The sequence below is a fragment of the Pelobates fuscus genome, chromosome 4 (assembly GCF_036172605.1).
Source record: "Pelobates fuscus isolate aPelFus1 chromosome 4, aPelFus1.pri, whole genome shotgun sequence".
Lineage (NCBI taxonomy): Eukaryota > Metazoa > Chordata > Amphibia > Anura > Pelobatidae > Pelobates > Pelobates fuscus.
Window position 1 is genome coordinate 270,964,644 of NC_086320.1, and position 72,089 is coordinate 271,036,732.

General features: G+C 40.1%; 1 protein-coding gene across 1 annotated transcript; it reads right to left on the bottom strand.

Annotated features, from left to right (window-relative positions):
* Positions 1 to 9,063: 9,063 nt before the first annotated feature.
* CUL1 (cullin 1) lies at positions 9,064 to 60,297 on the bottom strand. Its single transcript, XM_063452114.1, has 22 exons — positions 60,213 to 60,297; positions 52,613 to 52,916; positions 42,016 to 42,190; positions 37,796 to 37,963; positions 35,400 to 35,450; positions 34,789 to 34,879; positions 33,792 to 33,955; positions 31,083 to 31,245; positions 30,061 to 30,191; positions 29,600 to 29,707; positions 29,380 to 29,486; positions 29,027 to 29,075; positions 27,646 to 27,777; positions 23,178 to 23,295; positions 18,296 to 18,372; positions 15,999 to 16,130; positions 14,833 to 14,925; positions 14,592 to 14,639; positions 13,759 to 13,841; positions 12,570 to 12,675; positions 10,512 to 10,625; positions 9,064 to 9,661 (listed from the first exon to the last, which is right to left on the bottom strand). Exons 2-22 carry the CDS (start codon positions 52,750 to 52,752, stop codon positions 9,581 to 9,583), a joined length of 2,331 nt encoding a protein of 776 aa, XP_063308184.1. The 5' UTR covers positions 52,753 to 52,916; positions 60,213 to 60,297; the 3' UTR covers positions 9,064 to 9,580.
* Positions 60,298 to 72,089: the final 11,792 nt, after the last annotated feature.

Here is a 72,089-nt window from a genome sequence, read left to right on the forward strand (position 1 = left end):
AACTAAGGTCCCAATTGACTGGCCTATGGTGGGGGGGAATGTACCCTGACTAAAGCTATAATGCCCATTCATATTATTTCAGACGACCACCAAGGCCCACTAGACTCCCCACGTGTATATTTCCGAATCAAACGAGAAATACCTCTTTGAGGAAGTTTCGACCCACATATTTATATTGATGCCATAGGGGTGCCAAGGGGGGTGCCTAATGAGTTTAAAGCAAGAGATGAGGTAGCGGCAGGATTTGAATCCCTAGTGCCACTAATCACCGCCAACAAGAATGTAAATTGGATAAACTACATTTATTATAATCAACAGCGGTTTGTTAATTATACCAGAGATGCCTTACAGGGCTTAGCGGAACAATTACAAGCTACTTCCCAAATGATATTTCAAAATAGAATGGCCTTAGATATGATCCTAGCTGAAAAGGGTGGAGTATGCAAAATACTCCCTGACACTATGACCTGTTGTACCTTTATTCCTGACAATACTGGGCCTAATGGGAAGGTGACTATGGCAATAGAAAAATTAGATAACCTCTCTGACGAATTGCAAAAGAATTCTGGGGTCCCAAATACATGGGATAGATGGTTTGGATGGATGAATGGGTGGCAGAAGACCTTACTCCAGGTAGGAATAGCCGTCCTGACAGTAACCGTCATCTTTCTCTTCCTGACATGCTGCATACTACCCTGTATACAGAAATACCTACAGAAGACAGTAGGACAGTCCATTGATAACGTAACTCCCACATTTCTACACCAGGATATTGATGAAACAGAATGCGACACACCACACACCCCTCTTCAGTCCCACCAGTTCAAACAGACAACTGCTTTCCTATAGGGATGGTGTAGGGATAGCGTCTGTCTCTGCGGGCAGAAGTCTCACATGGGAGAAGTGGTGGGTTAGCTACTGCGGGATACCCACGGAGTGAAGTGTTCGAGGCCTGTAAGACAGATGTGATGCAGCCATTTAGGGACATGTTAGGGACAGTAGTAGTTGTCTGTTTAGTAAATAGCCATTTTAAGGGGGGACTGTTGTGGAAATGGAATATTATCCTGATTTCTTAAACGTGTAAAATGTCTATTTACTTTATATAGCTCTCAATCAGCATTAATCGTTTTATATGATTTACTTAAAATGGCCGCTAGGGCCAGGGAGTTTCCCTTAGTCATCGAATAACACCCTTACTAACAAGATGGTGCTGGAATCTGGGGGAGACCCGCATGATGCCAGTGACATCACACCCGGTAGGACGAGCAATAAATCAACCACTTAACCCCTAACCAATTATTGATGTATAAATCTATGTTATCTCTGACAATGCTATGATGTATTTTTTGCTTTATAAGGGGCATGCCTGCCCCCTCTAATAAACATTCCTCAAGTTCTTCATTAACCTGAAACTTGTGTTGGATGACAGTTAGTGGTAACTTGACAGTATAGCGAGATAGCCTAAATTGAAGGTGGCAAAATAAGATAGCGAACACAACCAGAGACATAACCCACATTATGTCCTGAAGGACCACTTAGCTGTGACGTGAGTAGTAATTGAAAGACTTGTGACAGCAATTGTTGGGAGACCACAACTTGAAATACCTTAGAACCTGGAGGAGTAATACCGTGTACATTGAAATAGCGGAATCTGCCAGACACGTGAGCCCTACGAGGGCTAAGGAAATAGTTGTAAACATGTAAGTGACAACCAATATATATCTTGCCAACAATTAAGGGGTAACATGAGCGACTTAGATTAAACCAGGTGGCATGAATATGAAAATACCAGCATATGACATTACACTTAAACTGAATAGCATTAAGGCATATAGCAAAATTCTAATAATGCCGAAACTCTGGAAAGTATGTGAATCGTGAACCTGTCACATGTATAAGCCCCTGTTGTCTGAAAATAATAGGATAGCACGGAGACAGATGAATGTAGTGATGAACGTAGATAAGTGATTAATATAGCTAGGGCCAGGTTGACAAATCAACTTATATAGGTTAAATACTAGAGTAGAAAGGGTTGAGAACCGGAAAAGTATCAATACTGTAGAAAACCAAACATTAGCATAGGTCCCTAGTATCAGTATCAACAAGAATACACACACAGACAGTCAGGCAGTCACACACAGACAGTCAGACACACACACAGTCAGACACAGTCAGACAGTTACACACACACAGTCAGACAATCACACATAGTTTATTCCAAAGAGATCAAGGTAAATAAGTATAATGCAGAGCTCACAAGCAAAACCACTCAAAGTATTATGTGACACACTTAGTCTGCTCCTCTGTAATGTAGGGGAGGGAGTCTGGCACCTCTGGCCTGCATTTCTGTTGGCTGCAGACCATAAGTAGCTGTCTTCCTAGCTCGGGATAATCAGAGCGCTGCCGTAGATTACCACAGGACACTGCAAGTCCCTGAGCTTGCGAGACAGTTACGCATGGTCTACACTCAGTGGAGGGGCAGACCAGATTCAGATCAGCATGTCCCTCTCCCAACTAGGTAACTACAGGAAATGAGGAATGAATATGTGTTTTTAAATCATTATTAATTTAATAAATCCACTATACAATCACTACACTCCTATACACACACATTATACATAGATGACAGGGAGGGGGGTGCTGTGAAGATTTTTCACACAGGGCGACTAAAGGCCTAAGGCCGGCCCTGGCTACTAAACCTACAAGACAAACGTACCAATTTCTAAAATAGTTTCACATTACAATTTTATTTTAGTCCTTGAATTTTGTGACCTTCAACCACTTGACACATGACATGTGTGTAATGTTATTATTATTATTTTATTATTTATATAGCGCCAACAAATTCCGTAGCGCTGTACAATGGGTGGACTAACAGACACATAATTAAGATCAGACCACTGGACGTACAGGAACAGAGGGGGTTGAGGGCCCTGCTCAATGAGCTTACATGCTAGAGGGAGTGGGGTATAGTGACACAAAGGGTTAAAGTAGGGGGATTCAATAGTTTGCTAGAGAAGGGTTTATTGAGTGCTTGGTAGGTCATTTTTGACAGTTGCAGGAAAGGAGTCATGGGATGGGGGATGAGAAGCCTGCTGACAGTTTAATTGATACGCTTTAATGAAGAAGTGAGTTTTCAAAGATTTTTTGAAGGAATGGAGGCTGGGTGAAAGTCTGATTGAGGAGGGAAGGGAGTTCCACAGAATAGGTGCAGCCCTAGAGAAGTCTTGAAGGCGAGCGTCAGAGGTGGGGATCCGGGCAGAGGATAGGCGTAGGTCTCGGGATGAGCGCAGGGGTCTCGACGGGACATACTTGTGTATGAGGGAGGATAGGTATGTTGGAGCAGCATTATGTAAGCAAGTGCCAGAATTTTGAATTGGGCCCTATATCTAACTAGAAGCCAATGCAGGGACTGACAGAGCGTGGAGGCGTGGGAGGTGCGACTGGACAGGAAAATAAGCCTCGCAGCCACATTCATTATAGATTGAGATTCGAGAAAGTCTGTCAATCTGGCGTACACAACTCTCTCGAGGATCTTGGAGGCAAATGGCAGTAGCGAGATAGGACGGTAGTTGGATGGGGAGTTGGGATCAAGGTTGGGCTTTTTCAGAATTGGGGTTACGGTTGCATGTTTGAAGGGTGAGGGAAATGTGCCAGAGGAAAGGGAGAGATTGAAAATGCTAGCGAGAGGAAGAGCAAGAGAGGGAGACAAAGTGCGGATGATATAGATCGAGGGAGTTGAGGTTTCTGCGAAGTTGGAGAGTTGATGGTGGTGAAATTTTGGTATGGGGTATGCAGATGTTAAATGTTAGCAGATGATGGACAGACAAAGGAAATGGAACAGTGGAGAGATCAGAGATGGTACAGAGATTGGTGAAGATGAGGTCAAGAGTGTTTCCTGCAGTGTGAGTTGCTGAGGAAGAAATCTGTGTGAGTCCAAAGGAGGAGGTTACAGAGAGCAGACGAGAGGCATCGGGGCAGTTGAGCTTGTTGATAGGGATATTGAAGTCCCCAAGTATGAGAGAGGGAGTGCTAGAGGAAAGAAAGTGGGGTAACCAGGAGGAAAAGTGTTCATGTCATGTTTCCCTTTTATTCCAGAAGTTTGGTCCTTAAGGGGTTAACTTTCAAATTAAGCTGAAATCCTATACATATTATGTACTCTATAAATCAAGACACAAATGAATTTATTTTGAATTACTTTTTCTAAGCTGGACATAATATGCACATGCTACTATTGCCAAAACTATGGAAAAAAATTGTTTCACTCCTCCCCCCCCCCCCCCATTTTTTTTTTTATAATTAATGAGAATGTATCTATGTATATGTGACATCAAATTAAAGCCCTGTTTGCCCTCTAAAAAGAACGGTATATAATATGTGTTGTGCAATAAATGCCAGAGATGCAGATTGCGTTTGAACACAAACAGCAAAAATGCCTTGTGTCCTTAAGGGTAAGACAAGCTTTTGAAGTGGTGTCCTTTAGGGGTTAAATGAGGTTTTTCAGCTTTAATTTGAGGGTTTAGAAATTATAGCACTTCAATATGTAGTCCCCTCTTTTTCAGTGGACAATAGACTAAAAAGCAGTTCCAAGGACAGGAGTCCTGTGATTGAACACATTGGTAAGCTCTGCAACACAAAAATGCCTGGATGTCCACAAAAAACAACAATGGTGATTCTTTGTAAGATCCTTTCCATGGTAAAGAAAAACCCATTCACAACATCCAGCCAATTGAAGAACACTCTCCTAGGTACGTCCAACAAAAAAAACCCAAAAACAAAACCACTCGTTAAAGACCACGGACGTACCTACTCCAGCCATCCAGGGCCATGTGATCATCATGCACGGCACTGTTGTTTCACCGGGTTTGGGGTAATTCGAATTTGTTATAAATACTACAGTCATGATTCTGAGCAGGTCAGGGAGGAGAATTATGCCAAGGGTGACTTCAGGTAGTTTATTTGAGTTATTAGATAAAAAAAGGTAACAAAAAAATAACAGGATAAAAAGAGAAAAATGACTCAAAGATAAAGGGAGAAAGCAGAACCTAGAATTACAAGTAAGTATGGAGTAGAAGAAGAAGTAGGAGTTTAGGTAATATGCCCCAAAGCAGGTTTACAGAAGACAGTGAAATAATAGGTAACAAACCAAGTAAACATAAATATTATCAGACAATAATAAAGGATAATGGAATTCAGGTTGGTTTTAAGTTAAGGTGAACAGCCTCTTAAGTTTGGAGGATTTGTACAGAAGTTACCAGATAAGTGGATCAGGGTTTTCCAGCAGAGTTGCAAGAGTCCAAAGCAAATAAGGAATAGTTAGAAAACAAAGTCCAGTTTGAATTAAAGGGACACTCCAGGCACCCAGACCACTTCTGCCCATTGGAGTGGTCTGGGTGCCAACTCCCAACCCTGCAACTGTAATTATTGCAGTATTCATAAACTGCAATATTTACCTTGAAGGGTTAAGTCCTCCTCTAGTGGCTGTCTAAGTGTCCTCTAGACAGCAACTAGAGGACACTTCCGTGTTCATAGAACGTTGCTGGTCGTCCTTACGCTATGTGAGGACCTCCAGCGTCGCTGAAATCCCCTTAGGAAAGAATTGAAAGCATTATTCAATGCTTTCATATGGGGAGGTCTAATGCACGTGCAGGCATTGCCACGCATGCGCATTAGGTCTCCCCCCGCCAGCGGCCCGCGCATGCTCAATAGGTCTCTCCCACCGGATGACGTTGGGAGGAGGGGGGGGGAGGAGCGTGCTCGGACCCTGACCCAGCACCGATGGACATCGATGCTGGATACAGGTAAGTCACTCAAGGGGTTTTAACCCCTTCAGCAACATGGGATGGGGGTGGGAGGAAGAGGGGACCTGCAGTGCTAGGAAAACAGTTTGTTTTCCTGGCACTGGACAGTCCCTTTAAAGCAAGATGTTTGGATGAATCAGGATGGATCAAAGGAAATCAGAGTTGAGCAGGTTATCAGGAATCTGTTTGAGCCAGGAACAGATGTCTTGTCTGTTTCAGACCACAAACAAGTATCAGAAAGAGCCAGGTGCAGAACACAACTTCTCTCAATGTAAAGGCAACCCTTTTAGTTGGGTGTGGCCTTTTATAGCAGACTTGGAAGCTCATATGAGGCAGTTAAGAGCGACTGTGGATTGACTAGTGGCTAGGAAGCCCACTAGAGGCGAGAAACAGGTATTGCAGTAATAAAATAATATCTTGGTTGTCAGGATAGGATCCTGACAACTACACATTGTAAAAACCAAAGAAAAAGTTACCTGCGCTCTCTCCTGAATCCCTATACATATTTAACCCCTTAAGGACACATGACGTGTGACATGTCATGATTCCCTTTTATTCCAGAAGTTTGGTCCTTAAGGGGTTAAACAAATGGAGGTCTCTTAGTTACTCCGCCTAGAGGGGTCTGCCTTGACGTCGGCAGGCAGGCATTCCTTCCAATTGCCATTGGAGTAACTAAATGACCTCCATTTGTTTAAATATGCATAGGGATTCAGGAGAGAGCGCAGGTAACTTTTTCTTTGGTTTTTACTATATATTGGGGCTGATGTGTACTGTGGTCATTGCTGCTGCCTAGGAGTGAGTGCAGGACTTCTCTTTTTGTATTCACTTTGATATATCTCCTTCACCACATCACAAAAACATCTTAAAGATGTCTCAAGAAGTGGAGCGATATTTAGGTGACAAGCCACATGCATATAAACCCCCCTCAAAAAATAGTAGTGATACTGCAGAGTTGCAATTAATAGTTTGGCTAGTAAATTGGCTGTATGATGTCTTAGTGTATGTATATGCTATTGGGGCATTGCAAACGCAAATGTAACCGTCTATTTCTTTATGCACGCAAAAATAAAAATATATATATATATATATATATATATATATAAAAAAGCAAACATTTCTGAATGCCTTCTGGCCCTTCTTGGAGCAGCAGTTACATATCTTTCTTTTAGATCCATAAGGAAAGGTTGTATTACAGCCTGAACTTAAAGGAACACTTTAGGGCCAGGAACACAAACATGTATTTCTGACCCTATAATGTTAAAAGCCTCTCTTAAAGAGACACTAGTCACCAAAACAACTTTAGTTTATTGGAGCAGCTTTGGTGTATAGATCATTTCCCTGCAATGTCACTGCTCAATTCTTTGCCATTTAGGAGTTAAATCACTTTATTTATGCACCCTAGTCACACTTTCCTGCATGCGACTTGCATAGCCTTCCTAAACACTTCCTGTAATGAGTCAGCAAATGTTTAAATTTCCTTCATTGCAAATTCTATTGAATTTAAAATGTATTATCCCCTGCACTGTTGATAGCTTGCTAGACCCTCCAGAAGCATTTTGTGTATGATTAAAGTTCACTTTAGAGAGCAAGCAATAAGAATTTTTAAAGCAAGTTACATCTAATTGAAAGTGAAACCATTTTTTCCCCCATGCATGGTGTGTGTCACAGCCAGGGGAGGTGAGACTAGGGCTTCATGGACAGAAACAAAAGGGATTTAACTCCTAAATTGCAGAGATTTAAGCAGTGAGAATCTTTATATATTGGACTTATACTCAGATTTGGCACAACCTATGTTTTCTTGTGTTTTGTAGTGTAACTTTTTTTTTTTTGTTAGCTCAGTGGGGCTTAACTAAGAGGCAAGCAATTGCCAATAGCACATGCCTTTGAAAGACTTCTCAATATGTAATAAGTATGTTAATGCACATCAATCATTGAACAGGCACTTAAATATTCAACAACTCATGTTAAGGTTCAACATTACCTTGAGTTTTGACATACTACTTTTGCCAGTACAGGTGAAGAAGAAAATAAATACCGTAAATAAAAGTGGATGTGTTTTAGATACTGATTCACAATATTCGCTACAGATTCTTTTTTTCCCCTAACCTAGCAGGCTAGGTGTTTTTTTTTCAGCTAAACCACATCAAAGGGTTACTTACTCCTTGCACTATGATCATTTCAGCTGTCATAGTGCAAGGACTCTGAAACACGGCACAGAGATATCAGATGAAACTGCTGAAGGTGTAAGTCCACTTCTGGATGCATCATTGGAATGAGAGCTCTAAGTTGGCCATGTGCAAGGCCAGTCAACCTTCAGCACTCCAGATATTGTGGTCTAAATTTTCTATAATGCTCTTACAGCTCAGATACTGGCAAAGCATCAGTAGGGCTGTAGTCCACAACAATCTTGAATGCCAAACGGTAACCTGTTCTAATGGCCGACAGACTAGAGGCAATTTCTAGTGAAGACTAAAACATTTATGCAGGGAAGTCTCCCCACAGAGAAGCATTATAAGGCATCTTTATGAGGTGAATCCTATTGGAGCAGCACAGGAACTGCGGTGCTTGTAGAGAACAGCCCTGAATGCTTCTCCGTGGTCCAGGATCATCCGCATAGATATTCTCATAATAGGATAGGTGGACACGTGCTAATCCTCACTAGGGACACTAACATTATAAATATTTGTATTTGTAACAGTGTTCCTTTATTTACAGACTGCCATGATCACAATCAACTCTTTAAAAACATTATGCTAGGTTATTTTGGTACTATGTACCAATATAGTAATGCAGTTAATCCAATACTGCAATTTATAAAAATAAAAAAAATCCCTTAAAAGGGTCACACTCAAGTATCAGGTTACCTAGAGCACAGTTGGACTATCCCCCAGTTTAATATCAAACAGTTTTATAAACTGGGGCCTCTTTCTGAAACATAAGGACTGCCAATTTCTTGGCTACATTGATAAGGCAGAATTAACAACTTCTGCATTATCAGAGACAAGTTTGTCCTACCTGGATGACAATTATCTGCAAGTGCTGGAGGCGAGCTAGCAAGGTGACTTGAGGCAAAAGTTATATCGTGCTGTACTAGTTATACTGACTTGAGTGTTTCTATGAAGAAGATATGACAGATTGATATAGATATTTCTAGAATAACTATGACTTGAATAATTTCATATAAAATAGCAACACGTTTTCGTAATTGTATCTTTTTATTTACATTTAGGAAGAAAAAAAAAAAGAAAAAAAAGAAACTTGTACAGAAAGTGATATTTTTTCTGTTTTTATTTTTCACACATTAAAAAAATGAAACACACTATACAAATGGGATTTTCATAGCAGATTACATTAGGTCCATTCAAACTTTTAGTGTGCGCTGCCAATATATCTAGGGACTGTCTTCACCGATAATGGTTGCCTGTACAGCCAAAATGTATTGATTTAAAAGAAGGGAGGTGCTAGCATGCAAACTTCTGTTCTGTATGGGTACAGACTCCCCTCTGTTCTTAAATTAAAGGGCACTGGTGTCCATATTTCCATATTTACATGCTTGAAATGTTATCAGTCCTGAGCAGTACAGATGTATATCCGAGGCTGGCTTGTTGGGAGTCCTATTCCTGGTGTTAAGAGGTTAACCAGGTGGCAGCATATTGGCTCCTATGAAGTTCAGTTGTGTCTCCATTCTTTCCATCACATAACTTTTACTATCTGCCGAGGGTCACACAAATGAAGTTTTACCACTCGGTCAATTGCTAAATATATGTATAAAAATTTATTTAAGCCAGGTAACTGTAGGTGTCCTTTTCTCCATCCACACGCTCCAAATACTCCTTCTCTATAAGAATGTCAATGCATTTCTGAAAACAAAATAAGAAATCCATCACATGTATGAAGATCTCTTAAAGCTAGATTATCAATAACCAATATATCATAATGTGAGCAATACAAGAAAAATGTGAAATGAGCACTGTAAAAGTCAGTTATTTACTTGGCCAAGAGACTAATGTGCAAGTCCAATCTACTTGTCCTGGCACACAATTTCAAATTAGAAATTTTAGGGACTCTGCCTAGACCTGAACATTGACAGGAATTATTCACCGAACACTCAATTTTCTCAAATTAAATCTGTATGGAAAAAAAACTCAGGCAAAAATAGCTGATCTGAAAAAAATATCCAGTTAAGCTATAGTCACAGCTGGCTATTTTTGCCTCAGTTTAGTCAATCTGATTAAACCTGGGAAAATGTAGAGCTTAGTGAATCACCCTGTCAATGTTCAGGTCTGAATAGAAAAGGTCTAGTGTCCTTTGTCCTCCCCCACAGTTTGTGTGGTGTGTGCTATGTGCTTGTAATTTATGTATCTGATGTGTACTGGCTGTATGTGTTTGTCTGCCTCCCTCTACCCAGTGGTCCAGTGTGAGATCAAATTCCCTGGCGGTCTAGAGGGGAAGTGTAAAGTATACACCTCTGGCAGGTGCAGACTTTGGTACTCATTTCCTCATGGCCCATTCATAGAGATAAAAAGTGCATCCTGGGAATCTCAGAGAGATTACCAAGGTCCATTAGGTTTAATTCATTATATATTTACTAAATAAAGGTGACAGTAAGAAACATAACGCTGCCTCGTTCAGTCTTGCTACCTTATTTAGACAACATTCCCTTAACAGTAGTATCTATAAACAGGGCTATACGACCATTAGTTAAACTACCTTGATAACAGGAACACGAGGTTTGAATCTTGAAGACAACTGAGTCAAGACTTCTCCAAGAAGCTGCTGGTGTTTCAGAACCTTCCTCATTTTCATAATTCTCACAATAGCAGCCTAAATGGTAATAAACAGAAGTCACTTCTTTACACAAATTTCAAACATAGTATTCTGTTCTGATATCACAATAATATTGCTATTTAATATTTTGTATGTAACATTTTAAAGGAATTTTGTAACACCAGTCTAAATTGCCATTTTAGCCTTTTGTTTTTGTGTTTAAAAAAAAAAAAAAAAAAGGGAAGGGAAGATTAAAATTGCTGGAGTAATTCGCCATCAAGAAAAAAAATGGCATTACGCAAAGCTTTAACGAGGTTCTAAAAACTTGGTCACTGATAGTGGTACAGATTTAATTATGTTAAAATAAGCATTGTTGCATGTAGAATCTCATAATGTTAAAAGGGACACACTAGACCCATAAAGCACTTTAGCTTGCTAAAAAGCCATTTTCTCATTTTTGCAAAAAGTGCAGTTTTTAATAGAAATTGGCATTTTTGTAAATTAACAGTTGCACACTCCAACCCCTACTTGCCTGTCAAATTACCTGTCCTGTTACTTCAAATTTGTTTAGCTCAGTGACCTAAAAATAAGAGGCTGTGATTGCCCAGAGCACCTGCCTTGCAAAAAAAATCTCAGTTAGCTGCATTGAGAACAAAGAACTTCAGACAAAATAACTGCAGCTTTTGCAAACTGTTTTTAGATATACCCCCAATTAAAAAATGCTTAAAAGGGACACATTAGCCACCAAAACAACTTCAGCTTCATGACGTTGTTTAGTGTGAAGATCATGCTCCTGTGGTCTCACTGCTCAAGTCTCTGCCATTTAGGAGTTAAATCACTTTGTTTATACAGCCCTAGTCTCAACGAAGGCATGTGACTTGCACAGCCTTTCTAAACAGTTCCTGTAAATAATCATTAATGTTTACACTTCCTGTATTGCAAATTCTGTTTCATTTAGAATTTCTCATCTCCTGCTCCGTTAATAGCTTTCTAGAATCTGCAGGAGCCTCCTGTATGTAATTAAAGTTCAATTTACTGGGGCTAGGGCTAGGGCTGTATAAACATTAACAAGTTATTTAACTCCTAAGTTAAAAACTGAGCAGAGAAACATCACAGGCATGACCCATACACAAAAACTGCTTCATTAAGCTAAAGTTGCTTTGGTGACTATAGTGTCCCTTCAATAAAATGCATGCAAGTTATCATTTGGGCTAGAGCTATAGATATTTTATTATATTATTTTGTATTTGGGCACTTTAAACAAGGTGAGTGCACTACTTTACTGGTGTTAAAGGAACACTCCAAACACTATAAATCACTACAATGCGCTGTAGTGGTTAAGGTGCCAGGAGTGCTCTGGCACCCCATTATTGTTGGTCAAACAATTTGAAATTTACCAAGTGCTGCTCCCCCTGCAGCTGGAAACTGTCAGAGCTAAACCCAGCAATGCAGGGCTTAGTTCATTGGCTGAGAGTGATCAGCTTACACATTCAGCCGATGAGCTAGCCCTGCACTGCAGCCAACACAAGCTCCTAACTCTACTGGCTGCTGAGAGGAGATGGTGTGCTCGAGAGCCAGGAATGAAGTAAACTATTCTTAAACAGTTTAACTGCTTATAACAGGTACTATAACCACTAGAGTGAGTTAAAGTGTTTATGGTGTAGGAGTGTTACTTTAAAAAAAAAAAAAAAAAAAAAGCACCATGTCAGTGGCACAACTTGACTAATGTTAAAATTTAACAGACACTGCATTTTGATTGGACTAAAGATGAATTGGAGTTCATCTTTGTTAATAGTGTTTGAAATTGTAGACTGGTTTTCTGACCACCTACTTGATACTTCCAATACACACATTAGGCATCAATACATTCCAAATGGCAGCCCATGAATGCAAACAACAAAATTAAAAAGAGCATCTTAAATGCAATTACACAAACTAAGTTAACCAATGCATAGATAATGACGAGACACAATATACAGGAACAATAATATAGTATTTCACCTGAATAAGCAATTTCCGATCTTCTTCTATGTTCTTGTGCGTCGTTTCCTGTTCCTGCTTTTGTTCAGTCTTCATGGGCACATTGATATTCACTCTTAATTTCTTACTGCAATGAGATAGGACGTTAACAGTAACTAGACAGTCCAGGGCTCACAGATAATAATAGCTTTATTTCTCTTTAAAAGCTCATTTATGTTTCTCGCTTAAGACATCAATAAAGTTTGTCAGAAAACTTAGAGGCAACCTATTGGGGAATACAGAACACGGTTGTAGAGTTTTTACAATTATATTCCTTAACATGAACTCAGTTTTATTCACTAAACACTGAACTACAGCAGACTGAAAAGCAAATGAAAATTATGTAGGCTAACAAAGCCAAGCTATGCTTATACTGGGAGGTGGATAATCCCTCCCCCCGTGTTATTGGCACCTAAAGTTAGCAGTTTTGTGAATAAACCCCTAAGTGTATATGTACAAGAAAAATCAAGCGATAAGGATATGGTTTTATATACTCCTACTTAATCTTGAAGATAAACTCAAATAATACAATGAAAATTTTCAGAGTCAACATTAAATATATTCAGCATACAGTAAACCGAACTAAACAAAGAAAAAAACAATAGTATACAAAACACAAGTATATACAGAAATAAAGTGGGACTAAGTGTGGTAGCCGACAGAGGCGCCGTGGAGGACTTTGAGTGAATATGTACTGACCAAGCTGGTACTAAAGGCATGAAAGATATAATAGCAAAGTTTCCATAAATCATATCTTCAGTGGACCCCGACTATCATCTTAAAAGATATTGATTTAACTTGTTGCCTGTCACCTGCTGAGATCTGACTTTTCGGCCTGTGATTTTGGCTGATGTGTAAATCACTCCTTGACATTGGCCAAGCATGACATTACTTTTAATGTAAATTTTCCACATGGGACTTATGACATCCCTGGAAGCAGGCGGTCTCTGATATATTAAGAAGTGTGATCCACCTACTACATTGTATGTATTATATGTTTGCAAAGAAAAAAAACAGAACTACTTTTCATCAGTTCTGGATGTTAATATTATAGAAACGATTATTTTCTAGAGTGACAGACGTAATCTTAAATTTTTAAGCATTAAGACTACATCAGGACATTCATTGTTCCTACAATTATTGTTTTGGCAGTTTGAGAACTATAACTTACTTTTTATAGCCAAGGTAAAGCTTTATTAAGGTGTCTGGTTTCAACTCCACATCGTCCACATTTGCATTTTCATCTTCTAAAACCTTTTTTTAAGGAAAAAAATAAAATTAAGCGATCAGACAAGAACTACTATTAGTCAGTGCACCCCACCTAAGGCATGACTAGAGATGGAGAGAGGAGAAAAAAAAAAAAAAAAACCAAATGGGTGGGGGGGAGAAGAGATTTTTTTAAAATGTATTAAAAAAAAAAAAAGAAAAAAAAACACCACTTTCCCACGCTTTCATTTCTAGAAAAATTGAAGAAGAAAAAATATGGATAATGGAATATGTTCGTTTATTAAAATAAATAAGTTTATTACATGGTGTTCATATATTTTATCCTCTATTATCTCTTTAAATTAATATACATAATGATTTTCATACAAGCCCTATGATTGTGAGATATATACACACACACACTTGTGTTTTTGGAAATATTTGAGGTTAAAATATATGAACACAATTTCAAACATATTTATCTTCATAAAAGAATATGCTTATGAGAATAGAGATATAAATATCCATTCATCTCAAATCATAAGACATATTAAAGACTCAATAATTGCAATTCATGCAACCTGAAGAAAAAGCAAATCTTGGAATTCAATTCAAATACTAAGAAAAGGAGGATGCAATTCTCAAATAAAATATTTATTTTTTGTTATAAACCTTCACAATGAAAATCTGGTCATCCTTAACAGATTTAAGACCCTAAAATACATCCCCCCCCCAAAAAAAAAAAATTGCCATTTATTAAATTATGTTTAGATGCATTTGAGAAACTAAATAACTTACCAATAATTTAGACTTTAGCAAAATTTGAAGAACTTGCACCAAGATGTCCTGTAAAAGATAAAATATTACATGCACTTTCTGTATATATGATGACTCAAACTAAGTGTGAGGTCTGTAAGAACATTTGGATTTATATGTTATGAACTACATACACAAAACTACTTCAGTACACCAAGAAACGTTAAGTGGCATACGGACAATCAACAGGAAAAAAAAAAAAAGGTAGATTTAAAAACCATACCATTTTTATCTGTGTGCTGTCTGTTAGCTGTTGAACTGTGTAGGCATCTTCTGTGTTGTACTGTAGCAGGATTGCCATCTGGAACGTGGATGCCTAGAACATCAGAGAGATATGCCTTACTTTTTATACAAATATCTAACTAAAAAAATTACACCATAGTTTATTTACATTGATCAAAACATGTAACGGTAAAACATCTCTTACAACATGCTGCTGCCAACATTCCCCCAACCAACAATTCCTTAAAAAACAAAAACAAAAAAAAAACACAACCCAGCTGCTCTGAAGCTGAGAAGAACATAAGAGGAGGCCTACACAGAGCTAGATTTTCTGGAAGGGAGGCTCTAAGTTCCACAGCCAAAAGAAGGTGTGCCTAGGTGTGAAATGCTTTTGATGCTTAAAATGACTTAAGCAAGTGCTATATATATGTATCAAGACTAGCCCAGATGGCCTACATTTAGTCAACTATAAGAGGTGGGATGGCTGGTAAGAATCAAGTTTTGACCAAACTATAATGGAAACCTTATATTCTCATTACCTTTAACCCCTTAAGGACACATGACATGTCTAGATTCCCTTTTATTCCAGAAGTTTGGTCCTTAAGGGGTTAAGCACTTTAGTTTCTAAAAAGAGAAAAGATTGCATGCTTATAGGGGCACTCCTCTGCCAAAAATAGATAAAATCATGCTTTACTAAATATAACCCTAAATAAAAACATGCATGCATCTCTTTCAATGGGGATAGATCTGAAAACAGATCTCTTGTCTGAAGCCTTTGCAGGCCCTCCACTTCTAGCATAGCACAGGCTTTATGTGGCTGTCCAATCAGGCATCCCAATAAAGCTTAAAAAGAAGTATTTGCAAACCATGTACTCCCCACTTAACTAAACAACCAGGAAGTAAAAAAAAAAAAAACAGTTATCTATTGACAGCAAGGGGGTGTAACTAGGTTTGCTGATATATTGCCAATTTCAATCCAAATCTGCACTTTTTGTAAAACAAAAATAAGAGGACATGCTCTTCACAAAAAGCATTTCAGCAATCTAAAGTGCCTTAGGATACAAGAGTGTTCCTTTATAATGATAAATAATGTCTCAATTAAAGAAAAGATTTATATACTTTTAGTCCCCTAAACTAAAAGATTACAATGAAACACCATTACTTTACCTGCAAGGTGTATCTATTTTTGAAACAATTGGTAACTAATTCGCCTTTAGATAACTGGTATAACCAGGTTAGCTTCCTCCCGCTGTGACGGCTGGCATAAAAAGCTGTGAACCTCTGGTAGCTTCGTTCTAACTGTAAAAAGAAGAAATGCATAGATCTACTTTAATTGGTGTCAAAATTACAATATTACTGGCCTAACAATATTTAATTGAACCTTGCTCTGCCCAAAATGCAATTATTGCACATAGATATAATTAGCAAAAGGCTCATAGCATTTGTATGTGGAGCTGAGAGACTAGTAGAAATTCCAAGCAGTAATAGTACTACATAATAGAGTAATCTTTACAGTCACAATTGTGCGCAGTATATAAAGGATTAAACGGTTATATACAACTATACTGATACTCCTAAATTTATAATCTATTGAACGAATGGAAATTTAAACGCGTGCAACCAAAATAAAGTAATTTAGCTGGTTGTAAAATATATTGCACTAGTAACAAATGATGCCTGTTAAAATAAAATGGCAAGCTGTTAAAAGTACTGTCAAATTTAACAAAAGCCATGCCCATAAAATATTCAGTGTAGCTTTTAGCAAGGAATGTCTCAAACAGAACTAGTAATAAGCAGGCCTAAATTATGCAAGAATAGAGAGATTTTGTGAGAACAGCAACCTTAAATGACTTTCAGCGGCAGTGTGAGAAAAAAAAAAAAAAAACAAAAAAAACGTGTCTGCTTTTGCCATGAGCATTTCAGCAAGAAATGAGCAAAACATATATAAAATACCAATAACAATACAAAACAAAAAAGCACCAAAAATGAGAACTGGAATATATATATTTATTGAAAGAAAATCATCAAAACCAAATGATAATGTGACAAAAATGTGAGTAGTGTAAAGATAAATCATTGCATATCTTTGTGAATTCAGATTATGAATTGGAAAGATGTGAGACATCTGTAAATTGCTGCCCTATCCACTGAATATGAACTACAGCTTGTTAAAAAAAAAAAAAAAAATCCAACTCCCCCACGCCGTCCTATCCATCCCTCTCCCTTAAATGGTGTCGGTCACCTACTGACTACAACTACATCTCCATCATCTCCACTCCTGCCGTTACCGAGGCCAACCACCCGTCAGCCAAGTGTCAGCCAGCCACCACTCGGCAGCAGGCATTGCTGTCACCATTATCATCAACTCCACCAAGGAACTTCTAGGTCCACTCATGCTCCTACAATCCCTAACGCATTCTATCATCTTAGTTTAAACGTTCTTAAATCCAGATACAATATTCTAACTTAACCTCACTAACACTATACTCTAGGCTACTATAATAACTACATACTTTACACCAATGCTAAGAGTTACCCAGACTTTTCCAATGTTCACTGTTTAATAATTACTTTTTATTACAAGTCAATATTTGCTCCAACTAATGCAGCTCTTATATTGAATGTAAAATTGATTAATCGCCATGTACTATGAACGTTTCTTATGCTCATCACATCTTTACTCAACTTATGTATATGTGAACTGTGCGACGTCAACTCGTTATGACCTTCGTTCTATTATATTTGTGAGACGCACAATGTTATGTTTTTGTACTTTACTTATTTGTACTTACATTATCTGTACTTTACATACGAAAAATAAAAAAAAATTAAATAAAAATAAAATAAAAAATAGATTCCTTTGCATTGTAACATTACAAGTTGGAACCTTCTCTAATTTGCCTCAAACACAATGTATCAATATTGAGCATTTTTCATTTAAAATTATCTGCTTTGCAGTGATAAACCCCGATAATTTTCATTTGTGTCTTCAACGTCTAGACCAGCCATATTACAGATTCTATTACTCAGCCAACCGGGGCTTTCAAAGTTAAAGCAAACCGCTTTTTCATATAGAATGGTCCTTCCTCTTGAAATTACACCAAAAAATAAAATACTGAAAAGCAGCTAAAAACATTAACTTTTTCCGTATGCAATACTCCATTTTCTTTTCAAATTTATATTAAAGATATCTGTCCGCTTTCAATATGATGTCTCTAGGACAGAACTTATAACAATGACAGACATGGAGCTAAGACAGAGGCACTCAACTGCATTATAAAAGATGTTGATTTATACCTTTATTTTATTTTTCCACACCTCAAACACACGTTAAATATCAAAAGATAAAACAAAATATGAACAATCACAGGGAGTTTCAGCTTTAATTTAAACTAGGCTACAGGACTCCACAGCCCTGATACAATGATCAACAGATTTAAAGAAAGACAAATGGAAGAACATACCTCAGAAGGTAAAGCAAATGTGCAAAACTGTTGAAAGGGCCATGATCCAGAGCTGAGAACCTGTATGCTGAAATCCACTGCACAGAAAGAGAATATGTTAAAATAGCTATGGAACTTATCATGCATGGCTATGGCAACTGTTTTAAAAGATTAACATAACAAAGGCAATCATTGCATTCTTGTTAGAAATTTAATGCTTACTGTCCAAGAAGAACACTTTACCACACACAAAGTGTGTGTGGTTTTGTCCAATCTGCTTAACAATACAGGAAACCCAAGATCAGTGTAGTATATTCTACAAATAGAATTTTCTTAGAGCCCTATATCCTTTTTTCTTCGTCAAACAATATAAAACGAGAGAGGTAGGTGTGTGAGAGAGAGAGGGGTAGGTGTGTGAGAGAGAGAGAGGTAGGTGTGTGAGAGAGAGAGAGGTGAGAGAGAGAGAGGTGTGAGAGAGAGAGGTGAGAGAGAGAGAGAGGTGTGAGAGAGAGAGAGAGGTGTGAGAGAGAGAGAGAGGTGTGAGAGAGAGAGAGGTGTGAGAGAGAGAGAGGTGTGTGAGAGAGAGAGAGGTGTGTGAGAGAGAGAGAGGTGTGTGAGAGAGAGAGAGGTGTGTGAGAGAGAGAGAGGTGTGTGAGAGAGAGAGAGGTGTGTGAGAGAGAGAGAGGTGTGTGAGAGAGAGAGAGGTGTGTGAGAGAGAGAGAGGTGTGTGAGAGAGAGAGAGGTGTGTGAGAGAGAGAGAGGTGTGTGAGAGAGAGAGGTGTGTGAGAGAGAGAGGTGTGTGTGAGAGAGGTGTGTGAGAGAGGTGTGTGAGAGAGGTGTGTGTGAGAGAGGTGTGTGTGAGAGAGGTGTGTGTGAGAGAGGTGTGTGTGAGAGAGGTGTGTGTGAGAGAGGTGTGTGTGAGAGAGGTGTGTGTGAGAGAGGTGTGTGAGAGAGAGGTGTGTGAGAGAGAGGTGTGTGAGAGAGAGGTGTGTGAGAGAGAGGTGTGTGAGAGAGAGGTGTGTGAGAGAGAGGTGTGTGAGAGAGAGGTGTGTGAGAGAGAGGTGTGTGAGAGAGAGGTGTGAGAGAGAGAGGTGTGTGAGAGAGGTGTGAGAGAGAGAGGTGTGTGAGAGAGAGGTGTGAGAGAGGTGTGAGAGAGAGAGGTGTGAGAGAGGTGTGTGAGAGAGGTGTGTGAGAGAGGTGTGTGAGAGAGAGGTGTGAGAGAGGTGTGAGAGAGAGGTGTGAGAGAGAGGTGTGTGAGAGAGAGGTGTGTGTGAGAGAGGTGTGTGTGAGAGAGGTGTGTGAGAGAGAGGTGTGTGAGAGAGAGGTGTGTGAGAGAGAGGTGTGTGAGAGAGAGGTGTGTGTGAGAGAGGTGTGTGTGAGAGAGGTGTGTGAGAGAGAGGTGTGTGAGAGAGGTGTGTGAGAGAGGTGTGTGAGAGAGGTGTGTGAGAGAGGTGTGTGAGAGAGGTGTGTGAGAGAGGTGTGTGAGAGAGGTGTGTGAGAGAGAGGTGTGAGAGAGAGGTGTGAGAGAGAGGTGTGTGAGAGAGAGGTGTGTGAGAGAGAGGTGTGAGAGAGAGGTGTGTGAGAGAGAGGTGTGTGAGAGAGGTGTGTGAGAGAGAGGTGTGTGAGAGAGAGGTGTGTGAGAGAGAGGTGTGTGAGAGAGGTGTGAGAGAGAGGTGTGAGAGAGAGGTGTGAGAGAGAGGTGTGAGAGAGAGGTGTGTGAGAGAGAGGTGTGTGAGAGAGGTGTGTGAGAGAGGTGTGAGAGAGGTGTGTGAGAGAGGTGTGTGAGAGAGAGGTGTGTGAGAGAGGTGTGTGAGAGAGAGGTGTGTGAGAGAGAGGTGTGTGAGAGAGAGGTGTGTGAGAGAGGTGTGTGAGAGAGAGGTGTGTGAGAGAGGTGTGTGAGAGAGAGGTGTGTGAGAGAGAGGTGTGAGAGAGAGGTGTGTGAGAGAGGTGTGTGAGAGAGAGGTGTGTGAGAGAGAGGTGTGTGAGAGAGAGGTGTGTGAGAGAGAGGTGTGTGAGAGAGGTGTGTGAGAGAGGTGTGTGAGAGAGAGGTGTGTGAGAGAGAGGTGTGTGAGAGAGAGGTGTGTGAGAGAGGTGTGTGAGAGAGAGGTGTGTGAGAGAGAGGTGTGTGAGAGAGTTTTCCCTCTTGGCACCATTTTGCTCCACCTGTAACACTCTAAAGGCTCTGAATTGAGGTTTTTGAGCCTCGTTTTTGGAGCTGGAGGTTTCTATCTACCTCTAAGCCCTTCTCTGTTGTGCCCCACTAAGTTATTAAATTTTTCTTTTTGACACCACTTCACTTTGATCTGCGGGTCTCGTGAACGGTCGCCATCTTACTTTTCCTTCACATAGTATATCTAATATCGGCTATTAAAACATTTGTTTTGAAAGTATCATTTTTAAACAGTTAGTTTGTTAAAATTTGATATACCCCTTATAATTTTTTTTAATGTTTCTATATTAAATTTACATGGCAGTCACATGAGGAGTATGCCATCATTATAAAAAAAAAATTACTAACTTTTTTTTTACTTAAATAGAGTAGATGTCTAGGCTGCTGTAACACTTTGATACATTAAACCACAGCATGGGGCTTTTTTAGTTACTTTTTTTGTCTATTCTTTATGCTCCGCATAGATTGTATGAGCAGACATTAAAACACACCACGATTGGTGATTAGTGATTGTCCCTAAGCTATGGTACTGTGGGAGTGGGGGGGGGGGGGATTGAGATACATCAGGGTGCTGGAAGAATGAGACACCTGGGGGATTGATTCTTACTCCTGGAGTATAAAATGAGTTTGGATATTCTATTTGAATAATTCATTTCACTAACTAAATCCATTATATTTTAGTGGTGCTGAGAAAATCTACATGAGCTTTAGCTGGCTAAAACAAAATCAGATGACTAAAATTAAAATAGTTTTTAAGACAAATTACTTTGCTTAAACTAAATTGAAATTTGCGGTCAAAATTAACACTGGTCATATCAAGGCGATAATCCCAACTTTTTCCTACCACTACATAATATTACTTTCTGACAAGAGAAAATCCGGTTTGGGTTGTACGCGCTGCTACTTTATCAACCAGTACCCTTTTTAGCACAAAACCTTACAAACAAATTTTTTTTTTTTTAAATAAAAATTTGGTTTGCCAATAGCGATAACAGTCACAGAATTCAAAACCATTAAACAAAAAGTATATAGTTGAAGAAAACAGACCCTCATGTTATTTAAAAAGGATACACTACACACCTAAGCGTTTATTGGCTATGTTCATAACATATAGCCTATTAAAGTAACAAAACAATAAACAAATAAGACTAGAATATTCAAAAGCAGTTTAAACAGTTGAACATTACGTATCCAATTTTACCACATGACAGGAGGCTTCATATTTTGCATTAACTTGCTTTACCAACTCCATAGCAGCAAAGAAAAAACTGTTGAAACAAAGAACCAATCAGAACATAGTCAGAGTATATATGTCTAAGAATATCCATATCACTTCCTCTTTCTTTGCTGCTCCATCACAAGTCAGGTCAGAGTACGGATTCTTTAACTGTTTAATTGTGTATTTCTACTGTTATACATTATTGTATTCAGGTTCTCCTTTCCTGGGGGTGGTAGGAGATCCTTTATTTAACCAACTGCTGTAGTGCTGTTAGCTGTTGAGGGTTCTGTCCCCTCAGACCCTCTCTTCTGAGGCGGCCTTACTTTCCCCCCCTTACTCTCTCTGGTGGCTACGTTCGCCACTTTTACCTTCTCTCCTGCGCTGCTCGCACTGTAATCTGTGCGAACAGAACGGGCTGGTTTCATGCATTTCGACACGAACGGGCTGTCGCAAGCTAACCCGTTCATCTATTCTGCACGAACGTTCAGGTCTCTGAAGACCTTCCGTTCAGGGATCTCCGTTCGTGTAGTTCTTACTACTGCGTGTGTTCGGCAGTTCTTTCGACACAAATAGTCCATTCGTCAAATTTCTGCTGAACGCTCCCACTCACCGACTTTCACCTCTTCTCGCGAACGCCTTTCACGGGCTTTTTGCTGTTCCAGCTAGACCGGGTCTCTTGCGAGACCCGCGGCGGCCATTTTATTGGTGTGTTTTTGGTGGATGCTCACTCAGCAGGACGAGGCTCTTGTTTTGGAAGTTTCTCAGCTCCAATTTCAGCGGTGATTTCCTGCATTTTCCACAGGCACCTGTTCAGGATGGTGTAGTAACCCCTGGGGAGTGGGACTGCCAGTCAGGTATAGCCTCATAGTCTGGCAAGGTGAGCCCCCATTTGGGTAATTCCCTGAGTGCTGCTTACCGGAATCTGTTGAAGCAGTTCCGAGCTCCTGGGTGAGCCCCAGTGATTATAGAGAGAGTCTGCTTTCTCATGCCATTAGGCGTAATATTCTAGTTCTGGATTAAGTCTATTTACTGGTATGAACATTGGTATGGATTGCAGATGTTTATAGGAAACGTGGACTGACTCTTTATGATAACCCCTTATGTTTAGTTAAATTAGTTAATTATAACGGTTTACATATACTCAGACATATATTTCATAAGTCGGTTCCATATCACTGAAACTAGTCTCTTTTCTTTCAGTCATCTGAATCGCTGGGAGGAATCAATTTCCCTTATCGTTTTCCCAAGTTGGATCGGAAAAGTTGTTCATTGAGTTATGGACTTGTGATGTCGCATTTTTCAAGAGGAAGTGACATGGATATGCTTAGACTTCTATATACTCTGACTACGTTCTGATTGGCAATGGAGTTAGTAAAGAAAGTTAATGCAAAATACTCGCCTCCTGTCATTATTAAAATTAAGATTATTAGTACACTGCGCTAGCATAATCTTCAATTACTTTTGTCAAATGAGCATAAGAAGAAGTCTTGACACAACTAAGTTTAACTACTCACAGTCAAGTGGCTCTGAATTGGTCAGGTGCTTTTTAAATTGCTCATTCAGATCCTTGCTGACACCTATATCTTGGAACATCCTCTGAAGTTTCGATGTATATTCAAAACCACAGGCTTGCTGCAAAACAAAACATCAGCATAACCATGGCATGTGACAGCATAGATTTGGTTCATTTACAGTTCTCCTTACTCCAACCTTTGTTTAAAGCGGCACTGTCATGCCGAACTTACCTTTCCTCAATCTCTTCCTCTTCTCCCCCTCTCTCAGTATCTGTTCTTCCTGTCTTCTTTAGTTTTCTTTAAAATCATAAGACAAAGTAGGGACTCTTTGTCTTATGGAGGATTCCTCCGCTTGACCAGCTCTGACCAGCGGAGGAGCAAAGTGTGCTTCATTTCCGCTGGTCAGAGCAATTTTCCCATGATCCCTAGCTTTCCTCCCTGTTCCCACAATGCTTCCTGTCAGTATTGCCGAACGTCCTGTCACTTAGACAGAACGCCGGCAAAACTGCCGAATTGCATCCTAACAGAATGAGCACTGTTTCTCCATTGGTGTTAGGATGCAATTCGGTACTTTGATCGTATCGGAATTTCATTCTAATGAATGAAACTCCGATCCTATTCATTGCCGCGGCTGCATCTTGCAGCCGCTTAGTAGATAACTCCCTAATTCCCACGGTATCAGGGAGCTATCTACTAAAAGGCTGAAAGACCTAAATTGGTCTTTCAGCCAACTTTACTAATACCAAGTAAAGATTACTTAGTATTAGTAAATAATATACCGCGAGTAGGGGCATGTCTAGTAAGCAGTGAGCAGCCTGTGGCTGCTCACTGTAAAAAACAAAAAAAAACAAAAAACTAATAAACACCCCCCTGCGCGGGGGTTAAAGATGGGGGGGGGACCTACTGTCCTCCCCCTGGCCCCCACCCCTGCGCGGTGGGTGGGGGCCCTAATAAAACAATAAGGGGGGGGGAACCTATTGTCCTCCCCCCCGGCCCCCACCCCTGCGCGGTGGGTGGGGCCCTGATAAAACAATAAGGGGGGGGGGGACCTATTGTCCTCCCCCCCCCCCTTATTACCATTTGCTCACTGTTTAGTGGACATGCCCCTACTTGCGGTATAGCGAGTAGGGGCATTGGGGAGATTTTAATCTCCCTTGTGCTATTATGGGGGTCATATTGAGTGCTTATGAAGTGGTGCAGAGCTCTCCTCCCTGCCGCTTCTATAGTTACATATTACAAGGAAGAAGCTGCACGCCGGTAGCTCCCTCCTTGTAATAAACTGAACGAACAAACGAACACTGATACTCAGTGTTAGTTTGTTCATCTGATTTTTCTATTCATTCATCTGTCTGATGAATGAATGAATAGATGAAATTCCCGTTCGCATGTCCAGGTGTTTCACTGGGCATGTGCGGGAATCTCACAGTCTGTGTAGTGTGGGTAGATGACGTGTCCCACAGGGACTTCACCTACCCACACAAAGATGGCGGCGCCCTGAATATAGATCGGGGCAGAAGATAAAGAATAAAAAATAAGTAATGTGGGGGGCTTAGGGGCATTTGGGGGTCGATTGGATGTAGTGGAGGCGGGAGGGGGGGATAAAAAAAAAACGGGATTCGGCATGACAGTGCCGCTTTAATGTATGCTTACTCTCACAGCCATTCTGCACCACCACTACTTTTCAGAACAGTCAAAATAAACTTTACTGCAAATTAAAATGTAGCACGAATATATATCGTGTGGTTTATTTGCAAAGAGGCAAGTGAAGTGTTCAAAAGAAATACCGTATATACTCTAGTATAAGCCGACCCGAATATAAGCCGAGGCCCCTAATTTTACCCCAAAAAACTGGGAAAACGTATTGACTCGAGTATAAGACTAGGGTGGGAAATGCAGCAGCTGCTGGTAAATTTCTAAATAAAATTAGATCCTTAAAAAATTATATTAATTGAATATTTATTTACAGTGTGTGTATATAATGAATGCAGAGTGTGTGTATGAGAATGCAGAGTGTGTGTATGAGAATGCAGTGTGTGTGTATGAGAATGCAGTGTGTGTGTATGAATGCAGTGTGTGTGTATGAATGCAGTGTGTGTGTGTGTATGAGAATGCAGTGTGTGTATGAGTGCAGTGTGTGTATGAGTGCAGTGTGTGTATGAGTGCAGTGTGTGTATGAGTGCAGTGTGTATATGAGTGCAGTGTGTGTATATGAATGCAGTGTGTGTGTATGAGTGCAGTGTGTGTATGAGTGCAGTGTGTGTATGAGTGCAGTGTGTGTATGAGTGCAGTGTGTGTATGAGTGCAGTGTGTGTATGAGTGCAGTGTGTGTATGAGTGCAGTGTGTGTATGAGTGCAGTGTGTGTATGAGTGCAGTGTGTGTATGAGTGCAGTGTGTGTATGAGTGCAGTGTGTGTATGAGTGCAGTGTGTGTATGAGTGCAGTGTGTGTATGAGTGCAGTGTGTGTATGAGTGCAGTGTGTGTATGAGTGCAGTGTGTGTATGAGTGCAGTGTGTGTATGAGTGCAGTGTGTGTATGAATGCTGTGTGTATGAGTGCAGTGTGTATGAGTGCAGTGTGTGTGTATGAGAATGCTGTGTGTATGAGTGCAGTGTGTGTGTATGAATGCAGTGTGTGTGTGTATGAGTGCAGTGTGTGTGTATGAATGCAGTGTGTGTGTATGAATGCAGTGTGTGTGTGTATGTGTATGAGTGCAGTGTGTGTGTGTATGAGTGCAGTGTGTGTGTGTATGAGTGCAGTGTGTGTGTATGAATGCAGTGTGTGTGTGTATGAATGCAGTGTGTGTGTGTATGAATGCAGTGTGTGTGTGTATGAATGCAGTGTGTGTATGTGTGTGTGTAATGCAGAGTGTGATGCAGAGCCTTGGTGGGGGGTGGGCATTTTTATTTTTTATTATTTTTTTTTGTTTCATTAAATTTTTTTATTATTATTATTATTTTATTTTATTATAATTTTTTATTTAATTATTATTTTTATTTTTATTTTTTTTTATTATTATTGCTATATATAAATTTTTTTGTCCCCCCACCCTGCTTGCTAGCTGGCCAGGGAGGGGGGCTCTCCTTCCCTGGTGGTCCAGTGGATGGGCACTGTGTAGGAGGGGGCTGTGGGGGCTGCAGAGAGATGTTACTTACCTTTCCTGCAGCTCCCGTCAGCTCTCTCCTCCTCCGCCGGTCCGTTCAGCACCTCGGTCAGCTCCCAGTGTAAATGGCTCTCGCGAGATTTACACTGTGAGCTGACAGAAGAGCTGAACGGACCGGCGGAGGAGGAGAGAGCTGACAGGAGCTGCAGGAAAGGTAAGTAACATCTCTCTGCAGCCCCCACAGCCCGTCTGTATTATGGCAATGCAAATTGCCATAATACAGACTATTGACTCGAGTATAAGCCGAGTTGGGGTTTTTCAGCACAAAAAATGTGCTGAAAAACTCGGCTTATACTCGAGTATATACGGTAGGTCATTACTGTAAACACAAAGGGTATAAAAATAAAATTTTAAAAATTACAAAAAAAAATAAAAAAAATGCTTGCCTCTAAGGTAACTACTAAATGTTATGTGGGGCACAGAGATTGATCAACAAAGGAACACCTTTAAGCCCAAGCAAGTCACAAACATGGAAATTGAATGCCTCTTGAGGCCAGGATCTAGAAATACATCAGTTTTGAACTGAATGAGTCAAAAATTCCATTTACACACAAACATGCACCTTTACAGTTGTGAAAAACTAGCAATTAGAGTTAAACTACTACAAGGAAAAGACAAGAGCCTAAGATGCCAAGCTACATATGTCTGACTACAAATTAACTTAAACCCACAGCGACAAGAGATGTGTATTAAACATGCAAGAATAATTTTGTTTGTGCAGCTGTGAAAAAAAGGATTAAGAGACAAACAATTATAGGGACACTATAGTCACCAAAACAACTTTAGCTTAATGAAGCAGTTTTGGGGTATAGATCATGCCAGTTTCACTGCTCAATTCTCAGCCATTTAGGAGTTGAACCACTTTGTTTATGAACCCTAGTCTTACACTTCATGTAAAGAGTCATCTAAAGTTTATCCTTTCTTTATTGCAAGTTCTGTTTAATTTAGATTTTCTTAACACCTGCTATGTTAATAGCTAGCTAGAACCTGCAAGAGCCTCCTGTATGTAATTCAAGTTCAATTTACAGAGCAAGAGATACAATTGTTTAAGATATATTACATCTGATTGAAAGTGAAACCAGTTTATTTTGTGCAGGCTATATCAATTAGAGCAGAAACAAAGTGATTTAACTCCTAAATGGCAGAGAAACCTGAGAGGCATGATCTATACACTAAAACTGCTTCATTAAGCTAAAGTTGTTTAGGTGACTATAGAGTTCCTTTAAAGCATGCATACACTAATTGGTCTCAGTTATGTTTCCTTGAAGTGTAGGTTTTGCAGCTATTCACAAAAAACACAGGTATTACCTTGAGTTTGGATATCATGCTTGCTTCTGCATCATCGCTTGCACTGTTCTGGTGAACCAAACGCTTTGCAAGCATCTTTGCATAGAATTTCTGAAAAACATCTTTGTCTTCTATATACTTGAATACCACCATCTGAGAAAGAAAAATACTTTTAAATATTTATAAATGATACGTTTAAAAAAAATAAAAATATAATATATACACATAAATTTAGCACATTTGTTCTATGTTGCTATGTCCATACTAGCAAAGCACTGCATTCTAGGCATATGATCATCACATAGTTTCGTGTCTATACTGAACTGTGTTCATTTACAGAACATTTTCATCCATGAATGCATTCTTGAGGTTTTTCAAACGGTTATTCATTTTTATGGTCATCTTCCACTTTACAGAATATTTACACTGAAATACATTTTAAGAAGTCTCAAATTCTAGAACCCTATACTGCACGGTTAGTAACGTCATCTGTGCAACTATTGAACATATCACCTCTGTTTAGTCTGGAAACCATGATCTCTGGCAAACTGAAATTACCCTGTCTGCCTGTGATTAGAGGGAAGAGTGAGAGTGTGTATGTATATATATATATATATATATATATATATATATATATATATATATATATATATATATATATATATATATATATATATATATATATATATATATATATAAATATAAATAAATAATCAAAAATCTACACACTAAACAAAAATAAAAATCCGTCTGAAATGCTGCTTATTTGCAAAACCATTATTGTGAATCAAAGCCCCTTTTGTTAGACGGTGGTTAGCTGCTTCCTACATACATCTATGGGTTGGTTTTTAGGTAAAAAGACAAATAAAAAAAACAATTATCAAAGGGACAATGTAGCCATTTCATCTCATTGCATAGGTTGAAGTACCTGGATCACCTGGCATTGTACCACCATTCATTGTTAAACCAGTTTCAAGCGGTTTAACACTGAATGGGGGTCCCTAGCTTAACACTGGATGTGTTGCTAAGGCAGAAATTGCCACACTACTTCATACCTGAAAGCTCACTGTAATAGGCTGAAAGTGGTCAGCTGACACTCAGGCAATCACAGCCACCTATTGCTGTGATGAGGAAGCATTAGACTGAGCAGCACAGGGGAGTGTGATAAGCGGCTGGGAATTCTCATATAGCATTAAAACATTAGATACAGTTTAATAGTAAATGAAAGCATGATGCCAGGGGACTCAACACTGTAGCCACTTCAATGAGAGAGCAGTTCTAAAAAGTGTCACTTTAATGATATATGCAAATAATTTACATTTTACATATCACTATAAAAAAAAAAATTATTAGGATGTATATGACAAGGAAATACTGAAAAATATATTGCAAGGCTACATACCACTTGATTTAGAGTATCTTCAAGCTCTGCTTCTTCTGGGTTCTTTGAACTAAAAGAACAAAGATAGTTCATGTAATCTATGTGTAAAGAATACATACATAGAAAATGTAGAACAGCTCCTATATTTCACAAGACCCGGCTACATGCACAATGACAGTAATTAAGGGAAATGGGAACTGTAAAGAACTCAGAAACATTGCACATTTTAGGATAAAATAGCCTGTTTGGAAAAATTCTCCAGCTTAGTAATTATTCCAGCTGGATAATTTCAGTACAAAAATTGCATTCCCTAATCCCTCCATGATTCTTCGTGTAGTGAACAAACTCTTCTGTGTTTACATATCCATGCTCACCTCTTTTTTAGCAAAGAGTCACAGTACCGAGCCAGCAACTCTGGGGACTTGCTGGAAGATTGTGCCATTTTTGTTACAGCATTGTTATTTATAAATCGACCACAAGCCTAAAAGAAAGTGTACAAAAAGAGCTAAAATAATTAAAATATATTTTATCTTCATGTATCTTATAAGCTACTTATAAACTATTTAAGCTAAGAACAAATCGATTTATAATTACCTTATCTAGTGCGGCCACAAAGCCAGCATCATTGTTGAACGCTGACATGACTAGTGCATTATATTTTTTGTGTACATCTAAAACGGTCTGTACATACATTTTGGGATCCTGGGACAAGAAGAGAAAGAAATATTTGTGAGTCATTTGATGCAGTAAACCATTTAAAAGCACATTATTTTAAGAAAGTTATTAGTAATAATGGATCCCATCGCACATATTGAAATAGGGATAATATACAGAAATCAAAAAGAGCTCCTACAGCTGCACCTGAAAAATAGCCAATTGTATTAGATGTAATCAGCAAAGAAACCTAATTTGTACCTCTCTATCATGCACTTGTGAAAATTACAGGAAGCAGCAACTGTCAGCAACCAGGGCAACGTGCAAGAATGTCAGATGAAGACAAAGAAGGTCAAAGGGCCGCAATACAAACAGATTACAAGCCTAAATAAAAGACATACGTTTTGTGCAGCCTCCCCACATTTTTCTATAGCTGCAAGTCCTTGGTTGTGAATATGTGTTTCTAACAATTTCTTCAGTTCACCCAGACCATCTTGAATTCGAGATACAAGATTGTACATTCGACCCAAGTCTGTAAAATAAAGCAAACTTCCAGTAAGGTGAAATGTAACAAATAAAATATCTAATAAAATAGAAACTGGTCTCCGTCCCATTAAGAGCAATAATCTCAGTGCCAGAACACAATAAAATGCTACTTAAAACAAAATACCAATGCATTATTACCAGTAATTTAGAAAATTGGGCAGACTAGATGGGCCGAATGGTTCTTATCTGCCGTCACATTCTATGTTTCTAATGGCAAATCATGCCGATTTTAACAATTATAAAACACTATAGCGTCAGAATCACAAGCCTGTATTACTGACCCTATAGTGTTAAAACTACCTCCCCCCTCGCTCCCCCCAAAAAGCTCATGATCTGCCTCTTTGGTTGACATTAGAATTTATTATTTCAGCCAATACAAAGCAAGCATTGGAATGGCTGTTGCCACCAAGGAGGCTGGGCAGGGCCAAATGCCACCCTGGCCAATCAGCAGCACCTCATAAGCTTTAATTTAACACTGCCTTTTCTCTGACTGTGTTTACATTAAAATGCCAGCAGGAACGGACTATAGCCTCCAGATCAACTACATTAAGCTGTTTTTGTTCTAGTGACTCTAGTGTCCCTTTACATTGCACAGGAATTAAATATGTTTTTACAACGTGCTGAAAATCTCATGCTGAAAAGTATTCAAATTAATTCCATTAAGCAATGTACCCAATCACATACATAAAAATCTACCCAACTAATAATTAAAAATGAAAATAAATAAAAACAGTGTTAAAATATAAACTAAGAATATATTGAAAAAGGCTGGCGTATGAACCCTCAAAAAAAAAAAAAAGATTGGACATTTATATACATGCGAGCTTCGGTTTGTATGGAAATATAAAAATAATACAGTACAAATAGAATGTGTTACCTTCATTTTTGTCCGCATCTAATAAATTCTGAAACTCTGTGTGGAAGATCTCTAGGTGTTTTTCAATTAACACTTGTTCACATTTCCGTGCCAGTTCATCTTGTGTGCTTTCATGAAGGTATACTTGCACTCTGCGCTGCTCCTCCAGAAGCCGTGCTTCTGCCTAGAAGTAAAAAAAACAAATTGCACAAATGTATACAGTCATTAAAGCAAGCATCATGCAGGTTAAGGGTGAGCTTGGATGTTAGATTTCATATAAGACATAGAATGTTAAAGGCTTCGTACCTCTCCTTCTTGCTTAATTAGTAATACAAAGTTGCTGAACATAGGACTAGCAAAAAGGACCACCAGAGGGACTAGGACCATTCTGAGAAGTGCTGCCTGACCAAACCTGCAAAGACTCAGTCCAAAAACAACCTGTACTGGCTACATTACGCTATAATCAGGTAATGTAATATTAACTCTACTCACAAGAATCGGTAACACGAAGCAGGTATGTCCACCTTGGGTTCTGGCTTCTATGCCTAATAATACTATTCCAAATATAGGTTTTTAGGACTCTACCATTCAAAAGTGTGAGTGGAATACTGAAGGAGAGTCCAAATATGAACTCTGTCTACATACGAAGCCTGAAATTTTGAAGCCCATTAAACTCAAAAGGAAAAAGACTTTGTAACTCCATACAGTTGACTCTTAAGAAGAAGATCTTATAATTTAGGTCAGGGGTCCTCAAACACTAGGCAAGTTCACAGTCCCTCAGACACAGTTGGGGGCAGGACTATAGTTTGAAAAAAATATGAACGAATTCCTATGCACACTGCACATATTTTATTTGTAGTGCAAAAAAATTAAAAATAAAATACAATATTTAAAATTAAGAACGATTTTTATCTACATAAACTTATAAGTATTTCAATGGGAAGTATGGGCCTGCTTTTGGCCAATATCTGGTTCCATATTTGTCACTGCTAGCTGTAGCAAGTAATGCAAGTGTTCATCAGCTAGTCTGGATCTGGTTGGAGATTTCAGATGTTTCATTCGGGAAAAAGCCTGTTCACAGACATAGCTGCTGCCAGAGATGGTTGCAATTTTTGAGTACATGGTTCCTGGGATTAAGAGGTCTCAGAGGGGAGAGATGCATAGAAATTAGTAGGGCTGCTTGATTGAATGAATCTTTCAGAGAGTCACAATTCTGCAATTCGGCCAATTCCTTTCGGTAAATCGGATCAACAATTTTAATGTTGGTGGATCAGGCAGTGTATGGCTATTGGATGTGAATGGTTGTGTTTGTCCATCTCTTTGTTAATGTGTGCAACCACTCATTTCACAGACCCCACCATGCCAGGAGCACCATCAGTTGTCACACTGGCTAGTTTAGCCCAGCCCAACTCCAAATCATTCACAGTTTGGCAAACGGTTTATAGATCTCCTCTATAAAAAGGCGATTATGGTTCTTTTGCAAACCTTTCCTTTGCATTAGACAAAATCTTCTTTCTTCCAGTCTAAACGCATGACCTCGTGTCCTATGTAAAGTCCGGTTTGTGACACAAAGTTATGCATTTAGACTGGAAGAACGAAGATTTTGTCTAAGGCAAAGGAAAGTTTTTTTTACTATAAGAGCAATAGGGATGGTGAATTCTCTGCCTGAAGAAGTGGTTTTATCAGAGTCCTTAAAGATGTTCAAACAGAGTGTTCAGTGAACTACATTTCCCTTGATGTGTAGCTAGCCAGAGCCGGACAGATGGTTATCGGGAATTGTAGTTCCATAGTTGAAACCTGGTATAGGCATGCCCAAACTAGACCATGACAGCTGTAGCTGTAACTTCTCTGTTCGTAATAGGCGGTCTGTGTGCCAACCGAATATACCATGATGCAGACCCAAATGAAAACCCCTCTTTGAAAGAGTTCTTCCAACTACCAAAATACTCCAGTGCTCAAGGTATCCATAGTGAGCTGGTTTACACCTAACACTAGGTCTCCCTCTCACATAGGTGCCCCTCTCTCACAGGACTCCTCATTCAGATGTCCATCTCACCCAGGTCTCCCTCTCTCCTAGGTGTCCGACTAATCACCCATTATCCAAGTCTCCATCCTACCCAAATCTCCCTCTCACCCAGGTGTCAGGATGAAAGGCGTGCCCTGACTGCCCTCCAGCCGCCTTTCCTCCAGTGGACACCCTTTGCTTTATGCCTGTTGTGTTTCCCACACTTTCCTATGGTTCCCCTAGACAAGTGCCCAGGCGCGGAGAGGCTGTGTCTTCTTTTTGCAAGACAGCGGCAGGTTCACGACCCTGGCATTCCGGATCTGGCCAGCGGGCCGTAGTTTGAGGACCCCTGATTTAGGTTGACGGCAGGCAGTATATTACTTGACGATGCGGTGAACTTTGGGGGACAGATACTATGTGCTGTCCACATGTAGACTTTTTTATACACAACAGGCACAGATGGCTTAAATAAGCCTGGTCACAAAAAAGGTAAATTCTCCATTTACTATTCTTGGCAATTATACAGTGCTAAATTATATTGCAGCACATTACAATGTTATGAAAGGAACTCTATAGCATTGGGAATACAAAACTGTATACCCAACACAATTGTGTCCGTATGCAAGGTGATTGTGAATATATTATATAAATACATACACACACAAAAACTCAACTAGCTATTCAATGCCGTAAGCCTTAATTTTATGACTTAAGGTTACGCTTACCTTTTTCATATACTCTGTGACTGGATTCTGCTGTAGAAACTCTGTACTCTCTCTTGTGTAAAATCTCTCTGTGTCAGCCAAAAACTGAGACTCAAAAGACTCTTTGTAAACTGTCAACGTCGGGCCTTTGGCAAAGGCATCGTCTTCATTCAAGCCTAACTCAACTGTAGATAAAGAGATACGGTTACTGCATTGATTCCACTCCACTACCATTACATTCATTCGCATTTGGCTATAAATTAAACCAGGATATTTAATTTGCATTTATTTTCTTATGCGCCTTGCCCATCGTCTGCTAGTTCGGAATGCTCAGATTAACTTTTTCTTAAGTCATCTGCCTTGGGTGAATAAATATAGAGTTCAGAGTAGGCTATAGAATCTGTCCAAAGCCTCTCCTATAAGCATTTTGGAGCAGACTGTGGGATCCTCATGAAGATTTAACACTGTTCTTTGAAAGATTTAAAAAAAAAAAAAAAAAAAAAAATTTGTAGATCAAGGACTTTTCCCTAGTTCTTTTTTTACAATGAATTGCTGGCAAGAGTAGTAGCTCAGGACCTTTTAAAGTAGTTTAGATTTGAAAAAACATCTGCCCCTTAAAGTAATATGCAGAACCTCCAAATGCTCAGAGAAAAATCAAGCAGAGGAAATAGTTTCTTACAAAGACACTCTTAGCACCATAACTACTACAGCTTATCGGAGTGGCGATTATACAAGGAGATTTTGGCTAACTAGAGTATCCCTTACACGCTGCTGGTGGGGAGGTGATTCAAACGTTATACATAAAAAGCAAGCAAAGGCCTGCTCTGCTTGGCTCTATAGATTTGTTTAGACCTGTGGACAATACATTGCATCCTGCTGAAGCTCACAAAATATTTTATTATAATATATACACACACATATGTATACAACATATATAATTTTTTTCTATGCCTCTCTTCAGATATTGTGATATAAGAAACGTGATACACTATGTCAAAGGGTCTAGAAGAAACCTTACCGTAAGACTGTACAACCCCACTGATAAGTCTGGTGTTTATTGTTTCTCCATTTCGCTCCTTTTCAATCAACTTCAGCACAGCATTTGTCACCTTTGAAAAGTAGCCAACAAATACATTTGGTTAGAATGGTGAATTAATGTTGCATGATACACTTCCTGGACATACATTAAATCCTAAAATATTAGTTTAGTCTTTAATGTATATACACACACACACACACATTAATTTTAATATAAGCGTTACATATATACTTTACATAAAAAGAAAATTAAAGGTAGACTTGACTTCCATTTACATGTTTTATATTGGGGGGGATCTTCACCCATGGAGACTGAGTATTTTTAGTAAATAACCTTTGTCTCCAGTTTTAAGTAAAGATTTATATAAAATACAGTTCAGTTGTTAGATATTAGAGAGCCAGCGAGCTTGTATTACCTTGTCATCATAAACATAAATTAAACCAATCATGAGGATGTGTATACTATCAAAACTCATGAACACACTTTTTTGCACTTCTAGTGAATTTTTTGTGAGAAATAGAGTACATGTACGGACAATTACTTCAATTACTACTACTATATATTTAGAGAATAATAAATTAAATATTCACCTGTTTATTCAAAGGTCGGAAGAGACAATCCCTCCAAGTAACTAATGCAAGCTGAGAAGGAGGAAAGAGAGAAAAAAGTTAAAATGTATTATCAAGCATCTGCAAGGCAGACTAAGAAAAAAAAAATACCAAGCCTAAAAGTAACACTGTCCCACCAGCAGCACATTTCCAAAGTTTACTCCTCAAGCACTGCCATTTTAAGTATCCCATAGATGGGAGCTGTGCTTGTCTTACCAAAGAGGACTCTGATTTGACCAACACATCAGTGTTATCGCCAGGTACATTCTTTGCCCAATAGAAGTCAGATTGGTAACACTGGTAGCATAACCTTTGCAATACCAAAGGGACATACCCTGATGACAGCTGAAAACATCACAATGTGTGCTGCCAGGAGAAAAAGAGTGATCATAGTATATTAGGTGTGCTAAAGATCCAAGATCACTTATAGGAACAAAAACCTGTATTCCTGACCATATATTGTTAAAAACACCATCTAGCCCCTCTGACCCACTAAATATAGTATAATCTTACCTTTACTCCAGTCTGCTGCTGCTGCTTGCTCTGCCCCTGATCCACCTGCTTGGCTGACATCAGAGGTGTTGCTCAAAACCAATCACAATATTTCCCATACTAAAGCATTGGACTGGCTAAGAATGTTAAGGAGGCAAATCAGGGGCAAAGCCAGCACAAGTCAAATAGAGCCCTCGCCAATTAGCATCTCCTCATAGAGATGCATTGAATCAAGTGAGCCGTTTAAACCTAACACTAGGTCTCCTTCTCATCCAGATGTCTATCTCACACAAGCGCCCCTCTCTCACAGGTCTCCTTCTCATCCAGATGTCTATCTCACACAAGCGCCCCTCTCTCACAGGTCTCCTTCTCATCCAGATGTCTCACACAAGCGCCCCTCTCTCACAGGTCTCCTTCTCATCCAGATGTCTCACACAAGCGCCCCTCTCTCACAGGTCTCCTTCTCATCCAGATGTCTCACACAAGCGCCCCTCTCTCACAGGTCTCCTTCTCATCCAGATGTCTCACACAAGCGCCCCTCTCTCACAGGTCTCCTTCTCATCCAGATGTCTCACACAAGCGCCCCTCTCTCACAGGTCTCCTTCTCATCCAGATGTCTATCTCACACAAGCGCCCCTCTCTCACAGGTCTCCTCATCCAGATGTCTATCTCACACAAGCGCCCCTCTCTCACAGGTCTCCTCATCCAGATGTCTATCTCACACAAGCGCCCCTCTCTCACAGGTCTCCTTTTCATCCAGATGTCTCTCACCCAGGTGCCAGACTCATCACACATAATCCAAGTCTCCCTCTCAATCCAAGTCTCCCTCTCAATCCAAGTCTCCCTCTCAATCCAAGTCTCCCTCTCAATCCAAGTCTCCCTCTCAATCCAAGTCTCCCTCTCAATCCAAGTCTCCCTCTCAATCCAAGTCTCCCTCTCAATCCAAGTCTCCCTCTCAATCCAAGTCTCCCTCTCAATCCAAGTCTCCCTCTCAATCCAAGTCTCCCTCTCAATCCAAGTCTCCCTCTCAATCCAAGTCTCCCTCTCAATCCAAGTCTCCCTCTCAATCCAAGTCTCCCTCTCAATCCAAGTCTCCCTCTCAATCCAAGTCTCCCTCTCAATCCAAGTCTCCCTCTCAATCCAAGTCTCCCTCTCAATCCAAGTCTCCCTCTCAATCCAAGTCTCCCTCTCAATCCAAGTCTCCCTCTCAATCCAAGTCTCCCTCTCAATCCAAGTCTCCCTCTCAATCCAAGTCTCCCTCTCAATCCAAGTCTCCCTCTCAATCCAAGTCTCCCTCTCAATCCAAGTCTCCCTCTCAATCCAAGTCTCCCTCTCAATCCAAGTCTCCCTCTCAATCCAAGTCTCCCTCTCAATCCAAGTCTCCCTCTCAATCCAAGTCTCCCTCTCAATCCAAGTCTCCCTCTCAATCCAAGTCTCCCTCTCAATCCAAGTCTCCCTCTCGATTCTAACAGTTGAGTTAGATTCAATGCATCTCTACAAGGAACGTTCAGTGTCTTCATGCAGATGGTGGAGACACGGAATGTCAGTGCTGGATATTGTGCAGCACTGCCCCAGGAAGCATCTCTAGCAGCCATCTGAGGAGTGGCCACTGGAGGTATCCCTAGGTTCTAATGTAAACATTTCTCTGAAAACACAGTGTTTATTGCAAAAAGCCTGGAGGGAATGATTATACTCACCAAAACAAATACAATAAACTAACGTTGTTCTGGTCCCTTTAAAAACAACAACTTTCCTTTTAAAGTTATATATATACATTTGTATTTAAATAAATAAATAAACCCACTTTTTATAGGGGTGGTCAGCAAGATTAAACAACTTTATTTCAGTAACTTGTGTGATAATACATGAAACACTCAAAGACTTACGGAGTAAATTTCATATATTCCTTTTCTGCCTTCATCACACTCACGTCGAACCCAGTGTCGATTGAGGTATGCACAGATACCGTTCAAAACCTTGCTTGAAAACCGATAATCTTCCCATTGTTGGGTGTAAAATTTTAATACACTTTCATCCATTAAATCCTCTCCATCCTGAAAATAGCAAAAACATTTGGATTCTCAAGAAATATAAAGAAAAAAACAGACTTAATGGAACATATAACGCAGCTGGCTCATTTAATCTCCCAAAGACATTTCTAAATACAGGCTGTTAGATTATGTATATTTCTTTTAAATTCACACCATAAATTACTCTATATCAAATCTGCTGCAAAGCTATTCAAATATCTACAACACATTCACGCTTTCGATTAAACAAAGTCTAGACTTTGCTACTTTTTCCAAGTTATGTACTCTCTTCTGCTACTAGAACTAGTTAAATCTCTTATATCGGCAAGTTTAAAGAGCTCAAGCTTCACACGTTAATATAGCGATAAACTAGAAATACACATGCATAGCAATATAGAAAAATATATTTTTTTCACCTGTGAATTAGATACAAAGAGAAGACTAGAGGAAGACTGTGGACTTCAATGCTAAATTTCCCTAGAGACAGAGCACAACTTGCAAGGTTTACTTAAGTACTGCAAATTTTTCCATATTGATGCATTACAAATTTGTTCAGGAGATTCAAGGATTAGTAAAAACCTTGAAGGATGTAGCTATGGGTCTGGGTACTACCATCAGGTGCTCTATCCACAGACATTCCCTTTTGAGACATTTGCCAGGCCCACATGATTCAGCTCTAGTATTTAGTGGTTTAAAATAAAAATAAATGTAATTTTTTTTTTTTTTTTTTTAACATGCATGTATTCCTGACCCCATAGTGTTAAAAACACTATCTTGCCCCCCTAAATGTAGTAAAATCTTACATTTATTTCAGTCTGCTACTGCTGGCTCTGCCCCTGATCTGCATGCTTGGCTGACATCATCAGAAGTTATGATCTGAGCCAATCCAAATGCTTTCCCAGCGGAAAACATTGGATTGGCTGAGACTATCAATAAGGCAGATCAGGATCAGATCTAGCACAAGACAAACACAGCCCTGGAATCTCCTCAATCAATGCATCTCTATGAGGAAAGTTCAGTGTCTACATGCTTAGGGTGGAGACACTGTGCAGCACCCCTAGTACCCATCTGAGGAGTGGCCAGTGGAGGTATATTCCTAGGCTGTTAACACTGCCTTCTCTCTGTAGAAAAATAAATAAAATAGCGTTTACTGCAAAATGTCTGAAGGGAATGATTATACTCACCAGAACAAATACAATAAGCTGTAGATGTTCTGGTGACTATAGTGTCCATTTAAAGATATGTGTACTTGGTGTAGACTTGCATGCGATTTAGAGCAGATGACTAGCTGCGCATTTTTGATGTTAAAGGAACATGATAGTGTAAGGAATACATGTTTCTATTCCTAACACTAGCGTTCTCCTCACTATTTAGATGTTTAGCCTCTCTTGAAGAGTTAAAAATTCTAATATTTTTTTTTATCCTGGGCATGTTGGTGTTGCTCTCAACAGATCAATCTTAATGAACTTGGCCAATCAAATGCTTCTCGACAGGAATGCAATGGAAGGCAAGTACGCATACGCAGCACTTTGCCGTGCTGCTCCTATCAACTGCTCTTTATATACAAACCCTGCAATGAAGACATTGTTGTATCTACTAAAAGGCAATATGTGACATTGCATAGCTAAAAGTACAGGGCCACGGCACCCATACAACTTCATCTCAATGGCTGTAATATTTGTAATACTGTGTAATAGCTGGAAATGCTTGTTTATGACTTAATGTCATTTTTTTTTTCACCAAGGCAAAGTAGCACTATTACTATGTATCATGAGAAGTGTTTTCTAGAGAACACTTGTTTAACATGGTCAGTCAAGAGCAAGGCACTAAGAACGAACATGTAGCTATGATTTAGCATACTTTTTTTTTTTGAGTACCATTTCTATTGATGACAAGACGCTCCTTTGAAAGGAATTTTAGGTATCCCATTAATCTCACTTGTTAACTGTAACTAAGCGCTACACTGTAGGACTGTGGACCCCCCTCGGCAATTCCTAATTACTTACCTGATCGCAGCCAATTGGCGTTCCTATCGTTCTGGGGAGACCGACAGCCCAGACAGTCCCCCCCCCTCGTCAAATTATGTCCCCACAGGCCATTTGATCGCTCAAATACACACACCAATCAAGCCATAAGACTTTGTTTTCCCACATAAATCTCACTTTAACAGTGCTCTCACTACGGAAAGGGATTCTGGGCAGGCGTATGCAAATGAGCTCAACAAAACCACGTTTTTGCCTCATAATTGCACTTTATACATGGATTCCTTGGAGTTTGTGTCTGCAGTATACAACAGCTGTAATACACAACTCAGCAAGAGTAGCAAAGCAAGTGAACCACTCATGGACAGCTGTTTCGTTGTTAATGCAACTCATGAGCATGAGGTTGAGCTTATTGGCATACGCCTACCCAGAATCCCTTGCGGTAGTGAAAGCACTGTTAAAGTGAGATTTTTGTGGGAAAACCAAGCCTTATGGCTTGACTGGTGTGTGTATTTGTGTTTAGCAATGTATACATATATACACACACATATATATACATACATACATACACACACACACGATTCAACTGGGAAAGTCCTTGTAAGAGCTCCCAGATTTGGCTCAAGGAAGGAGGTGGCGGTACCAGGACCCCAGTCAAGCCACGTTGACTGGGCACAGAAGTGCGGTGGTTCGTACCCTGTTCCAGCTATGAAGCGGTCCTTGGCAGAGGTACCTAGCCTGGGGTACAGGGAGCTCTGTTACAATGGCGGGTACTGTTTTACACGGGAGACTTCGCTGAACACAAATATTCAAATAATACAATAAATACACAAATAATATAAAACATCACAGTGGTGATATTGTCAGTGAAAGTGACTTTTTTACACACACACACACACACACACACACACACACACACACACACACACACACACACAGCACTTTCACTGATGATATTGCTGTGATATGTTTTACTGTTTTGAAACACTAATATTTGTATTCAGCCAAGTCTCCCCCAATTTAAACAGTACCCCCCGTGTACAGGTTTTATAGTGTTTTTGAATGTTACAGGATCAAATATAAGGCTTGATTTTCATTTTTTCTTCACATTGAAATTTGTCAGATTGTTTTTGTTGCCTTTGAGAGCGTAAGGTAGCACAGGAATGAGAATTACCCCCATGATGGCATACCATCTGCAAAAGAAGAAAACCCAGGGTATATAATATGGGGTATGTCCAGTCATTTTTAGTAGCCACTTGACACTGGCAAAAGTAGCCCACTTGGCACTGGCCAAAAGTAGCTTTCATAATAGTTTTTTGCATTTTTAACACAAATATAAATGCTAACTTTGGCCAGTGTTTGTGACTAAGTGGCTACTAAAAAAGACTGGACATACCCCATACTGAATACCCTGGGTTGTCTACATAAACAATTATGTACATGTGAGGTGTGATTCAGATTTATGACAGATAACAGTGTTACAATGTCACTATTAATGCATTTTAAAAAAATATATATTTTGAAACAGCAATGTCCTACTTGTAGCCCTATATCTTGCACAGAAAAAAAAAAAAGCTCAGAACATGTTAACATTGGGTATTTTTAAACTCAGGACAACATTTAGAAACTATTTAGCACCGGTGTTTTTTGGCGGTTGTAAATGCGCAACAGATTTTGGTGGTCAAAGTTAGAAAAGGTGTGTTTTTTTTTAATCATTTTATAATGTTTTTATAGTAAATTATATGATATGATGAAAATAATAGTATCTTTAGAAAGACCATTTAATGGCGAGAAAAATCAGTATATAATATGTGTGGGTACAGTAAATGAGTAAGAGGAAAATTACAGCTAAACACAAACACCATAGAAATGTAAAAACAGCCCTGGTCCTTAACAGTAAGAACATTGAAAAATGGTCTGGTCACTAAGGGGTTAAAATAAGCACTAGTACATGTCACTACTTTTGTATACCATACGTCTGTTTCTAGAACTGATATTCTGAATTAGATTGCCAATTCATCCATAGAAACATCTGAATTTCCTTACAAGCTTGTGCTTGGCAACCTGCTGACAAAGGTTAACAGAAGAGCTTACCTTAAGGAGGTTTGTCAAGTAATTCTTCAGGAATTCTTTTAGTCGTTTGTACAGTTCCAGCCCTACAAACTGGGCTCCTCCAGGTGTCTGTCCTTTTTTTGATTTTGACTGAGGTAAGCCAGCTCCTCGTGCTTGATTTGACTGATGTACACTGGTGCAGTAGTTATAAACGTGACTAAACTTTTATGTCAAGGAATAAATGGAAGTTACATTAGGTGTATAGACGCCAAACAGAAAAAGGACATTTGCAAATGGAAAAGGAAAAACAAAATAAAAGTTAGACATCTATAATAGTTAATGGAGGGGAAATTAACTGCAAGCTTTTAAGCATCAATTCAGTTTTTAATTATCATAGCCAAGGCCTAACCCCCAAAGTGACAAAATAAAAATACCATGATCCACCACCATTAAGAGAAGTTCAAGTAGATCAGTCGAAGAGCTTCCGTACCCTTCTCCAACACTTTCTATTCATAAACCCACAGTCTCTAAATCATTGAACCAATGCGGGATAACATCAGGACATTTTACAGTTACAAGGTTATTTTGTGCATGTGCCATTTTCTTAAAAGGATACTATAGTCCCAGAAATACAAAGCTGTATTCCTGGCACTATCGTTCCTCCCCTCCGTCCGTCCCTCCCTAGCGTGCACACCCCAAGGTAAATAAAAAGTTAAAAACAATTTATTTACTTACCATGATCCTAGCTCCCTTGCCCGTCGGCGCGGGGTCACACTCCGCTTTCTCCGACGTCCCGCGCACGCATTGGACCTCGCCATAGGAAAGCATTTAATCAATGCTTCCCTATGGGGAAAATCTAGCGCTGATGCCCTCATGCAGAGTGTGAGGATGTCCAGAGTCAGATACCAGACCAAAGGTCAGTTTCAATTTAGGAAACCCTCTAGTGGATGTCTGGGAGAGAAACTGCAATGTTTAACATTGGAGCACTAAGTGCAAATGGGACAGTGCACCCAGACCACTTAAATAGCCAATGTGGTCTGGGTGCCTACAGCATCCCTTTGAGAAAATAAATAAATGCACATGGGAATTTAGCAAAATGATAGACTTACATACGTGCAGCAAGCAAACATGATACAAGAGATGAATTAATGTAGTTTGGAAGCAAATTAGAGATAGCCACAAACGAGAAGGACTTGGGAATTGTTATAGACAACAAACTATGCAACAATGTGCAATATCAATCAGCAGTGGCTAAGGCCGGTAAGGATGAGAATATCATTTTGCCTCTTTATAAATTGCTGATAAGACCAAATGTGGATATGCTGTGCAATTTTGGGCACATGTTCTAAAGGAGGATATTATGGCACTAGAAAGCGTGCAGAGGAGGGCTCCAAAATTAATAAAATGAAGAGAACATTATAGCTATGAAGAAAGGTGAACAAATTTAAACCTCTTTTAGTTTAGGAAAAACGTTGCCTCAGAGGGGATATGACAACATTATACAAATATATTCGTGGCCAATACAAACCATTGTGTGGAAATCTATTCACAAACAGGATTTTGCATACGACATAAGGTTATGCGTTTAGACTGGAAGAATGAAGTTTTAGTCTAAGGCAAAGGAAAGTGTTTTTTTACCATAACAATAAGGATATGGTAGGATATGGAATTCTCTGCCTGAAGAAGTGGTTTTATCAGAGTCCGTAAAGATGTTTAAACAACAACAGAATATTCAAGGATATAATTTTTCAATGTAGGGTAAATGATTCTTGATCCAATGATTAATCTGACTGCCATTCTGGGGTGAAGAGAGAGTATTTTTCCTAGTTTGTTGCAAAATCGGAAGTGCTTCAAACTGTTTTTTTTTTTTGCCTTCTTTTGGATCAACAGCAAAAAACAAATATGAGGAACGCTGAACTTGATGGACACATGTCTCTTTTCAGCCTATGTTACTAGTTTAAGTCTATATCCAGTCCCTGCACGCTTTTCAATGTAAACACTGTCTTTTCAGATAAAAGGCAGTGTTTACATTGCTGCCTAGTAACACCTCTAGTGACAGTCACTCAGATGGCCATTAGAGGTACTTCCTGGGTCACTGTGCAGCACCTACATTAAAGGTTCCCATAGGGATGCATGGATTCAACGCATCGCTAAGAGAAGTTGATTGGCGCAGCGTGGCATTTTGCCGTGCATGCGTAAGTCTCCCAATGATTTCCTCCAACATTCGATTGGCAGAGATAGTCAAGACTGATGATTCAGCTGTAGAGGTGGGGCCAGCCGCGGCATCATGAGCACTGCTTGGGAAAAAAGGGCGAGTAAAATGTCACCTAAGCAAACACTCACAGACCAACAGACAGATTTGGTACACAGACACACACATTCACAAATGGTTTATTTTAAACCTGTCCATCCAGCCTCAAACAGGTTCTACCTATGGGAGAGCTGGAGTGGTTCAGCTTTCCCTGGGGTCCAGTGGGGCTGTTGCTCTGCTCCCTAGAGCATCGTTTAGTGATGCAGGGGCCGGAGGGATGTCATATTCCAGGTTCTGCATCACTGGAGGGCGCGCGAGGAAGCAGAGCAGGGAGATGACAGTTCCTTCCCTGCCTTCACAATCAGCCGCCCGCCTTACTGAGCTCTCCACGAGTTGCCTGCCCACCTGCATGTCACAAATCCCAGGCATCAGGACAAATGTCCTGGCGACCTGGGTTTGTCGAACCCTGGTGTAGGGCTTAGCTCAATAAATTAATTTGATGCTCATAGCCAATGAACTTAAAGCAAACTCGGCATCAGAACTAGAAGTGCTAGCAAGGGAGTTCATAGCAACCCTAGTGCATAATGTCAGGAACACAAACTTGTATTCCTGACACTATAGTGTTAAAAAACAGTTAGCTGTCCAGGTAATTTACTTCCTTTTTTCAGCCTCCGTGGCAGAGATCAAATTTGCCAATCTTAGCCAATCCAATGCTTTCCCATCGGGAGGCTATTGCGCATACCTGGCAAAACGCCACTATGCAGCACTGACCCAGGAAGCACCCTTTAGTGACCATCTCAGTTGGTGTTTCTCTGAAAAGGCAGTGTTTACATTAAAAAGCCTGCAGGGACATTAAGCTGTAGTTGTTCTGGTGACTATAGTATCGCTAAGATTTAAATGCATGGTGTCATGGGATGGAACCAGTTGATACCCTGAACTATTCTCTAGATCAAAACTGTACCGCAATCCAGTGAACCTTTCATTCTCTTCGAGAAAGGCGCCAGCGAGGTGTGGAGGCATCTGTGGATACTCTGGAATTGGGGGCGTCACCTCTCTGGTGGCTCCTAGAACACCTCAAAATCTGAGCAACAGTGAAAAAGTATTTCCAGCTTTTTAAATAGTGGACAAGCTACCCAGGGATGTATGTGGTGTGAGGGTTTTGCATTTGGAAAGGTAATTTGGGGTCTCTGATTCCCTGGCACCTCTGCCTGTATATGACACAGTGGGTGGAAAATTGAATTAGCCCCAAACTGATCTCAATAAGTGGGAGGGGTTTGATTGAACGTGATGAGCAATATCTCAGAAAGAAAACTGGCACAAATATAATTTTTTGCTGCACAAACAAATGGTATAATTTGTTTTAAAAAGATGGAGTGCCAACTTCACACAGCTCTTTGCACTCCCTAGCAAGGAAGAATTTTTTTAAACCCATTAATTCTTGCACAGCAAGGGGAGCAAGAGATTGTATTACGACCTGGCCAAAAGAAAACAAAAAATAAATACATTCTAAATTGGCAACACTTCTAGCAGAAATGCTGCACTGACAGGGTACCTGCACCAGAATTACTTCAAAAACCTTAAGTGTTTATGGTGATTAATGTAACCTTTTAATTCAACAGTAAACAGGCTGATTATTAACAGACTATAGACACCAGATGCATTTGTTCTGGTGAGTAGAATCACTTTTTGCAGTAAACACTTTTTCCGAGAAAAAGTAATGTTTACATTACAGCCTAGGGATACCTCCACTGGCCTTTCCTCATATGACTACGAGAGATGCTTACTGGGGCTTTGCAGCACTGCCATTCAGTGTCTCCACCCTCTGCATGGAAACACTAAACTTTCTCTTATAGAGATGCATTGATTCAATGAATTTGTGATGAGATGTTGATGATGGTTGTGTTTGGCTTGTGCGGTCTCTGCCCCTGATCTGCTTCCCTGACAGTCTTGGTTAATCCAATGTTTTCCTATGGGAAAGCATGGTGATTGGCTCAAATCACCACTTATGATGTCAGCAGACAGATCAGGGACAGAGTCAGCAGCAACAGACTGCAATAAAGGAAAGATTTTGCTTTACTTAGGGGAGCTTGATGGTGTTTTTAATACTATAGGATCAGGAATATATATTTGTGTTCCTGACACTATAGAGCTCCTTTAACCAAACTTGTTAATGAGAGGGAAACACACTGACTTATGGGTAAGAATTTCCTCAAATAATACATTTAAAACAGAATGCAAGTGTTTAGCAATCTCAAACTAAAAGTTGAAAACGTTTATATTACTTTCTTTGTTACAAATTTAATGAGAAACTATCTTCTGCTTTGTTGTAAACAAAAGAGCTCAAGTAACTAAATATTTCTACTGTAAATCTATCCAAATCACCTAGAGGTATTCCAAATTTCTGAACACTTGCAGAAATTATTCAGCCAACCTAAATTCAGGCACATTCAGACGTGAAATTATTAGGGGGTGGGAGTGTTCTTTTTATAATCTAGAAATTTATAGTAAAAAATATATATGTTTAGATTGTCTAGTTCTACAGAACAAAATTATTCTAAAACATACATGAGGATGGCACCAGGGTACAACAGCCGTCATAACCACATCAAAGATGCCCAGTGTTCCTTTAACATGGCACATGATCATTGTTATGTCAAACCATTTCACAATCAGATGTAATATGTGACATTTTTAAAAAGCTAGATAAAGCTCCAGAAGTTAAGAAGATTCAAACACTTTTGTGTTTCATACAGTGAAGGGTGTGTTCACAGCGCAAACACCTTTATTACAGTCGGATGTAGGGCAAGCTAAATGAAATACATGCCCAAAGACTATGACACATTGCAATTAAACGTCAACATATCCAGCTGTGCCATTTATTTTCCACAAACTGGCAGTCGGTAAAATAGGATACAGTATTGAATGTTCTTTAATTGGGGAGGGGGAGGGAACAACACTACTCATGGACCATGTGTTTACATGAACAACAACGATCAGGCAAAAATATATAAAAAGGCTGAAGCTATAAACTGATGTTTTATTCCTTGTAGAGAGGGGGTTGCTTATATCTGATCAGAAACGCAGTTATGTGCGAGACAAGCTTAGGTTCTCCCTGAAATCACACCTGAGCACAAACTTGCTTCTGCCCCCACACACCCTGTGGATGGAGAATGGTGAAAACATGTATTATGGGAAAATCAATGCACTCCTATTCTAATTAGCCAAACTTTACATCCATATTGCAGTTTATCGAATTGGTATAGATTTCATGACAAGCTAATAGTTGCACTCCAATCTAATATACTGGCCCCTTTGGTACAAAATGGCAAGCAGCTTTACTTATTCTTCAGTACAGGGTTTGAAGACAAGATATGCCTGTTGAAATAGAGTGAACACGTATATCTTTTAGAAGAGAAGTAAAGAACAAGAAAAAAAAATCCCAATATTTTAGTTGTTTACAAACATTGGAAACTGAAATGTTTGAATCTGTCCTATCACAAGGAAAAGCAGGTGGTCTATAAAAAGGACATGAACCCAAAGCACACTCACACCCATGAAACACTTATTTACTCAAGCTTCTGCCTAATCCCTAAGCAGCTGACAGGGAAGAGTCCTGGAACAAGTGTAAAGCTAAAACCAGCAGCTCTACTCACAAGTTGATTACTTTCTAATACTGCATATTTACACGGTATCAGCTTGTCTGTCACGGTTTCTCTTTCAAAACCATCTAAGAAATTACATGCCCACCAGAATTGTATCTTACAAACTGTTTATGCATTCAATCAGAAATAAACACTACAGCATAGGCACTAGGTTACTAGACTATTGACAACAAACTATCTGGTTTGAGAAATTGCAATAACCCAAAACAAAGACTAGATTTATCAAGGGCAAAACAGGTTGTATTTTAGGGCACAGTGTTAAATAAGGAGCATACACCATAGAAACCAATACATTTTCTCAACATTTAGCACTTTGCATTTGTACTCAGAACATGTTTTGCCTATATAAATCTGGCCCATAGTATTACGTTTCAAAAACAAAAAGTAAACGTTTGTTACTGCTCATAAGGCTAAACAAAACTGGAAATTGATGCACAGGAATGCAATTGAGTATGCCAATCTGGATCTGTAGAGATGGCGAAGTTATGGTGTAAAAAGCATTATGCACCCACGCTCTCTGCAGAGTGTCTTACAACTGCATTAAATTATGTAGATTTGTAAGACTACACAAATATGCAGATATATATCTTAATGGTGGAAAAGTAAAACCAGAGTTAAGGAACTATTTAAAAACAGGCTGACATTAATTTGTTATTTTTCTACTACAAGCTTGGCACCACTGAGCTTAGGGGTTAATGAGCACAATTCTCCATCTGTAGCCCTGCTACTTTTATTGTACAAAGTATGTTTACTATAGGCCTGCAGTGTAGTTTATAACTATTTCAGTTCTTAATACACTTTTTCCACATCACTTTAAAAAGGGTATTTGTTCCCCTGTGGAATTTACAGTATAAGGTTATTCATGGTCAAGCATTAATTCTGACATGCATGTGTAATTATTTTGTACAAATAAAATAAAGAATTACTATTAATTTGTGCATTTTTGAATGGGATCATGCTTTTCATTTCCATATTTGTGCATTAACATCAAGGAGTGTCGGCGGAAGGTTTGACTCAGGCCCACAAAATGGCCCAGAGCTAAATGTTCTGGAAAAAATGGGGGATATGGAGCAGGAGAAGAAGACCGGCATGAATCCCATATGCTCTGGCTGTTCAAAGCATTGCCAGAAAGGTGCAGAGCGGTTACACTGGAATACCAGGAAAGTTAGCCAAACGCTGGGGGGCATAAGGTGTAGCAGATTGTGTATGTGTAGCTGTGTTTCTCCAAGAGTACGGGTGTGTATTGTGTGCATACACCCAACAGTGAGCATGTATATCTGTGAGTAACAGTTTGTGTGTATCTAAGAGTGTATGAGAGTGCATGTGTGTAATATTAGGTGTATAAATACATTGATCAGTCACATTAAAACCACTGACTGGTGAAGTGAGCAACATTGATTGTTACAATAGTACCTGTTAAGGGTGCAATATATCAGGCAGTGAACAGTCAGTTCTTGAATTTCATGTGCTGGATGCACCCTTCCACAAAATGACAGTTCAAGGTGTTGCACTGGCCCCAAAATCACCCAGATCTCAATCAGATTTAGCATTTGTGGGAAGTGCTGGAACAACAAATGCGTTCCATAGAGTCCCCACCTTGCAACTGGCAGGACTAAGGATCTGCTGCTAATTTCTTGGTACCAGATACCACAGGACACATGCTCCATAAATGCAATGCTTCTGAGAAGCACTAAATCCAATGTTTCTCTATGGGAAGCATTTATAGTGTTTGGCATCATCATGCTATACACGATGACCATTAATTTGCACAGGTCTTGAGGAGGAAGTACTTCTACTAGTGGTCTCTCTGGCAGCAACTAGAGGCTCCAACAGATGCAAACAAAGTTTCTTAGAAAAGGCAAGATTTAAAATTGCAAGAGAAAAGGGACAGTGTGTATGCTTCAAAACTACTACATCAAGGAGTAGTGGTTGTAGTTGTATATTCCACAGCACTGCACAATAGGTAAACTAAGACAAACTGTTCTGCTTAAACATTCTTGACATACTGGAACAGTTGGTGAATAGGGCTCAGCTTAAAAAAAAAGCTTATAATCATAAATCCTGAGAAATACACAGAGGAAATCAAATCATATAGATATGCCTGAGGGTAGGTGATGGGAGGATAGTAGATTGGAGATAGCAGAAAAACATTGTTAAGGACGAGGAGTTAAACCCCGTTTTCTTGGCACTAAAGGTTTCTGGAGTGCCCTCCCATCCCCCCTGAATCCAGCGCGGATGTACCTCAGCACTGGGTCAGGCTCCGCCCACGCTCCTTCCCCGCCAACAGCAGCCGGCGGGCGAGACCTAATGCGCGGCAATGGCCGCACGCGCATTAGACCTCCCAATAGGAAAGCATTATTCAATGCTTTCGTATCGGGACAATCTGACGCTGGAGGTCCGTGAGGGCATCCAGCGTCAGATAAGAGCCCAAAGTTCCGTTTGGTTTCTGGAAGCCACAGAGGGCAGACTTAGAGCTGCAATGGAAACATTGCAGTTCTCTGGAACTGCAATGTTTTACATTGCAGCACTAAGTGCAAAAGGGACACAGCACCCAGACCACTTCAACAAGCTGAAGTGGTCTGGGTGCTTACAGTGTCCCGTTAAGGGGTGAGCTGATTGACTTCTCTAAAGAAGTCTGATTGTACGTATTTTTTTTTTTTTTTTTTCCAAGGACTGCAGTGATTGGGTGAGTCGAATGTTGCCTGGGAGAACATTCCAAAAAGAGGGGTGAGTCCTGGAAAAATCCCACATGCATGAGTCTTGGTTGCGAGTACGAGAACAGGATAGTAACAGGTCGTCAGCAGAACAAAGAGGCCAATGACCCGTTACCTTTTTTTATTAACACGTTCCATGTTCAAAGACTGCAGTCACACTAATGAGTGTTTTTAAGCAAGTCAATAAAGTGCCACAACACACAGAAATTCAATCTTCCAATGAGTAATAATTAGATGTACAATACCCAACCAGGTAGTAACATTTCAAGTCCTAAGCTATTAGCCAGGCTTTGAAGGTTACTTATCACTGCAAACTTGGAGAGTCCTTCCTTGGTATACTCACTAGGGATAAATTGCCAATGGCTAGTGATAATTTTGAGCCCTGCCCTATAACCTAGATCTCAAAATAGCAACTAATTCACAAGTAACAGAGCTGTGCAATAACAGAAATGTGTAAACATTAAAACCAGATTGTGTTTCACATACTAACTGAAACAAGGAATGAAGAAGAACTAGCTTCTGAGTGACAACAACATGCTTAGCCAAAGTCTAAAACTCTTCAGTGGACACACCAGTGTGAAATTTCATATATGGGAGTCCATGAGCACTGAGTGATTATCACAGAAGATTGCTATTTTTTTTATATGGGAACACTATCATACCTGCCATAAAAAAACAACGCTGCCACATTCAGAATTCCAAGCAAGAGTGAGGGGTTAAAGCAATCTCTGTTTTTGCATCTAACAAAGCCATACTAATACCCCATTAATATCAGAGACCAGCTGTAGTTCTCCCTTCATACTGCTGACAGGGAGCACCAAGGGAAAAGAAGAATAAATATATTGACTCAGCGTGAGCAACTAGCAAGCTACATGAGTAGGTATTTGTGAATGTGTGGATATGACACGTGTGTCTGCTATGTATATGGAAAAGACCGGGAAGTTATGAAAATGTTTAAAAATAACTAATTAGTGTTGTCCATGTTTGAGAATGCATGAAAGTGGCTGATATGGTATCATTCAGAGTGTTTGAAAAAAATAATGTGTTAAAATGTGTGCTTCTAACTTTTGGTTCAAGTTCCCTGCAAAATTTTAGGTCTGTTCTTTCCCAACCCAGTCCTGATGGCCCAGCAACAGTCCTTTGTCATCTCTGATGGAATAGAAAAGTGAAATACATCAATCCTGCACTAGTGCTGGGCCACGAGGTCTGGTTTGGGAACCAGTGTTCTGTGCTGTTAGTCTGTAATAACCACAAAAAAAAAAAAAAAAAATTAATTTAGATTCCAACTTTCTCATGTGGATTTACACAATGATCATAAACGCCAACATGGAGTGTGCCTTTTTATACACCTTGCCCAAGTAAAATAGAACATAAAGGTCATATTACCTTAATAATCACCCTTCCCCACGCCCATCTCACATGCGTCAGCACCACAAAGGCCTCTGCAGGACACTTTGAAAGAAAGAAATGACCAAGAATGAATACAGCACTTTCTAAGGCGATAAATCCCAGATTATGAAACCATGATTACATCAATATTTGCCAGTACTGCACTCCTCACCACATAAAGTGACTCAATAGTGTTTACACAGGTAAGGAATTTTGTAACTGCAGCTATCAAACGGTTTGTGAATGGCCCAAAAAGGAGAACATATTACAATTTTGTAACAGGCAGCAAAAAAAGTAAAACCAGAAGATAAATATCATGAGCCTTAATAGTCAAACTCTCCAAAATATAAATGTAGCCCTCGTGGGAGGGGACTTAAAGCAACAGTGCTACATCAGACCATTCTGCTAAACCAATCTAAAATCTTCCATGACAAACAGATCCAATTGGCAAAATATAAATACTTTTTCTGTAAACTGACTCAGGCATAATTCCTCCGGACATGATAGCTTAACCATTATTCCAGATCTAATCCACCAGAGGAAGCCAGTAATTTTGTGCAGTAAAAAAAATCCCAAAAAAACAAACCCAAAACATTAATTGGTTGAATAATTTTCAAGGATACGTGTAAAGTTCCATATATCTGGCTTTTGCCATGCTCTGTCTGGTGTACACCTGTTGAATCCCAGCTCTCAGGTCATCCCAGATCTGGTCCAAGCCAATCTGTTTAAGTCCATGTGGATTCTGACTCCTGTTAGAAGACATCTTTTCTTCCCTTTTGTTTTCAGATTTTCTTCCCCCTCTTAAAAGTCCTTCTGCACAACAACTACCAATTTTGATCTGGTCAAACCTCCATAAGATGAGAAATTACTGGTACATGCCAATCTTCTGACAGCTGATGACACTTTAGGAGAAGTGTTGAATCAAACCTGAAAACCACAGAAAAAAATGCGTACCAATCAGTTTCAATAGTATATAAGGAATACACAGTGCAAGGTGTGCAGAAATAAATATAACATTTTTTTAAACCTTTAGTCCACTGCACATTATCTGGTAACCAACACCCCTCAGACTGTAAATGTACTGCAGGGGCTTTATATTCGGGACACTTTCCTTATTCCCTTTCAAAAACGGAGCAATCATTAAGGTAACCAAGGAAACAGCAGAAATTCATAGCTGGTTTCCATGGTGATTGCTCCACTTCACCACAATGCTATTCGTGACATTTTCATAAATCTCCCACGCTGTATATTGTTTTTCAAAAGAAAGGCAACAATTAAACAATTTGAATATTGATCACTTTACATAACTGCTGGCATATGCAAAATATCAAAGAGCTTAGTTTTCACAAGTAGAAAAGGATTGCACAATGGAACATGAACTTGTCAAGGTTAGAATTGTCCCATTTGACCTCTTTTATGAGCCATAAGTGAACAGAGGTTCTACCCCAAACACTTCCTAAAGAATAGGATGCAGCTTAATGTAACATTACATACAAGCTCCCTGGGTTTGTTAAATATAAAATGTTCTGATGACTGCATTTAACTAGAAGGAACCAAACCTGTAGCAGAACAAATAGAAGGGGAAGCCACTTTAGTGTAGGATTCATTATAGAAGTCTCCATCAGGCATAAAGAGTTTATATAATAATATTTGACAGTTTACAATCCACAATTTCAAGATGAGAAGCTGCTCAGAATTCTAACTTATACCATAGGCAGTCTTTTTTTTTTTTTTTTTTTTTTAGTAAATACTTGTACGAGTTTATTTTACTAATCTATATACAAAGTTATTCTGAATGTACAGCTTTAAAAATGACTTTGGTATGAAGCTACATAAAAGTGATATGTCCAAATACTTCTGTAAAAGCTATGGCACCTTACTGCTGCAAGTATCACAGAGCTGTAAATAAAATCAATTTAAAAAAAAGAGAATACACATTTCATAAACGATAAAATCTAAAGATTGTGTTGGAATTTCACTTAACTTTCGGTCAAATGTGTTAAAATGTCGAAATGTTGTAATGATTATTGTAGTATGTGTTTATGTTTTTTCCTTTCCTGTTATTGTGATTTGCTACTTTTATTGCATTTATGTAATGGAAAAAAGAAAAAGGAAGGAGAAAAAAAAAGGAGATATAGCTAAATCGATTGCTTCCCTATTAGGTCTTGCCTTGCCAACCCTCAAACACAAACGATTTCATGAGATTAAGGAAGTGCCACATCATTTAATAAGGGTCATAAAAAATTTAGAATACAGGTTCAGGTCTGAATCATTTGTGGGTCACAATGTAGCACTCTCAGATAAAATCTTTCTGAACTACTCATTGACTATGTTAGAATTTCACAGAAATTCCAACCCATTCATAAAAATATGCTAGGGACCTACATTGTCTTAGTATTTTTCCTACACCTGACACTTTTAGACACTGGGCGATGGAACCGTCTAGAAGTGTCAAACCCCCAGCTGCATGGAATTGGCTCTATGGAGGATCCTGGGGAATCCCCATAGACCTTAATGCAGTACTCCTGCATGTGCGAGAATACAACATTGACATCAGTTCCTGGTGCTGAAATTCCAGGAACAGAAAAGGACCGTCAGGAAGAATATGGTGAAGTCAATGAGGGACATGTTCAGGGATATTAAACTCACCTTTGACTGTCCCTTCAGCAATGCTACCATTGGGAATCTTTGAAAATTATGCAAAGTCCCCAGACAGTGTCTGTGCAGCTTTAAAAAATTATAAAGCAAACAAAAAAACACATCATGAGATGCTCGCAATGATCCTTGAGTTCTCCCAAAACAGGACAATATAAACTAATGTTGCTCAAAGCACCTCCTTAAAGACAACGTTCAATGTTTTTAAAAGCCAGCATCTTTGAAATCCCCACAGGAAAACATTTATTCAATTAGATCATATGGGGTAGGTCTAATGCACTCACTGCCCATGCACACTAGGTCCCCCCCATCAGCGTGGCATTGTGTGAAGAAACCAATCCAGTGGCAATGGACCTTGGTGTTATAAAGCGGAAAATGAATAAAAGGTTTTTAACCCTTCAATCACCGTGTGAAGGGGGCTGCAGAGGAATAGAGACAATACTGTGTTCGGAAAACAGTTTTATATTCCCAACACTATAGTGTGAGGCGTGGCTGTTCCACAAGTGCCAAAAAGGGGATTTGAACTCTGGACTCTTGCTGTCTTGTCTCTGAGCCACAATTCAGTTCATATTTCTTCCTGATGTCTTATCCAGCCTTGTCTGCAGCACTAAGGGGCTGGACTTTACCTGTGGCTGCTCCTGTCTATGTCCACCTGAGGCAGATAGCTCATTAGCAAGGTATTTTGACCTGCCTCTCCATGAGAACATTGTCAGTTCTTTTATTCTGGTGATCGTAAGTTGTTCCTGGTTTGTTCTCCAGATTGACTCCGGCTTTCCTCCTTGTTTATCCGAAACTCTCGCATCCTCTGACTTTGGCTTATCCTAGACAATCCTTCTGCCCTTATCTGTACTGTGAATTGGAGCACCTTTCATGCACAGCCCCCATGCACAGATTCAGTGTCTTGGTGGTTTCTAACCTTATCTTGGACTGTGTATATCTGCAGTCCAAGGGTGAACACAAATATTTCCCTACCGGACTCCCACCTCAGGTAATACCCTGACAATAGTGTTCCTTTAGGAATTCAAGACCTACGCTACTAGGTAGGCCTTAAATATTATGTGCCACTGCAAGCCTGGAGAGTCCATGACACACTCACAGTATAATGTTAACTCACCAATAGTAGGTGAAAATGTTGACCTCTGATCTACATAATGTGCTAACAAAAGCACTACATAATGTATAGACCAAGAGTTTATTTGTCAATGACAAATTAGTAAGAGATGCCATTTTCATAAATTATAGATATCATGTCATAAAATATGCATAAAATAAACCAAAGAATTAAAAAAAAAAAAAAAAAAAAAGGGCTCTGCTGAATGGCCATCACTTGCAACAAATGGTGTTTTGCCAGCCAAGTCTAGTTCTTCAATTTTCATTTGCATTTGCAAGTGCTCTTCGTATTCTATGAACCCTTCTACTGCAGGAGATTTACAGGATTGAGTTCAGTAGATTTCTGTCATCTTCTAATAGTTTGAGCCAGGTAGCTCCTTTCTAAATGATACTACACATAGCCAGTATAAGCATATAGGGAGTTATACAAATAGATGTAGAATTAAATGAATAGAAAGCTACAAGCTCCATAAACAATGAAACCGCATAAAATATTTACTGTGCTTGAGCCTTTTTAAAGTGACAATATAGTCACCCATATAAATTCAACTCAATGGGCCCCTTAACACCCCTTAAGAGGTTAACTCCTTTTCTAGGGGCTGTCAGGCGCTTCCGCGGCACTGACCAAAATAAAAAAACAGTCACATGATGCAGAAGTCCCATAGGACAGCATTGATTAAATGCTTTCCTATGGGTGATTTTAAAAGCATATGTGGCAGTTGCTGCACACGTGGTCCCCAATGCTCCCCACTGAGGAGCACTGGATTGAATCCACACTGAAAAGGCAGGGAGCAGGAGTAGAGGTCTGCAGCACTGAGGGAGCATTGGTGCTGGAATAAGGTAATTAACACTTATTTTTTGGGCTCCAAGAGTGGACTTAATACTACTAAGGAGAGGGACACTATAGCTTTAGGAATATAAATTTGTATTCCTAACGGTATAGTGTTCCTTTACTGAAGTACAGCACCAAATGGTGTTGTGTTCCACCAATTACTTGGCTATAAGATCAGGCAGAAAGAGACCAACACTGGAAGCCAATAAAGTCAACACGTGAAGAATTTATTGAAGAGACACTCCACTGCCTAAAAAATATTTAGTGGATAATAACCATAGAAGCCAGGACATCAAATGTGGTCCATCTATCCCCGATGCTGTTCTACATAGGCCTCAACCAGATCATTATGAAAAAGTGAATACAGATACAGTCAACCATGGAGCCTCCATCCACCACCACCTCTACATGGATGACCTCAAGCTGTTTGCTAAGAACACATGAGACATCAAATCACTGATCCATTAAGTATACATGGCAAGAAGATTGTAACATGTTCATACCTGTAATGTAAAATTAACGCACACCTATTCATTCACATCTTTGAAGTTTATGTGCAGCAATGACATTCAGCGTCTCCACGCTCTGCATGAATGCTCATAGAGATGCATTTATTCAACGCATCTCTATGAGGAGATGCTAACTGACGCAGTGTGACATTTTGCCGTGCATGCACAATAGCATCGCAATGATTTTTCTTTACAGGAAAGCACTGTATTGGCTAAGATTATCAAGTTTGATCTGAGCCAAGAGGCGGAGCAGGACAAGTTGCGAGGAGACCTGATCAGCTTTGGAATAAAGGTGAATAAAATCACCTTTTACTTTGTATTCCTGTCACTATAGTATTCCATTAAGCTCAAAAAAAGAACATTATAAGTGCTGAAAACAGGGGCCCCTAGTGGTCAGGTGCCTACGCTGCCTAATGTCAAATGCAGTCCTAGTAACACTGGTAAACTGCCAAAGGTTTATAAAAAAAATAAAGAAAAAAGAAACAAGAAAAAAAAAAACTGTTTTGGAACACATTGTGTTTCTGTAGCCTCTTTGCATTATTTGAATAGTATTGTACTGTATGAAATAGTATTTTGCCATAATAAAGGTAAGAACAAGTGAACAAATCAGGCAGGACGACCGTTATAACCACCTTAAAACGGAAGGTCTTTCCTTTAGAGACATTACAAAGAATGCAAAGGTATCAATGAGTAAACCACAAAAATGTCCTACACCACCAAAAGACACTTAGAAATTGCAGGAAACTGACAAGGAGAGGTCTTGCAGATCTAAAGCCAAAACCACAAGAGATCTTTCTAATAATCAAAAGCTTGAGTGATATGTGACTGACAGGACAAGAACTTCAAGCTCAACTTAAACTTGGTTCAACTAAAAATGTTTCCCTTTCAAATGTGAAGATTAGACTATGGATTTCATGTGTGACAGGTCAAATGGCAGTAAGAAAGAGGTTGACAAAACAAGAAGAAAAATTGGTTTGCCTGGGACACGAAGTACCACCAGCCGACTACAAAAACCGTAAAGTCTTCTATATCAATGCATCAAAATTTGTAGTCAAAGAATATGTCCTCTATGGGTGACACAAACTGTCAAACAAGGAGGAGGAAGTGTGAAGGTCTGGAGCTATTTTGCTTGATCAAAAGCTAGTGAACTTATAGTGAGTTGCAACCCAAGCTAAAAAGACTACCACAGCATTTTGCAGCACCATGAAATACCCTTTGGTATATGTAAATTTTATCAAGCATGTATGCTAAAATGAACAGGAATATGACCCAAAACATGCTTCCAAATATAACAGTCTACATTAGAACTACCTTAGAAGAAAATAAAAAAAGAGACATCAATGACCAAAACAGGATGCAGATTAAACTCCAGTGAGCTGGTTTTTGATGAACTAGTCAGAAAACTGAAAAAGAAAAATTGCCTACAAAAGCAACACATTTGTGGGAACATCTATTTCCATTATAGAAAGAATACCATCAGTGTGGTCAGCTGTTGCACCTGCAAAAAGCCGATTTTAATGAGTCAGAAATGTAGTTTACATTTAGTTACATATAGCAATACCAGGATTTATTTTCCATTTTCTATTCTTTGTTTTATGCTTTAGTATCAAAATACATTGAGAGATTAAACAGTGATAAAAATGGAGGTGTTCAACATTTGATCAGTATGGTATTTCGCATAGGATGCTTAAAGTGGAAATGTCATGCACAACTTACCTTTCTCCTATTGTTTCCTCTTCCTCTCTCAGAAGCTGTTCTTTTATTTATTTCTGATCTAGTTTTCTTTAAAACATAAGAAGATTATCTTACGGATTTTTCCTATGATTGACTATCTTTGACCAAAGGAAGAGCTACGTCCATTCGATTTCCTGTGTCAAGGTGAACCGTGACTTCTTTCTCTTACATAGGAAATGGAGCCTTAAGCTCCTCCTTTGGTCAAAGAAAGTCAAACGTAGGAAAACACATAAGACAAAGTAGTCCATACTTTGTGTTATGGTTTTAAAGAAAACTAAATCAGAAATAAAGAGAAGAAGAACAGATTCCGAGAGAGGAAGAGAAGAGTAGACAATAGGAGAGAGGTAAGTTCAGCTTGACAGTGCCACTTTGATAACCTCCTCCAAACTGGCTAATATAAGTAGAAGAATGCAGGAATCCACTGCCCTCAACATAACGCACATATTTGGGGGGGGGATTTGCAGCTATCTTTCCCCTGCATCAAGGAGCAGAAGTAACACCATAAGTGCAGCGGGTAAAATAATTTTAATGTATACATGTACTTTCCATTTGACTACCACAAATATATAGATCAAACGGGTATCAATACAAAATGGGTATCAATTGTAACATTTCATGTAAAGTAGCTGTTAACGTTAACTCAAACTTGCCTTTCTCCTTCCCAAACTGCTTGTAAACCTTTAAAATTAGATATACCATCACTGAACTCCAGTGATTTTTCACAGCAGTTTTTCTTCTTTTTTTTTAAAATCTGGTTTAACCATGCTATGATCACCAACACAGCAACTCTGAAATACCTTCGGATTTAAACTCCTCTTTAAAAAAAAAAAAATAGATACTTTTATTGAGAATTAAATATTTAGTGTAAGATTTAAATGTTATAACTTATTACAACATCAAGGGGTAAACCTGTAATGACCCAATCTGCTCAAAATGTGTCAGATAGACGGTCACAAACCAATAATAAATTGATTCTATCCCATTTACAGCACTGCAGAATATGTGGGAACAGGAGTGGCAAAAGAAACATGTATTATCCGAGTACAGGAAGGCATTATTGTTCTACAAGAGCTTGTCATCTACCCTCTGGCCAGCCCTGTGTAGCTGGCTCTGGATATGATGATGATGATGAAGGGGTTTAGTACACCATACAGGTCAGATGCGCAGTGTAGGCTCCCAGTGACTGCTCTCCATGTACATCGGGGTACACTCTCCTCATAACTGCATAAAAGGGGCTCAGACTCCCACACTCACTATCCTCAGGCCCTGAACATCCCACACCTCGGGTGAGATCGCTCCGACCTCGCAAAGCACTCACACGGCCTTACTGAAGGCCCCTTAACCCTGCACGGTCACACAGCTCCCTCCCTCCACTCTCCTCACCTGCGTCTCGGCGGCAGACGTAGCAGACGGAACCCCCGGAGAGTGCCGGCGACCAAACCGGAAATCAACCTCTCTTCTAAACTTCCGGGTCATAACCCCATACGACAGCAACGAATGGACGAGGAGCGAGGGGGGGTAAGGGGGCGGGGTTTAAACTGGAAGTGTGAGAGAAACTGAGCTACGTATGGTGGGCGTGACCTACTGAACGCTCGGCCAATGAGAGCGAGCAGAAAAGACGTTATGGATACTGCGCACGGCGAGACCGCCTGCATGTTGCTAGCCAGGGAGTTAGCAGTATGCGGAGACAGAACAGCGCGTATTCACTAATGTCGAATATGTACTGAACGCCGAATTGCGAAATAGCCATCCCAAGGCAGTAATGTAAACACAGCCTTTGCTCTGAAACGGCAATGTTTACATTAACATACCTACAAGGACAGGCAGTGGACACCAAAACAACTACATTAAGCAGTTATTGTTTTTGGTGACTGTAGTATCCCTTTAAGGAATTCCCATTCTACTTACTCCCCCGCCTTTTTTTTTTTTTTGAGTGTGCCTGGAATCCATGGGTCCACCTGATTCTCCATTCACCTCCAACCACTCCTAGAAACTGTACCCAACTTCCATCTTTCGTTTCCCATTTATATTATTATTTATATAGCGCCAGCAAGTTCCGTAGCGCTGTCTCCTCTCGTCATCTTTCCATACCTCTATTTTGCTGATATGTAATCACTGCTATGGTACTCATAACGAGTCTACAGGGTTAAACCCACAGTTAACATTATGAGAAGACTATTTTGACTTTCATTCAGTTTTTAAGTTTACCTATGTTAACTAATGTCAATTTTTATGAGACAGAATTGGAGTGATTAAAATCTATTGATGTATGTACAATGGTGCTTTCATGTGCTATGTGTCCAGATTTTGTTGACATAATAAAAGCTGAATGAAAAAAAAAAATACCTTAAGTGAATAAATCCTTAACAGAACCTTTAAATTAGCACTGAAGACATCCAGACCACTTCCTCAATGTGGCGGAACATACTGTTAATTTTGTGTGTTTTACTGTTTATCCGTTCAGGAGTTATGGTATCTGAACACTCTCCATTCGACTACTGAACGAGGGCCACCCCGGTACCCCATTAGAACGTTCTCACCTTGTAACTTAAGGGCAAAACCGCAAGCAAAGTAATTAATGAATGCTTCCCCTGGGTGGCCACCATTTCGTGTAACCGAATACACCTGGTCAGCAAAAGAGTGGTGGCCATTTTGTCTCCCAAACTGCACTTGGTTGTCGAATGGAACTCTTTTCGGCTATGCACTTGCGCAAACCCCAATAAAGGTTATACCACTATGCGAATGACGTTTGGGAGATGTGAACTACTGACTGGGGGGAATATTTACTTCCTGAAATCAAGAGAATCCCTTGCATGTTTTTTGCACAGGAACCCCCGAACAGAGACCGGCCGGGGCATCTATTTCCCTGGAACTGTTTTGGGCTGTCCCCTTGTGTCCGGCCCGTCAAATCTTTTCCCCGGTGCTAATCCAATTCTACTGAACAGATCTAAGTGATACTTGGCCAGATTATCCTCTCAGATCAGAGCTATCCGGGGATGTAACTGTTGTGGGGTCCCTAGTTATGATGAGAGTACTTTTGGGGTACTGCATATTTTGTATAGTTTTTTTTTGTACCTGAGAGATAATTGAATTATAGTTTTCTCACGCAATTATCTCTCAGACACAAAGGACCCTGAGAAGGAAAGCCCTGCAATGTTGTACTGACCCCATGTTAGGGATCTGTGCATTAAAGCTGTATGTGGCCTGAATAAAATCAGTTGACTCCCAGAACTATGTCTCGTCTAGTTACTGGGTGAATGGATGCTGAGTGTTTAATGGTTCCAGTGTGGTTGAGAGTAGAAATTAGCGGAGGTAACCAGTCGGGACCCCAGCGGACCCCAGGTAACCCGACTGGTTGCCTCCAGTCATGGTTACCTGCACTCATGTAGATCTATATGTAGTGGACCCCGAGTAACCCGACTGGTTACCTCCGCTCATTTGAGAGGGTTATAAAGATGAGGGTAAATGTGCAACTGTACATTTAGTCCATGTGTAAAATACATTCATCAGGGCATAACATTTTAAGAACTACGCTACAAGCCAGGCCTTAAAGGTTACTCGCCACATTTTGCCCTTTATGCATATGGCCTATGTGATCACAATAAACACTTTATGGTATTGGCCAATGTGCTGCAGTTTGTGTTTTGTACGTATGATGGATGTGATTAGTTGCATTGTGGTTGTGACAAACTCCCCCTTTTTTTTTTCTTTATTTATTGGAAGACAGGATGACAAATACAGCACGTTCGGAACATCCGATAACTTTATGCAGACACCCATTTGTATTTGTACATCAACCAACATTTGTATATGTAAAGGCAGTGAATGCAGTGCTGTGAACGGTATAACATGAGCAATCTGTTAATTGAGACAGTACAGTGTGTCTGTGGCCTAACTCAAGAACGTACCACATCCGACAACCCGCCCTGATTTTTTATATAGATAAAAGTAAAACTGCGTACAACCATACAAACGTTATCATATTAAGATAGGAAAGTTAATTGATCCGTGGTCACCACCCACTCAGGAGTGCCAAAGAGCCTTATGAAATCTAAATTTTCTTCTTCCTACCCTTAATATCCCAGTTGTAATCCTACGCTGCGAAGTAGTACAAAGTGAACAGGAAAATTAGAAGAAAAAATGGAGAGAGAATAGGAATAGTAGGAAAGGGGAAAGGAGGGGGAAAAAAGGGGGGTATGAGGGGAGAGGGTCTAGGGGGGCCGACTACAGAGCCATTTATGAGACACTGACAAGTTGATGGGCCATATTAGGTATGTTTACTGGGACAATTCAGTGTAAGATTATCTCCTAGGGGGATCCTTAAAGTCAAATTCCCCTTTAAAAGTGAGTTTGCCACGAGTTCTTGGAGGAGCCTGCTTGTCAGCCTCAAATGTGATATAAAAGTCTCTGTTTGTGTATCTTCACTATATGGTTCAGGAACTGAACAGCTGCACGAACCAGAGACCACCCTGGAGCTTGTTAAGCCTAATTGTTACATTGTAACAATTTCCATCTCAGTGTTCTAAGTGTTCGTCTGGGTGGCCTATGGACGACCACAAGGTGGCCACCATCTTGTTCGCATAAATGCAAGCAACGGTGTTTGGTTGTTGAGTTCATGGAACTATTTTTGGATACTGAAACTCCCGAACACCGCTGGACTTCAATGATTGCCTATGTTCGGTTTAACAACACTTAGAAAGACACTGTTCGGTAAAATCTGTCCCACGAACAAGGGGAATAAGCTCCAGGGTAAGACTATTGACTATGTTCGGTAGTTTGTTTGTTTTTAAACTACCGAACTAGACCGACCGCAAGCCCTGATTCTCTTGAACTGTTTTGGGCATAGGACCATGCGTGCGGTAGGTCAAACAAATGACTTCCAGGAAATTCCTGAACCCCATAACTGATTTGGGTGATTTTTGGATATGTTGGTCATCCAGATCAGTTCTGCTCTGCCCGTGACCTTCTCCTGTCTGCTGCACACACCCGTAAAGCCAACTCACGCTTGCAGGACTTCTCGCGGGTGGCTCCTTTCCTTTGGAATAGCCTGCGTACGACCATCAAGTTCTCTAGTCTTCAATCTTTTAAAAAGTGCCTCAAAACCTATCTCTTTAGGAAAGCATATGGCCTTCCAGAGTAACCTCTACCTCATAAACAGGTGATACTCAAAAAATTAGAATATCGTGCAAAAGTTCATTTATTTCAGTAATGCAACGTAAAAGGGGAAACTTATATATGAGATAGACGCATTACATGAACCAGGCTGAGAGACCATTTAAAGGCTCAGAAACCCTTTGCAGGTGTTATGGCTTACTTAGCTGATTAAAGTGGGACACTGTGAGTCTAGAATATTGCACCTTTTTCACAATCTTCTAATTTACTGAGATTGTGGATTTGGGGTTTTCATGAGCTGTAAGCCATAATCATCGCACTTATGACAAATCACGGCTTGAACTATCTTGCTTTGCATGTAATGCGTCTATCTCATATATTAGTTTCCCCTTTTACGGTGCATTACTGAAATAAATGAACTTTTGGACGATATTCTAATTTTTCGAGTATCACCTGTACAAGTCCCTTGCTCTCTCCTAAAGGGCAACACACTATTCTCTCCTCCAGCTCTGCTTCACTCCACCTTGTTTGATTGCTACCTCCTGTCCTGTTGTGTTTTACGCTCCACCTCCTATAGACTGTAAGCTCGTTTGAGCAGGGCCCTCTTCAACCTATTGTTCCTGTAAGTTTTTGTAATTGTCTAATTTATTGTTCTATCTCCCCCTTTGATTATATTGTGAAGTGCTACATAAATACCAGTAATAATAATTCTACCTGTGATCAACTTTTTACAGTCTTTGATAAATAATGTTGGATTTTATCCTCTTCCACTGAGTGGAGTCACCTTGTGACTTCCCTGTCCAAGTTTGTGTAGGACTGTTGAAAATTTACCTATGGAAATAATTGTGTATTGTAATGATTTGCTATAGTGGATTCAGGATTTTCGTAATTCGTGACTTCGGCAATTCAGGACTTCAACACTTCGGAACTTCGACAACTTCGGAACTTTGGCACCTCGGCAGTTCGACATTTCGGAAATTCGGCAACTTCGGCACTTCGGCACTTCAGCTATTCGCAACTTCGGCACTTCGGAACTTCAGAACTTCGGAACTTCGGCAACTTCGGCAACTTCGGAATTTCGGAACTTTGGAATTTCGGGACTTCGGGACTTCTATTGCAGCCGCTTAGTAGATAACTCCCTAATTCCCACGGTAATAGGGAGTTATCTATCAAAAGGCTGAAAGACCTAAATTGGTCTTTCAGACAAATTTACTAATACTAAGTAAAAACGACTTAGTATTAGTACATTTTGCCCCTACTCGCTATACCGCGAGTAGGGGCATGTCTAGTAAACAGTGAGCAGTCTGTGGCTGCTCACTGTTTAAAAAAAATAAAAAAATAGGGTCCCCCCTCCCAAGCCCCCACCGCTTTTAAACTAAAGGGGGGGACCTATTGCACCCCCCGGCCCCACCCCTGAGCGGCGGGTGGGGGCCCTAAAGTTAAATGATGGGGGGGACCTATTGTCCTCCCCCCCCAGCCCCCACCCCTGAGCGGCGGGTGGGGGCCCTAAATTCGTATAAGGGGGGACCTAATTTTCCCCCCGGGCCCCACCCCTGAGCGGCGGGTGGGGGCCCTAAATACTAATAAGGGGGGACCTAATGTCCTCCCCCCTGGCCCCCACCCCCCACCCCTGAGCGGTGGGTGGGGGCCCTAAATACTAATAAGGGGGGGGGACCTAATGTCCTCCCCCTGGCCCCCACCCCTGAGCGGCGGGTGGGGGCCCTAAATACTAAAAAGGGGGGGACCTAAGTTCCTCCCCCCTGGCCTCCACCCCTGAGCGGTGGGTGGGGGCCCTAAATACTAATAAGGGGGGGGACCTAATGAACTGAGCGGCGGGTGGGGGCCCTAAATACTGAAAAGGAGAGGGGGACCAAAGGTCCTCCCCCCTGGCCCCCACCCCTGAGCGGCGGGTGGGGGCCCTAAATACTAATCAGGGGGGGGGACCTAATGTCCTCCCCCCTGGCCCCCACCCCTGAGCGGCGGGTGGGGGCCCTGAAAAAATGTGTGTCCCCCCAGGTGACTATGGGTCCCCAAACCCCTAGTCACCCCTCCCCCACAAAAATATCCCCCTACCTACACCCCTCACCCTAAAAATAATGAGGAGGGGACCTTTAACTAAGGACCTGAAAAAAAAAACATTCAAGGTTTTCTTTCTTCTAAAATCTTCTTTTTTCAGCCCCAAAAAAGGGTAAATAAAAGAACATAATAACCAATGCAATTAAAAAAAAAAGTATCGCAATTTTTTTTTTTATCCATCTTCACCCATGGAGGGCTCTGGGCAGACTGAGCTCTGCAGGGCGGGGGAAGGCTTATAAGGCCTTGCCCCACCTTGCAATTAGGCTCAGAGCACTCTGATTGGTGGGTTTAAGCCATCCAATCAGAGTGCTCTGACAGGTAAATGAAGAGACTGACAGGTAAGTCTCTACATTTACCTGTCACAGCACTCTGATTGGTTGGTTTGAAATACACCAATCAGAGTGCTCTGTGTCATTTTACACAGCGTGGGAAAGTTAACCTTGTGGAAATAAAATGTTCAGTATGTCAACTTCATTACGATTTAAATAAATTCTTTATTGCCAACATGTTTTTTTCTGGCAAGAACCAAACTAAATAAAATATCATTTTATGGCCTGCATACAGACAGAAAATGTACAGTCAAAAGTTTACTAGCTGGTTTTAATTGGTTAAAAATGTGAAATGGGGTCAGTATTAATTTTTAATTCGCTACACTCACGGCAGGCTAATGTAGTCCAGTGCTATTAATTTAATTTTACCCATAACACAGTGTTGTTTAATCGATTGATAGACATGCAACATTATATGTTTATGATAATTTTTCAATATTTGGCTAGATTTATGCTGGTAAATATAAACTATATATGGACAAAGCAAAGAGGGGTTTATTCACTAAACTGTGAATATGCGTAGAGTAGAGTGTGTGTGTGACCGTCTGCCTGTGATTGTCTGTGTGATTCTGTGTGTGTGTGTAACTGTCTGCCTGTGATTGTGGGTGTGTGTGTGTGAGTGACTGTCTGTGTGTGTGTGTGTTTGACTGTCTGCCTGTGATTGTGTGTGTGTGTGACTGTCTGTGACTGTGTTGTGTGTGTGTGTGTGTGTGAGACTGTCTGCCTGTGTTTGTGTGTGTGACTGTCTGTGAATCTTTGTGTGTATGTGTGACTGTCTGCCTGTGTGATTGCCTGCGTGTTTGACTGTCTGCCTGTAACTGTGCGTGAGTGACTGTGTGTGGGACTGTGTGCATCTGACTGTGTCTGACGGTCTTCCCCTGCAGTGAGCCGGCAGCCAGGATATGACATCATCGCGGCCTCGGCGTCATTAAAGGGCGTGCGATGGACCTGTGCAGAAAGAGCACAGAGATCCCAGCAGCAACCACTGACCACCAGGGATTGAGGGTCCACTCCAGCCCTTCTAGAGCAAGGTGAACCTCTTAATTATTAAATGTGTGTATGTATGTAATGTTTGTGTGTGTATGTGATTGTGTGTCTGTGATAGTATGTGTGTGGGTCAGTGATTGTGTTTGTGTATATCTGTGATTATGTGTGTGATTGTGTGTATGTGTTTAGTAGATAGCTCCCTTATTTCCTTTCCTTAATAAATATTGCAATACCACATAAGGATAACAAATAAGGGATTTATCTACTAAACAACTGAAAATAAGAAAAGGGCATTTTTTTAAAATCCTTTAGCTGTTTAGTAGATCATTCCCTGAATTGGTGCCCGTATGTGAGATTTCCATATTTAAAGATACCAAATGAGGGTGCTGTTTAGCACCTTATTTGGTGTCCTTAAATATGGCAATCCCACAAAGGATAGCAAATAGAGAAGTATCTGCTAAACAAAGATTGAAATTAAGAGGTGTCAGCCAGCCCACAACAAGAAATCTGGGTGGCTAATGTGAATTATATGCAAATGTGTAGTCAGATGCCAGTAGTCAGATGCCAGCATGCAGAACACAGCATGCTGGCATCAGACAGCCAATGGCAGCATATTACCCCATCCCCTAGTGAGAAGTTTTACTGCTCCCCATCCCCCTCCTGTTTTGACTGTGGTATCTTATGTGCCCCCCCATATAGTATATTATTCCTAGAGTCGCCATGATGTCTGCATGTGTGTCTGTGTGTGACTGTGTTTGTGTGTATATGTATCTGCATGTGTGTCAATGTGTATCTTTGTGTGACTGTGTTTTTTTGTGTATATGTATGTGTGACTGTGTTTCTGTGTATACGTATTTACATGTGTGTATGTCCGTGTATGTGTATATGTGCAGACATCTAAAAATCTCGCCAACACTACACACAAATACACTCATGCATTTCAACGTCAACACTACATACAAACCCCACCATTATATATAACCATACCACTGCATTCAAATACCACACAACACACAAATGCATGCTTGCATTCAAACGCCAACAATACATACAAACACACCGCTACATTTACTCACATATACTCCATACAAAAACATGCATACATTCAAACACACAAACACTGCTTAGTGCTAAATACATTAAAAACATTTTGAGTTGTTTTTATATTTAAAGTTGCCGGGGGGTGGGGAGGGTGAGGGGGGTGCCAAAAATAAGACCCACCCCGGGTGCCAAACGCTCTAGGTACGCCCCTGCAGCTATCTACAGGACATGTGTAGGGACCAATAATGGTTACTTTCTAAATGGGTCAAGCAAAGGCTCCTATGCGAGTGCATGCGGGATATAGCGAAAGGCGCAAGAGTCCGGTCATGTCAAAAATAAAATATTATATATAAGTTGTTTATTCCATTAAAGCAACAAAACATTGGCAATTACAGAAAGTAAAAACAAAAAAAATATCAATTAAATTGGCGATTTGGTTGGTGTCTGGGAATCACAGAAAGTCCCAAAAGTAGGTGGGTGTTATGCAGTCCACCTTCCAGTAGATGGCAGCATAGTGAAGTTATGCACTTGTTCTGTTGTGTTAGTGTCTCTTGTGTTATGTCATTATGAGTGTGTGCTAAAGAGAAGTCCTATTTTACTACAATGTCTGAGAGCCATTTGTGAATATATAATATGCAAATACATTAAACTGGCGATGAGGATGGGATGTCAGTAAATAGACACTGCAGAATATATATAAAGGAAATAAAATCAGCCTGAATGAGGAAGTAAAACTTTTCTTTTGGAATTCTATAATCTACAAATATCTCCAGCATGGCTTCTCTGGGACGCATGGAGGAATTTGATCTAGCTATTCCAGCCTCATGGGACTCCTATGCTGAGTGGTTAGTGATAAGGTGATTGATGCTATTCAGAAGAGAGCTGAGTGTTATTGGATCTAAGACTTTTGATACTGTCCGCTCACTGATATCTCCTGCTAAACCGCAAGACTACTCATTTGAAGAAATACTGGCACTGTTAAAAAATCATTTAGCACCCACCCCATCTGAAACAGTGAGGCGTTTCAAATTTAATAGACGAAATCAGAAACCAGGTGAAAGCATTGCAGCATATATTAAAAACCAAAGAAAAGAAAAATGTTACCTGCGCTTTCTCCTTAATCCCTATGTATATTTAGACAAATGGAGGTCATTTAGTTGCTCCAATGGCCATTGGAGGGAATGCCCACCTGCCAACGTCAAGGCATATATTGCAGAACTGCACAGGCTGTCTGAAAATTGCAATTTTGGTGCCAGTTTAGAATCCTTGTTAAGGGATAGGCTTGTGTGTAGGGTGCAATATGAAGCACTGCAGAGGAGACTTCTTTCAAGACAGAATTTAACTTTTATTATTGCACAAGAGGAAGCACTCGCAAATAAGGCTGCATATGTCCATTCAAAAGAGATACAATACTCCTCCAGCAAAGAGAACTCACCTGAAATAAATCTAGTGAAGAAGACTGATGTTAAATCAAAGGACTTTTCAACACGCACTGATGTCACAGCTCCATTTAAAGGAACTTATTATAGTTGCGGTGGAAAACACAAGCTTAATACATGCCGTTTTTGAAATGCAGTTTGCCACACATGTAAACGTACAGGTCACATTCAGACAGTTGGCCAAAGACAAGCCAGTGGAATTCAAACCCAATATAAGAATACGAAGACCGCAGCGCAGTGTGTTAATACTCCACATACTGTTTCAGATAGTGAAATGACTACAGGTGTTTACTCAAATGACTATGTGAATAAAGTGGAAGATTCGCCATCAGGACTGAATGTTTACACTGAAATTATGCTGCAAGATGTTCCGTGCAAAATGGAAGTAGATTGCCGAGTGCGCAAATTCTTTGATTTCAGAAGAGACATTTACTTTGTTATGGCCTCATAATTCTCCTTCAATAGTACCTTGTGATATTCATCTGTTGGACTACAACAAACAGGCTGTGGATGTTAAAGGGGTTTGTTTTATACCAGTAAGTTATGGTAATTTCAGAGGACACTTATGTTTAATAATTACTAAGGGACAAAGAGCAAGTTTGCTAGGTAGAGAGTGGTTTGAACCCTTAGGAATTTCATTAACTGGAGTTAATAATGTATCCACAGATTCTACAGAATGTGATTGATAAATTTAGTGCAATTTTTGAAGAAGGTCTTGGCATGTTTAACCCCTTAAGGACCAAACGTCTGAAATAAAAGGGAATCATGACATGTCACACATGTCATGTGTCCTTAAGGGGTTAAAGGCCCTCCTCTTTCTTTTGTATTAGATTCAGAAGTACCCCCAATTCGTATGAAGCCTTGCAGAATTGCATTAGCTCTCAGACCAAAAATAGATGCTGAGATTACACGTCTTGTGGAGCAAGGTATACTTTAACTCGTAACACACCCAAAGTGGTGTACATCCATAGTTCCGGTGGCAAAACCAAATGGGGATGTCAGAATCTGTGCTGACTACAAATGTACAATCAACAAAGTATTGCAAGAGCACTCCTATTAAATTCCAGCTGTTCTTACTACTTTGGCAAAAGGAAAAGTATTTGCCAAGTTGGATATGGCTCAAGCCTACCAGCAGTTACCTGAGGCTGCTGATGCACAAACGATAATAACACACAAAGGAGCATTCCGAGCAAGACGTTTGCAGTTTGGAGTTTCCATTGCTCCTGGCATATTCCAGAATTTAATGGAGGACCTCTTATCTGGACCAGGTGTAGTGCCTTATTTCGATGTCGTTCTTATTGGAGCAGATTCTATACATGGCTGACCCCGGGTGCCGATGCATGCTGTCTGACTGTGCCACTAGCTCCTTGCGACGACCTCCCCCTGCTTCCAACTCGTCTCCTCCTCCTCCTCTCTGTCTCCCAATCTGAACTTTCCCCCTGTTCTTCTTCTCTTTTAGCAGGCACCCACATGACATCCACGGGCGCATCGTCACCATCAACCGCTTCACTTGTATCTGACAACTCAGCAAAGGAAGCAGCAGTGGGTACAACATCATCATCATCACACCGTACGTGTGTAATGCTGCCTGACTGAGACATATGCCTGTTATCTACATCCTCTGGCAATAATGGTTGCGCATCACTCATTTCTTCCAACTGATGTGTAAATAACTCCTCTGACATACCAAGTGAAGCGGCTGTGGTGTTAGTGTTGGTGGTGGCGGCAGGCGGGCGAGTGGTAACTTGAGAGGTGCCCAAAGCTAAGCTGGAGGAGGATGGTGCGTTGAGGTTCCGAGCGGAAGCTGTAGAAGATTGGGTGTCCTGTGTTAGCCAGTCAACTATGTCCTCAGAACTTTTCAAGTTCAGGGTACGTGGCCTCTGAACACTGGGCATTATTCTAGGGCCAAAGGGAATCACAGAACCACGACCACGACGGCCCCTGCGGGGTGGCCTGCCTCTGCCTGTCATTTTTTTTCAATTAGTAGTACTATGCGTACAAGCTACTGTGACAACAGATATGAGTGGCACTGGTGTGACACTGTGCCCTGGCAGGCCGTAAAACGCACACTTGTGAAGGAAACTGACTCCTGTTATATTACAGTCCCAAAAGTTTATTTTTTTATTAAATGCAAGCTATTGGGACACCAGTGAGTGAGTGGTGGCACTGGGCAGGCCCTGAAACGCACACTAGTGAAGGAAACTGACTGCTATTATATTACAGTCAAAAAAGTTTTGTTTTTGTTAAATGCAAGCTATTGGGACACCAGTGAGTGA

Coding starts and splice junctions, on each gene's coding strand:
- CUL1 (XM_063452114.1), bottom strand. CDS start 52,752: ATGTCTTCTAACAGGAGTCAGAATCCACATGGACTTAAACAGATTGGC. Junction 42,191..52,612: donor AGATATATGGAACTTTACAC/GTATCCTTGAAA, acceptor ATAAAAGTTTAG/TCACGTTTATAACTACTGCA. Junction 37,964..42,015: donor ACTTGACAAACCTCCTTAAG/GTAAGCTCTTCT, acceptor TGCTATTTTCAG/GATGGAGAGGATTTAATGGA.